We start from the raw sequence: 72,089 nt of genomic DNA, 5'->3' as shown, positions 1-72,089 counted from the left end.
CCATCATGTTTAATTCCTTGAATTTAACTATCCTTATATAAAATACTTTATTGTCATACAAAAGTCTTCAACTAAGAAGGGGAGTTAATTACATAGCTTGATTGGTTACATTATAATGAATGAGGTATTATTTTTAGGAGCACCATTTTGCAATTTTATATCTCCCCATTAAATGCTTCTTATATTAGTTATTTGACAAGTTCAAACCTTAGCCAATTGCACTCTAGGTAGCATCCTTTTCAGTATTATCTCTAAGGACTTGTTTGGAAATAGGAATACAAGTGGAATAAGCATATCTATATTCTTAAAATTTTGAATTCTTTGTTTGGATGCACCAAATTGGAATTGGAATAAGAATAAAATTAGAATATGTATTCCAATTTTGGCCCAAAATAAGCATTTTCTACATATTCTTATTCCAATTTATTTAAATTTTAGAAAACATAAATTTTTGAGTTTGTGAATTCCACATCAAATTCTGGTTGAACCAAATAGGAATAGGAATACATAACCCTATTTTCTATTCAAGAATAAATATTCATATTCACCTTTTTATATTCCCGCAGCCAAATGGGCCCTAAATTATTAGTGGGATATGTCCATTACATGATTTGACTTGGTGTGATGGGACATAGATATGTTTTTTGTGTCAAGGTGGTAATACAATATTATTTTTTATTTATCCTTTCGATGTGTTTTCCATGTAAACTTTGTATATGAGCAATGTTAGTATGCTAATAGAAACCAAATTTAAATAAAGCTTCTACAAACTAAACAAAATTCATAAACTTCAAGATAGACTAAGATGAGCTCTTAATTGAGAATATGAGTCATTAATGGGCTCTCTCAATAAGAAGCTCTCTTGTTGAGTAGCTTTATCTAAATGGATAGGATGTATGCTCAATATGCTTCCAAAGGCTTCAATGGATGATTGTGGATTTTTGGTGTGGATAGATGGCTTTGGTGTGGATAGATGGCTTTAGTATGGATTTGGCTCTCAAAATAGCATTATAACTTTACTTCATGGATTGTGTTATTTTGCAAAGGGGAAGGATCCAATTTATAGGCAAGAGGTTTGAGGAATTGAGGGCTAAGATGCAAGGATGGGAAAAAGCTTATGGAGGGCTCAGATTGCATGAGAGGAGAGCACATGGATTGTGCTTCCTTACAACCAATCAAGGAGTGACACATGTCACATGGTGAGAGGATGGAGGAAAGGAGAAGGATGAGTCAACAAAAGAGGCTCAAGGGATAAAATCTTCATAAAGACCCTCATAATGACTTGTAAGAGCAATAAAAGGGCTTGTAAGAGTCATTTATGGCCTAGTGGACTTCATAAAGTTTTATGGTTGAGATATTTTGAGGGTGATGAGAGAAATTTCGACTTGGACTTGATTAGGAAGGTTTTAAGCTCGTTTAGGCTTGTGCAAATGATTAGAGGATGGATTAGGATGGTTTAGGATTAGCTTAGGGATAGGCAAGTGGATGACATTTAATGAGGGTGGGTGAAGGAGGAGATATTTGTTAACTTTGGCTTGGGTTAGGAAGTTTTAACTCATGTTTAGGGAATGTGACAAGGTTAGGAGGGGATTAGGATTAGTTTTAAAGACATCTTCTAGAAGAGTCTAGACTTTGGATGAGGATAAAGACTTTCTAGAATAGTCTAGAATTTCTTAGGATGAGGATGAAGACTTTCTAGAAGAGTCTAGAACTTCTTAGGGTGAGGATAAATTAGATTTTTAGGAAATAAATAAAGTTTTATTTATTTCAAGGGTTTGGGTTGAGGAGATATTTATTAAAACTTTTTTAATAAACATGAGGATTAATATTTAATCTTAATTAAATATTTTGAGTTGGGATTAGGGGTAGGAAATGATGGGATTAGCCTTTAATCGAAATTAAAGAAGGATTAGAAGATTTTGGGAGAGTTTATTGGTCATAAGGAAATTGGCCAAGTTTTGGGCAAAAAATAAATTTTTTATTTATTTTAGGATTTTTGGTCAATTTATTAATTAAATAATTAATAAATAAGGAAATAATGTTTAAATAAGATTTAAACATTTTAGGGAGGGATTCCTTAATTAAATATTTTTAATTAAGATAAAGGGATTTAATGGCATAAAAATTAATTAATTAATTAATTAAATAATTAATTAATAAATGATGATGTCATCAAATTTTTTTCAAAAAATAAAAATACTTTATTTTCTAAAGGTTTTTAGGTGTCTAAAAAATTCATTCTATAAAATCTATTCATCTTGCTCATGTATAATAGGTAGTAATCTCTTTTGAGAGTCATCCACTCTTTGCATTTTATTGAGTTTGGTAGCATAATATATGCTAGTCAAGTTCCTCATGGACATTTATGATATCACTATTCAAGCATATATCACTTCATCAAAATACTAAAGTCATGTTTCTAGATCATTTCTTAATGTGTATCAAGTCTAGCTAGGACTAATTGCCAAAGTAACACATTACCTTGCGATTTATTTCAATACCATGCAGATAGTGCAAAGAGGCATTAAGAGGTGAGTCTTTTCCCATTGACCTTTGGGTAAAAGGATTAAAGGGGTGTTCATTGATTCTCTTGAATTATCACTCTTCAATATGAAGTAATAATATTAATTAAATAAATCTTTGATCATGTATCAAATGTGAGTGATAATTATGGGCCTCTAAATCCATACACACTTCAACATGATCATTACATGTTAGAAACATCTCGAAATGGACATGGGATTGTCCATTCGATATGCCTGCACAAGGTGATCTATTGCCTTCTAACCAGATAGGGTTTTGCTATTCACTCTTAGGATTGGGAGACCAGAAAATAGAACAAAATAGTACGAAGGATTTGGAAGAATACAAATGCAATCTAATCTATGTTTTTGATGTTTTTGGAATGCAAAGATATTATGTTAATCTAAATGAAATTGAAATTAATCTAAGAACAATGGAAAGTAATAACTTAATGAATGTATTTTAGTCTAAATGATGAGGATATAAAAGCAAGAGAAATTTGAATGTAAGGCACTTGAGTAATCAAATTATCATCAATTTGATATTTTTCATGTGCATCCTCCAAAATGAGAGATTGAAGGTTTCTTTTATCGAACCTTAGACCCGATCAACAATCAAGATCGAACCATGTGGATGGTCTTGATTGAAAGTGAGATTGAGTCCTCCATTTTTTATGGGGTTGAATGAGATGAAATAGGAGATAACATTGATCCATTCAAATATGTGGTCATAATTAGATTTTATAATTAATTAAATAATCAATTTCAACAATTATAAGCACATATTTGATTTAATCAATATTATTAATTCCCAATTTCTATGAGATGAATTAGGAAACAATATTGATCAATTCAAACATGTGGTCATAATTAGATGTTCTATTTAATTAAATAATTAGTTTCAATAATCATGACATATATTTAATTAAACCAAAGTATATTAATTCCTTCTTTATGTGTATTAGCTAAAGGGGTAGATTTAATTTAATTTAAGTACTTAGGACTTATAATTAAATTAATTAAATTAATAGATTAATTTAGATAATTTAATTAATATTTAGGAATTAATTAAAGTAAGTGATTAATATAGGTTAATGATTTTCTACATTTGACACTTTGGTCAAGTAGAGATAATAAGAATTAGAAATGCTTAGTACAATAGGACTTAAGTAGGATTGATAAACCAAAATTGGTTCATAATACCAATGTGCCAATTTAGGGGTATTACATTTGTCCCTCTTTGAATAAATGTGGAAGCAACATGTTGATTCAAAGAAATTAGAAATTAGAAATATAGACCAAGAATTGAGATTGGTTTTGAGATTGATGACAGGGAGACCAATTGATAAGTTTTCAAGGTTATCTCTTGAACAAGGCTTAGCCTTAGAGAATCCAAATAGAACACCTAGATACCGATATGAAAGCTCAAACATTTGCCAAAATTTATAGAACTATTTGTAGAACAAGATTCAATTCTCAAGAGTCAGAGTTAGAATGCCCCAATACCTATCCATTAGAAGATGACAAGATTAATCATGATTCATAGGATTATCCTAAGAGTGAGTCTTAATCCTCAAGAGTCAGGGTTAGATTGCCCTGATACATGTCCATTGAATAGTGATTTGAAAGAAAAGTTTAGAATTATCTCCAAAATGAAGCTTAATCCTCCAAAGTCCAGATAGAACACCTAAATAATGGTCCATAAAAAAGCTAACAAGATCTAATCATGAGTGGTAGAATTATCTCCAAAATGAGGCTTAATCCTTAGGAATCTAAGTAGAACACTCAGGTACTTGTCCATCAAACTATGACAAGGATTGTTATGAGATTGATCACTTAGATAGCATATGATGTCAAATAGGGGAAAAAAAGATGTAGGACATTATGTTCTGATAATGATGTAATCATCATCCTAACCAATTGGGAGAAAATTTGAAACACGACACATTAGAATGAAGGTGATTCGAGGAAATTTGAAGGTTTGGTTGACCATGGTTGACCAAAATTTACCAAAGTTGACTAAATTGAAGATATTCTTAGATTCACAAAGTATCAGTATGAGGAACTACACAAGCATTCATTCGTGTCGGTCCCAAAAATTTTAAGTGTGATTTTGAGTTGTTCTAGCATGTCAGATTTCGAGTTTGATCTCGAAAATGGGTTTAAAGCAACCAAATTAGCTAATGGGGTGATTTTCATGTCAACCAAAGCACATTGAAAAATTAGGTCAAAATGTATATAATGGCCTAAAAGGTCATTTTCAAATCATTTGTGCATTTTTCTTTTATGAAGAAAAGAGCTCTGAGGTGGAAACATGGTGGTTCACATGCATTCAAATCGTTTCATGCATTCCAAGTGACATAGTCAACCAACAAACTATATACCTCTAGTGAGTAGTCAATAATCCTTGTATGCATTTAAAATTTGATACAATTTGATAAAAATTTTGCATGTTTTTGTTATTTTGAACTAGTTGTCATTAAGGTGTCCTCACGTGAGGACCTGGTTTCTCACTTGAGACCCTAGGAAAACTTGTGCGAGGAAGTGCCACTACGACTCTTTCTCACATAGAGAGTTGGGTTTCCTCATGTGGGAGGTATCTATCACTCATGTAACAAACCCTAAATGTATTTTTTTGCATATATTTGAGTTTTTGGTCATGCAAGATAGGTTTTTGGCGTGGCCCAAAAGGTTTCTCACATTAAGAAAGAATTTCGTTGTATAAGATTGTGAGCTATTGCATGAGATTTTGAGTCAATTTTCTTGTCAAATTTGTCCAAAATTTTATGATTTTGTGATTGTTTTGCATTTTTATTAGTCATTGTAGCTCATATTTAGATGGTTTGACTTCAGTAGTAGCAACATGTTTATATGGAGATCGATTATTGATTGTCTTATATTGTTGGCATGTTTGCAGGTTGTGTTTCTAGATATGTCTTTTAGATTGCATTATGCTACTATAGGAGCAATGATTATGCATCTAGATGTTGCAAAGTGGGCTTATGTTGTCATTCTTATCTTATCTCATGTATGTGATATCCATGATTTGCGAGTGAATCATAGATTGTTGACAACAGTAGTAGAGTGTTTCCATTCAAATACAAACACATTTAATTTGCCACTAGGAGAGATGACCATCACACTAGTGGACATATATAGGATAAATTCCATTTCATGGACCTCGAATAGAGTATGACAATAGAGACCCTATACATTTGCACTAAGGACTATATTCTAGGAGGATCTTATTATGGGTAGAGCTATCCCATGGGAGGAGCTAGTGCAAGTATATGGTGATACACACAAGTTGGCAATAGTAGTTGGAGCCTTCATCAATTGTTATTTGATGCCTAACAAAGGTCAACATGGTCTTGAGTGTGGCTGGGGATGGATGTTACAAAGGATGTTGGAGTAGCGAACACATTTTAGATGGGGTTAGTGTATGTTGGCTCATATGTTTCATGAGATGCATGAGATCATCTACAAAGAGATGAAGAGCATGGCAAAAAGTGTCTGTGTTTTACAGGTATGGGCATAAGAGCATCTTCCCATTACGAGAACCATATGTGATGATATGAGGTAGCCTCATGAGTCTTATATTTACAGATATCTATGGCAGATGACCCAGACTACTCTGGGTAAGACCGAGGAGTAGCAAGCCTAGCTTGATGATCTAGTGGCAGTCGTGGAGTGAGATGGAGGCATGGGATGATGCTCAAGCAAAGCTTAGATATATGTTTTCCTCTTAACTAATGATTGGTCATTCAATCCATGTGATGTAATGCCTACCCCTAGTTTAGTTTATCTTTCTTGTAGGCTTTCAGAAGCAAGCCTAATTCTAGGGGGAGTCGATGTAATGCCTACCCCTACTTGACTTTCTTGATTGTATTGTTAGATTTTTTGGCCAGTTTTCTGACTATATTTTATGATTGTCAGTACTTAGTCACCATATTTGATTATATGTCATTTCATACTTACTTGATTATATATTAAGTTACCTAGTTATTTCATGTATGCATGATTGTTCAATGATGATATATATGTTCATTTAGTGATTTTCAATTATTTAATGATGTTAGTTAGATGAATGATTTTTATACGATTTCTATGGATACTTACCCCATACTTGCATGTGTATGGTATGCGTGTATGTTTTCTTTATGTTTGACATTTTTTATGTGGTTGAAGAAGGGAGTTGTAGTCACCTGCTAGTCAGGATCTACATGATAAACCACTTCTTGCCATTTCCTATTTAGTTTAGAATATTGTGTTTGTACATGCATGGATTTTATGCAAATTATAGGTGTTGGATATCGACTACCCTAAATTGCCAAGATGAGCGTACCCTATCATAGTATTTCAATGGTATAAGTGGGGAGATAACTCTTGAGTCCAAATCATAAACCCTAAACCAATTGTCCTAGAAAGTAGGACAAGTATTTGAGTTAGTTTACCTATCTGAATTCGTCATGTAACGTGAATTCATGATTTTAACCCTAGAATTTAATTTTTTTTCCTATCTTTTGTTGAGTTGTCGTATTTAATTTCGTGGGTATGTCGTGATTTTCTACTATAATTAAATCAAATTAAAAGATTTCATTTAATGGAAATTTTATAAAGAAAACTGATATTTAATTATAGTTAATTAATTAAGAAATTAATTAAATAAAAGAATTAAATTTAAATATTTTAATAAAGTTCTATTTTTGACGTATTTATATTTATTTAATTTAATGATAATTATTTAAGATTTTTTTTTAAATAATAAACTCTAGATAATGTTATTAATTAAGTTAATAAATATATTATTAAAAATGTCTTGTGAATTAATTAAATAAAAGAATAAAATTTAAAGATAAAGTTATAGTTCTAATTTTGGTGTATTTATAATTATTTATTTAGGATTTTAATTTTAATTAATAAACTCTAAATAATATTATTAGTTAAGTTAATAAATATTATATTAAAAACATATCATGATGAATTATAGTGAGAAAAAAAAAAATTTAATAAAGATATTTTAATTTAAATTACATAAAATTGTTGCATGAAAATTTTATATAGAAAATTCAATATTTAATTATATTTAATTAATTGAAAATTTTAATTAAATAAAAGAATTAAATTTAAAAGATTAAATTAAAGTTCTAATTTTAGCATATTTATATTTATTTAATTTAATAATTATTATTTAAGAGTTTTATTTTAATAATAAACTCTAATAATATTATTAGTTGACTAATAAATATTATTTGATTAAAAAAGAAAATATTAAAATATATATGAATATTTGATTTAAATTAAAAATTATTTAAATTGATGCTTTAAATAAAAAGTCTAAATTTAGAAGTCTAAATTTACAGGTCTAAATTTATAAAATTGGTTAAAGAATGATTAGAATATGATGTTATTGAATTAATTAGAAATTAATTAAATATGTACTTTAGTTTAAAATATTTATTTTAGAAGTCTAATTTAAGAAGTTGGATAAAATAGAATTAAAATATTAAAAGATTAAACATTTAATATTGTTTTATTATGATTATTTAGTTAATAATTATTAAATTAGAGTTGTATTTAAATAATGAGCTTTAATTATTCTTATTAATTCAAATAATAAACTATGCTTTAAATAGTGATAATTAATAAGTGGAGGAAAATAAAATATCAAAGAATATTTTAATTAAAAAGTTATTTAAATGTGCATGAAAGAATTACATTTAAAAGATTTGATTAAATTTCTATTTTAGGCGTATTTATATTTATTTAATTTAATAATAATTTATTTAGGAGTTTTATTTTTAATAAACTCTAAATAATATTATTAAGTAAATTAATAAATATTATATTGAAAATGTTGCATGATTTGATAAGGGAGAGAAAGCTTTAATTTAATAAAGTTTATTTTAATTAAATTGCATAAAGTGTGTGCATGAAAATTAAAATAAAGTAATTAAAGACAAAGGGTTTTGCATGATTGCATGATCAAAGCCTTGATTTGGGCGAAAAACTCTTTATTAAGGAAATTAGAGCTCATTTCTACATACATAGGTTTGGAGGAGCAAATTTCTGAAAAGAGGGTTTTCAAAGGAAAAGGAAGATTCTTGCATGTTTGTGCATTCATTGTTTTAGTATTAGATCCAGGTAGGATCTTATGGGTTTGTGCAAAAGTTGCTCATTCTTCAAATTTTTGTCTTCTTCATGTCTATTGTATTTTTGTTTTCATAATTTGTCTAGGTTGAAATTCTTGTTTGAGAAAATTGATTTCCATTATAGAATTTTCTATGATTTAATTTGAAAACTTTTAGTAAATATCAAACTTTAGGGTTTTCAAAACCTAATGAATTATGAAATTCACTTTTGTATGTGCTTTATGTGACATGTGATTTATTGGTGCTAGGGTTTTTAGGGTTTTTCTTAGGTTTGGCTAGTCAAGATGTTTACCAGAGGCTTGGGAGTTTGTTTTGTGATGTAATGATGATGTTTTAATTTTGATCTTTTATACTTATCTATGATAATGTGTCTGGTATGCTCTATGATGTGTGTTAATCTATTGATTGTTATTACTTTCTAGTGTTTGATTTGTTGTTTTTAGATTGCTTTCCAATCACTTGTATAGGACTAAGATATATGTATGATTTGTTCTTGGTGATGTCATTTTATGACGTGGATTAGTTTATGTATACTTGATTTTCGGATCAATCCTATTAGGATGATCATTTTGGTGAAATTAGTAACTTGTTTAAGAACTAATGTATGTTTTGATTTTACTAAGTTTAGGGTACATTATCTATATGTAATGTTAGGAGGTGGCTTGCAATGCAGGTCAGGGCCCAAAGTGGCTGCCAGGGTAACCCATTGTAAGTCATTTAATAAGTGAAAACACTACACTAAATGGGAATAAAATGAACCTAATAAGAGTCTTTGTATGTTCTCACCGATGCCTCGAGTGCTAGTACAGACTAGGATGGGAGTAGAGAGAATACTTGGTTGTGACCATGCATCGTTAGTATGCCTTGTCAGTACAAAAAGATACTAGTACCTTACAGTCACTAGGGGACCAGGTTCAAGTTAAATTGCTAGTGTAACTCTAGCATTGATTCGTGTGATGACACTTGCTCGCTTGTATAGTATATTCCCTACGTGTTTGTATTTGCCTCAGACTAGATGTCGAATTATCTTGGAATCTTTGAGTTAGATTACTTTTAGGGTTTCCTTGACTTAGATATTACTTTTGATTTTGTGATTGATATCATGTTTGGGACTTGAGACTATCTCCTCAACATGGTTGGAGTGGACCTTTTTAGGTTCTACAAGGTCAGGTGGTAGTGCTTTTTTCTTATACCATTGAGATCTGACTGTTGCATGCTGTTGCTAGATGTGTGTGTGTGTAGATGTTCCTTTCTATCTATTATTGTATTTCTATGATGGATGGTTGTACTATTGCATTGTATTTGATTTCATAAGATCTTAAGAGTTGATGTAATTTATTTCATGATGCATATTATTTCATCCTTTCATACCTTGTAACCTATATAGTGGATGATTGTGCATTCTAATTATTTCCAAGTGGCATTCAGGATAATTGTATATTGTTTAAATGGAATTTGTACTCGTAGTTATTCTTTAATATGGATGTGTTATATATGTGTGTTGTAGACACCTAAATTTGATTACACCGCTTTAGTATTCTAATTTAGCCATCTCTAAAGGCATCATTAATTAAATTCTTATTTAATTAATCCTTTGCCATCCCTAGCTAATTAATTTAATTAATCATCTATAGTCCTAATTGATAAATCAAATAAACCTATTATTTATCAATTAAATCCTATTCTTCTATCTAATTCCAAAAATCCCCATTTATTAAATAAATCTATTTGATAAATAAAATCCTCAAATCCAAAAACCCCTAACTTATCCCTAATTCTCCATTTAGCCTAATCCACCCCATCCACCCATACTAACCTAGCTTAGCCACTAACTCACCCAACCTCATTAATGCCATCCACTTGCACATCTCTAACATCCCTAATCTAATCCTAAACCCAAGCCTAATCCACCCCCTAATGTTGTCACATTCCCTAAACAAGTTTAAGACTTTCCTAAACCAAATCAAAGTCTCCCCTCAAAAATTCCAACCACCAAGTCACGAGTGCTCTTACAAAACATAAAAGACTCTTACAAGCCCACTCATGACTCTTACATCCATCTTCCACACTCTTCCCTCTTCCACACTCATTCCTCTTACATCTCTCTTACATACTCAACCCCACTCATCATGCCTTTAACCAACCCTTTACCCTACCCTCTCACACTCATCCTCCTTGTGACAAGTGTCACCTTCCCATTGGTGCTAAACAAGCACAATCCATGTGCTCCCCTTTGAGTGCATCTTAGCCCTCCTTAACCATCTCCCCATCCTTGCATCTTAGCCCTCCATCCCTCAAGCCCTTAGCCTATAAATTGAATCCCCTCCCAAGCCATGTCATCAACAATCTTTGAGCTAAAGTTACCATACCCTTTTGAGAGCCAAAAGCCATACCCATACCCTTATAATGCCAAATTGAGAGCTCACAAAGCTACCAATTTGCTATTATCCATCTCCACCATTGAAGCAACTTTGAGCATTTGAGCATACATCCACATCAAAGGACACATCTACAAAATCAAGAAAGCAATGAAAGTGCTTCATCCTTTGAGGTTTGCATCTCTTGTTTGTTTCCTTTGTCTAAGCATATATGTGAACTTAGTTTTGGTTTGTGAATGCTTTCTTTAATGATAATGTTCCTTGCACACTAAGATCTTGTTCTACAGGTGTTAGTATTAATAAAACTTAAATGTGATTCAACATCATGGGACCCTTAAGAATTGTAATCTATTTTATGGTATGTGTTTATGTGAATGTTAATTGCTTCCACTATGTTATAATGATTTTTGTTAAGTTATTATCTTTAACTTTTTTAAAAAAAATGTTTAACAAAACTAGTGAAAACTTTAGGTGAAAACTAGTGATCAATATATTTTCATTGACATGCATGTGGAAATAGTATGGTAGGCCCTAGGATATATCCCAAGAGTATTGCTCCTATGCCCACTTCATCAAGAAGGTGAAGAAGGGATGTTCAATTAGATTAGACACTAGGAGATCCATGATTGAAGTATGCTCCATTACCATGATGCACTTGAATTATATGGCTGCAGTTGCAGATGGGGAGATGACTTTGACATACAGGGAGCATTTTTTGAGTCATCCCTTTCCCTAGTTTATAGATCCAGTGGAGATGGAAATTCCAATATAGCTAGTAGAGGCACCATAATAGGGTTCTAGACAAAAAACTACATGAGTTCAAATGCCTCCTCATCAGATGAGAGTGGATCTAGGCATTGGTGATAGTACATCCAAGCATAAACATGCTCAGGTTGATATGAAAACCTTAGGTGCTATCAGAAAAGAGGCACAAAGGCCACATGTAGAGGAGAAAATCACTCAGTAGATAGAGCATGGAGTGGGTGATGAGGAGATGCAGGATCAGCCTGTTGCCAAGCTAAAGGGTGGAGACACCTTGGCATAGACCCAAAACACCCTCAAGAGACCCTGAGATTGAGTCCAAGCAATACAATGAAAGCTAGTAGATCTTCAAATCGAAGTGGTAATGAGAGAGGGATTGAGAGAACCACAAGCTACAAGAGTAGATGGATTGGAATCAGGATGATGCTTGGATTCAGTCGACAAGAGTGACATACTATTATGCAACTTATTTTGGAGTAGTTCTTGATCCAATAGAGCAAGTGCTATGATTTCTTGACTATGTGAGGGAGTTCAAAGGTGCATGCCCACCAATGAGAGTAGAGGATCCTCCTCCTCCTCCTCCTCCACCTAAGGACAAAGGAGAAGGATAGAGTTAGCCCCTTTTCTTCTATCATTGTTTTGGTTATGTATTGATTAATGTATCATCATCATTTTTTTATGATTTTGAGATCAATAGTGCTTGAGTAGCAATCATTTTTGTATCAATGTACACTTGACTCCATTGGAGAGATTTATATATATGAGCTCTAGTTTTTGTATCATTTTATGCGTCACACTTTCTCTTATAATTGTTCACACATGAGATGTTAGTGATATGACTGTGATGATTGCAAATTGATATGATGTATGAATGTAATGTGGAAAAGATTATGAATTTATGATTAATGAGATATGAAAAAATGTATATGAAATGTAAAAGAACTAACATCTCATATAGGTTTCAAGTTTATTGTTCATGACAAGTATTCTGTGAAATTAAAAAGAACTAACCAAGGATCATAATGCTTGTGCAGTCGAGAAGAAACTGATACTTTGAAGAAACCAACAACCTCTCATGTCAAAAGATACAAGTAAAGTAGTAATCCAAATGTACTTTTATGAAAATAGAGTATGAAATGAAACCCTATGCTAGATGTATCCCTAGGTCTGGTTACTGAATTCATAAAATTATCATCACTGAGTATTTAGGTAGACCCACAAATGTCATACAATTCACACGATGGTGTAATCAAGAGAATATGAATATGACATGTGTCTTAGTTTTGTCAAGATAAAATGTAAGCATTAAGGTCCAAGAAGCTATAATGAGTAGAACATTGTACCTTTTAATGTAACAAGTGAACATAAGCATCATAGTATAAATGCTAGGATGACAAGAATGTTTCTTGCATGAAAACACACCATACATACAAGATATCCTTTTTATGATAAGTATGTAGTAAAGATTCTATCTGCAATGACCCTTGCATTTGTAACCTAAGATAGAAATGCACTAAGTATACTTAAAGTTACCCATATGATCACTTAACAAGATGAGTATCAATATTATATTGTAGCATAGAGAATTCACTCAAATAGTAAAGGAGAAGAACCAACCTCACTAAAGTATCCATATAAAATGAGATGAGGTACACACAACCATCACATACAAGATAAAGATTCTTATAATGGCCACACCTTTTAAATGTATGCTTCAGATCATTGGAATCAAACCAACAAGTAGAAAGCAAAGAAAAGATCATGTCCTAGTCCTTGCTCTCTAGTCAAAAGAGACACCCTCAAGTTAATCAAAAGGAAATGATAAAGCAAAAGAAAAATAAAAAAATAAAAACTCAACGTAACTGAAATAGTGTCAATGTTTCCATTTCAGTGTTAGTGTTATAGGATTGATGTCAAGTGTCAATGTTCATAACATATGTGTAAGAAATCTCTTCAATAGGAGGATGACAATAAATAGACTTAGTTAAGACAACTAGTGACTAATGTTAGAGAGAAATCATCATTGAGAAGAATCTCAATAGGAAACTAAGCAATAGTATACAAACATAGCTAGAACAACTGGTGACTGATCCAAAAGAGATCTACTTTGAAAGGAATCTCAATAGTAATGTAAGAAACAATAGAAAAACATAGTTAGAATAAATGGTGACTGGCACAAAAGAGATCTTCTTTGAGAGGAATAGCAATAGTACTATAAGCAACAATAGACAAATGCAATAAGAAAAATTGGTGACTAATGTGAAAGAGATCTTCCTTGAGAGGAATCTCACTAATAAAGTAAGTGATAGTAGATAGATGTAGTTAGAACAATTGGTGACTGATGCAAAAGAGATCTACAACAAGACCATAGGCATTGCCCCTAAGACTATGACTAGATTCAATCCATGGATGCATGAGAAAAACCAACAAACTAAAGTAGGAAAACAATTGTACAAGAGCTAGAATATGTGCCACAAGTTGTAGCATTTGACACAAGAGGTGCTTGTTTACTAGGCTTTTACCTTCTTGGTAGAGATTCTATTTTTGCTACCACGATGCCTGTTTGCTAGGTTTTCATCAATGACACTTTTCTTGTTTTTCAAATTTTTTAAATTTTTGACCTTTTCAAAAAAAATTGAATTTTTGTTTTTCAATTTTTTTGAGTTTTCATTTTTTCAATTTTTTTGGTATTACCAAGGCACCTATTGCTAGGTTTTCACCAAGATCATAGATTTTTTTCAAGACATTTAAGTATGCACAACAAGCTTTTAAAGCATGTTAGTTGTACAATCACTTCAAATGAAGGGCGTTGATCAACTCTTTGAGTGATCCTTTCTTAGTTGTTGAAAGTTGATAAGCACCAGATCCAAACACTATAGTAACTATGTACGGACCAAGCCAGTTAGGTTCAAACTTCCCTTTCTATATCTATTGCTATTCATTCTTAGGGTTTTCCCTTAGGATAAGGTCACCCACTTGGAAGTCACATGGTTTGACTTTCTTGTTGTAGCTATTAGACATTCACTTTTGATAAGCTCAGAGATGATCAGACACCACTTGTTGATGCTCATCTCACAATTCTAGCTCTTGAAGTTGAGATATTCTATAATCATCATCATTAATGAGGACTTTGAGAGAGATCTTCAAAGTAGAAATCTTGACCTCAATAGGAAGCACAACATCCTCTCCATATACCAAACAAAGGATTTAATTTTCTCCCATTGGATTTCTAATGCTAGTTTTATTAGCCACATAAAGATGGATTGATCTGATGGTGCCAATCCCTTACAAATTTTTTGACTGTGCAATGTAAGATCTTAAGGATAGCCTTGTTGGATGCTTCTACTTGTCCATTACCCTAGGGGTAGTAAATAGAAGACCAATGTTGCTTGATTTTAAACTTTGACCACAACTCTTTGAGATCCTTGTTTTTAAACTGTCCCCCATTGTCACTAATGATGGAGGATGGTACACCATACTTGCATATGATGTAATTAAGAATCAAAAAAGCTGCAAATTTTCAATTAGCCTTAGAAAGAGGGATTACTTCCACCCATGTTGTGAAGTAGTGTGTAATTATGATAATGAACTTGTGTCCATTTGAAGAAGACAAATGAATCTAACCTACTAGATCAAAGGCTCATTGTTGAAATAGCCAAAGCATGATAAATGGAATTAACTCCCTAGCTAGAGCATGAATCATATTTCCATGGAGTTGGCACTATTTGTAGGACTTGGCATATTTAATTGCCTCTTGCTCCATATTTGGTCAATAGTAATAGGCTCTAATAAGTTTACGAGCTAGTATCAAGTGATTATTGTGAGATCCAAAAATGCCTTCATGTACATCGATTAATGCACATTTTGACTCATTAGGTTCTAGAAACCTAAGGAGTGTATTTTCAAGACCTCTCCCAAACAAGTCATTGGGAATGATGACATATCATGATGCATTATGGATTACGTGACATTTTTCATTCCTAGTTAGATTGTCTAGAATTATTTGGTCACGTAGGTAAGAGTAGATATGATGGTAGTGGGATGAATCATGTCCAATGATAGAATAGATCATCCATGATTGAGCTGAATAATAAGCAAGGTAAGGTAATGTCTCCACCAAGAATTTGCATCAAAAATAATTTTTAGACATCTGTATCATGGAAGTGAGAGTAGCCAGTGCATCAACCACCTTGTTATCTGCCCAAGGAATTTGTTGAAAAGTGACATGTAGAAATTATTTTTTAAAATCATTAACCATTCTTTTATAAGGCATCAACTTCTCATCCTTTTTCTGATAACCATCAACTATAATACTTATGCCATTGATTAAGGCTTCATATTCTACAATATTATTTGTACAAGGAAATATAATCTTATATGCCTTAGGTGATGAATATTTTTATAGTGTTATGAATAAGAGCCCAACACTAGATCATTGTTGTGTGAAGGAACCATCAAAGAACATCACCCATGTTTGATGTGTTAGCATTAAAATAGAATCATCAAGGAATGCATTATTCAGTGGGAGAAGACTTTGCATTGGTGCTTTTGCTAATTTATTAGCAATTGTTTGTCCTTTGATAGCCTTTCTTTTGACATATGTAATATCAAACTCACTCAGTATCATGACCCATTTAGCTAACCTACCTATCAAAGTTTCCTTCCTAAGTAAATATGTCAATGGATCAATTTTTGCAAGTAGTCATGTAGTGTGAGAAAGCATGTAGTGCCTCAAATTTTGGGAGGTGAAGACAATTTTCAAGCAAGCTTTTTCAATAATCCTATGGTTTATTTAATAAGAAATCAATATGTGACTGAAATACTTAATAGCTCCTTCCTTCTTGTCATTGTCCTCTTGAGATAGTGTTGGTAAATAGATTGTCCTTTTAAATAAACTCTCCAAATGCCCAAATATGAAAGAACAATTAGATGCCAACAGTTGGATAATCTATCATGAGATTGATAGATTTCCTCTGAATTGGAAGGTATATCTCCCTTATGGAATGATATGCAATGATTTTTTTTTATTGCCTAAACTAACTGGGTACGTTCTTAACTCGAGAATGAAAGAGGAAAATTGAACCAATCCTAGGCAAGATTTACTCAGGCAAAATTTAGATCCTAAACCAAACGAACTTTGAGAACTCACACATCTTATGACTCCTCGACTTTGGTGATGCAATAATGTTGTTAGTTATGAAAATGCAATGACATGAAGTTAAAAAGAAACCATCTAAAACTTTGCAACATGAACAGATCAAAGTACTCTAATCTATCACCCATTCACCATTTAGCTGAGAATGCAAGAAAGTGCTTAAGATCGATTATAACAATACTCCGATTGGAAGTAATCAAAAAAATGTGATGCCTAAATGCTCTGATTCATAACAAAACCTTTCTTGTTTTGAACACAACAAACATAATACTTGGATTACATTTGCTTACAATCTACAGCCAAATCTATTACAAAGAACCAAAATATCCATCTCTAATGCATGAATGAAAATGCAAAAAATTGAATGCTCTCCCCTCTACTCCAGCTCTCCGACTGTACGCAGAAAAAAAGCAAAACCTATATGCAATGCAATAAAATATCTAAACTAAAATGCCCTCTCTTCTATTCCAGCTCTCTAACTGTCTGCAGTCAAGAAGAAGACCCCTTTTCAATGTCATCAAATTACATATTTAACACTTTCCCTCTGCTTGGCAGTGACTTTTCAGTTGCCAAGATAACTCTTTCTTTTAAGGAGTTGATTAATCATTTTCATCTAATCTGCTTGCTGGCTGATGGCCTTCTATATAATGCCTTTGTAATTCTTTTTGAATTTGAAACTTTACATCAATTTACACTTTGGTTAGTGTAATCGAACCATGGATTAATAATTGATATTCTGCATTCATAAACAAGTGTCTATTTTGCATTCAGTAGGTTCCTCCTTTACATCTTTTCTGACCTTTCATATTCAACTAGATCTCCTTTTAAGTGACTATATGTGCTATTCATTATGTATCTGATCACTAAAAATTCCTCTTTCTTTTGCCACAAGTTGAAGGAAGCCTTAAGTATTAGAGAGTGGGTGAATCTTTCTTAACTCTCTGTGTGCCTTTGCAATAAGATTCTCACTCACTAAAACATGATAAACTCCAATGACCTCTTCTCTTTTCATGCGAAGTAAATTGCTTTGAATTCCAGTTATAGGATCTTTCATTACAATATATCCCACCACAACATCATGCGACAACTTTTTCAATTCTCTCACTAAACTGTCTGTCTTGGCCCAAATAATGCAACTTTTGCATTGAATCTTGTTGACCATTGAAAGTAAGTCTACTGCTAGACCTTCTTCAAAATGAGGGGGGCCAACTTTTGCATCTACAATGACTTGCTTGACTGCATCTGACACAAACTTTAAGGCATCATCAAGAGTAGGCACTTCTTGATGCTGGAATTCTTTTGAAAATTTGAAGCCTACATCCAATCATTTAATCTGACTCGAATTTAAATTTCCCACCTTTACAGTGATGTCGCCAGACATATTCTACAAGTCCCTGTCATGTAGTGCCATCAACACACCATCGCGAGAACGAGATGCATCAATTTCCATACAGTTAACTTGAGACTAAATAGCTAAACAATATGCAGCTATCGTATTTGCTAGTGCCCTGCTTGAATCGCCTCCATGGGAACACATGAGAGGAGGATTCTGTAACCAGCCACATTTTTTTCTTTGTATCTCAAAGATAAAATTGACCAAGCCATGATTGATTTGTTCCCCAGAGGTCTCGTGCTCGATCCCCACCTTTATTTCACCGCAACCCTCTAGTTCTGCCAAGAATTTCAGATGAGTTTTTCTTCCATTGTTGGTTCATTATCATCCTCCAAAACTCTTGCATCCCCATCTACTGGTCTATCTATTTTCATCAGATCATCACAAATATCATTTGGTATTGCCTCAATATCACTTGCCCTTCTCAATATCTCGACTCTTGGTATTGGAAAAATAGCATCTTCTACATTGGTAGGACCTAAAGCAATGACTCCATTTTGCTGACCTTATCATGTGGCATAGTCAATAACATTCCACTATCAGAGGCACTCAAAATGATGTCCATGCCTTTCTTTGAGACCTCCAACCTCTTAAAACTTGGCTTTACTAAGTTACCATATGCAACTAAAACTGCTAAAGAGCTATTACTTCCAGTACCTTGTAGTTTTGTTGCAAAAACACAAGGCCCACTCTTGCACTATTTTCTGATTTCCAATTTTTCATACTAGCGAACATTCGCGGTAGCAACTGATATTGCTCTTTTTTTTAACCTCGAGTGTTGGCTAAGTGAGCCCAGGCTTCACATAACATCACTTTTTCATCTTCATCCATATCAACTGGATCAGGCCTTGTAGGTTTGGATTCTGGATTAGGATCTATTTCACCAGGCATCAACTTCTAAGGATCATCAGCAGGTTCATAGTCTAAATGTAAAACCTCCACTCTAGATAATTACCAGAAGCAATGAATTGGAGTGCATCTAGGGTAAAAAAAATAGGGATATTGTTTCCCACAATGTCAAAGTTTCTTTCTCTTGTAAATGTTGCAAAATTTTCAATCAAATCATAGCCCTCTAGCAAAATAGGGCCTCTATTTCCAATGGTAAGGGAGGAGGTGTTATTCCACATTGGAAACCCTTGATTTGTCCTAATGAAGGGCATACTGAAAGCACTTGATGATCGATACTTGTAGGGATCCATAATAATGTTGTAAAATTTTTATTGATAATTCTTCTCCTATCAGTGGCACTTCTCAATCTACTGTGATGGTTTGAATGGAATGCATTATTTGTGTCATGATCATCTTTGAAACATTATCCATAGCACTATTATAATCAAGACATCCATCCAACCCATATGTGGCAATATTTGTGTTGTGAGCTTTAGAATTGATTTTTTGTTTGGGATCTTAGATTGTCAAATTATTACCTTAAACAGGATCTTGGTGAATCTTCATTTGAACTTCGAAAAAGTTTGTAATTCTAAACCTTCTAAACTTTGAGAATTAAGATTCAGTTTTAGTGCTTCTTTCAAATTCTATCTTCTTACAAGATGAATCCTACAACACCATCATTAACAAAATGTACTAACAAAAGATTTACTTGAGCGACTGATTTGGAAGCTTAAAAATGGGAGACTGGAAGTGCACCTACAGATAGCAAGATACAAGGAGATGACTCTATTGCAGAGATATACAAAATGAGATGCTTCCCATAAATAGGAGGCATCAAGATCGATGGATTGGAAAGATATTGTTATATCTATGTTAAACTCTGATCACAATATTTATTCCAATCATATTTTACACCTTTATACAAAATCTTAGTAAAAGGTTGTGACCTATCTGCCAACTATGAGATCAATCTACAAATGGATTGAAGTCATCCTTGTAATCCCCTCATTTGACAAATGTTATGAGTTGGAGGTATTTCCATTAATGCTTGAACATTTCTTGGGTCCACCTCAATTCCTTTTGTAGATACGATATACCCAAGTAACTTCCCTGATGTGGCCCCAAATGCACATTTCTTAGGATTTAACCTGAGACTAAATTTTTCCCTATGATCTAGCATTGGACCCAAATCTTGAAGATGAGTGTTGCTCTGTGTACTTTTGACCAAGGTGTCATCCACATAGTCCTCCATCATTTTATGCATCATGTTATGGAAGATTATTGTAACTGCCCTTTGATATGTGGCACCAAATTTTTTAGACCAAATGGCATCACATTCTAGAAGAAGGTACCCCATGCACAAGTGTAAGTAATTTTCTCCTAATCTTTGAGTGTAATTTTAATTTGATTGTAACTAGAAAAATTGTCCATTAGTGAGTGCATTTCATATCCCATTGTCATATCCACTATCATATCAATATTGGGTAGTGGAAAGTCATCCTTTGGATATGCTATGTTTAGAACTCAATAATCTATACAAACTCAGATAGACTTATCATGTTTGGAGGCTAGAACAATATTTGAGATCCATTCAGCATAATCAATAGCATAGATGAAACTAGCTTTTAAAAGTTTTTCTAGTTTAGCTTTAACAAGCAGTACCACATAAGGATGCATCTTCCTAAGCTTTTTTTTGACAAGTTTTACTCCTGGTGCAATATATAAATGATGCATTATGAGGTCAGGATCTAAGCATGGCATATCTTAGTAATTTCATGCAAAATTAATATTTTTTCTTAAAGGAAGGCAACAAAAAATTGTCTTTTTCTTCTATAGATAAAGACTGTGCAAGGTGTATTATATGAGGATGTTCTGCGATTCCCAAGCTAGGTGGTTGTGTTGGCTCTATCAACATTGACAATCTCTCCTAAGAATAACTTGGAAGTGCATCAAATATCTCATCTTTAGGTGGCTTAGAGAGGTTTTCACCTTTGGATACATCTTTTTTTTTTACAATTTTGGGTTCCGATATTGCCACAATGTGGTTTTCACCATCAAAATGTCTAGTTCTTTTTCTTTTAATTGTGTGATTAAGATATTTGATATCAACTTCAGTTATATTGATACTATGTTCACTAGTGGAGGATGTTACTAGTCCAACAATGTGTAAACAGAAGGAAAGAGCATAGTCATTATAGAATATAGGGACTTCACTAGGTGTAGTATTAGAATTCTAGTCTATTAACTTGAGGTAAGTGAGTGAGAGAGATGTGGCAAGATCGATGACATTCATAGTATAGTCATCAAATGCTTGGACAAGTAGTTCAAGACCTAAAGTGATTTCATCCAAAGGTGTATTTGAATGCCTTTGAGTTCTAACAATGTTAATTGAAGACTTGTTGACACTAGTAGGATGAGACTCATCTAACCAAACCCTAGATTTTTTTCCTATTTAAAGTTTATTATCATATGTATGAATCTAATCTACATCCTTGTCTAATTTTTCCTCTAAGAGAGAATCAAATTTATATGCTACATGGAGTTAGATTGGAGAATTCCCCAACAATTATGGGGACCCATTCACCACTTTCATTATCATTTTGATTTTTACAAAGTCATTCAACAACTCATGACTAGAATCACCTTGTTCCTATTGAATATGGGGAGTACTGGTGGTTTTTCCAAAAGAATCACTATCAACATCAACATCATTAACACATGGAATGAAGTCATCTAGTTCTGCAAAGAACTTAGCAAGATCTAAAGGAATTGGATAAGAAAAAGTATCCTCATCATCATAGTTGTTTGCTTGATTATTTATCTGAGTTTGTGACTCATGTTTAGATGAACTTTAAGTTTTTGGTATGAATTTATTGATCCCTAGATGAAAGGGAACATTCTTGAATCCTAATCCTATTGTATCCCAAGGCCATCTAGATATTGCTTTGATGGGATCAATCAAGCTCTTTTTGTGATATCTGATTAGACTATTGCCTTTATAACCAAAGTGTCTCATTAGTGTAAGACTTGGGCCATACTTTTTGGGAGTGATCTCACGAGACTAATCTGTGAGATCAACTAGAATTTCTTCTTTATATAAAAATGTAGTGACAACTCTATTTTCATCTTCCTCTTCTAGAGGTATAGTAGCTTTGACAAAGGCATCGTTGAATTTAGTCTGAGGTGATAGCCCAAAAGGTCTATTTGCTTTAGATGGTCTCCCATAATGATGGGGAGATTCAAGAAGAGATGTTAAAGATAGAATAGGTTCAATGTGATATTCAACCAATCTAGTTTTTGTTAACTTGAGTAACTTCTCCATTTTTTTATCTTATTGACATGATGATTAGAAGATTCTCTATTAGTAGGTACAAAGCTTTTAGTAGATTTTAGCTTGTTACAGGTATAACTAGTATTAGCAAGTATAGTAACTCCAAATCCTTGAAATGGAAACTTGACACATTGATGGTAAATTGAAGGAATTTCTTGCATTTCATGTATCCATGGTCTCCCTAACAAGATATTACATGCTAATGGAATGTCTAGAACTTGACAAGTAACATCTCTTCCAATTGGACCAACTCAAAGAGGCAACACAACAAGACCTAGGGATTTATGTTTGACTTCATCAAATGCCTTGATGGTTATTTTTTGATGAGGATCAATAGACTCTTCAGAATAACCCAATTGTTTGAGAAAAGTAAAAGAATAAATATTTAGACCAGGTCCATTGTCTATGAGCACACAAAAAACATATTTTTGATGTATTGTAACTTCAATGTGCTACAATTGATTATGATAATGACTCAATGAATTATCATCCTCTTCAGAAAAGGAAAAATAATTAGGTGAGGTCAAGTGACCCACCATAAATTGAAACCTATCAAGATCAATATCTTGAGGTGCATTTTCTTTATTGAGGGCTTTGTCAAGATTCTTCCTATGAGCAGGGGAGATTTTAAGTAATTCAAAGATTTTTATGTAAGAATTCATTCATTGTGATTGGTCGAGGATATTATAGTTGGTAATTGTGGAGGATATTGCAATTTTCATATTTTTCTTGGATGGACCAACAATAGTTTTTTCCTTATGCTGATCTACCTGAAGAGCAGAAGGCATAGGAGCTTTAAGTACTATCTTGGCATGAGAATGCACAACAACAATTGGCACAAGATTGTGATTGTTCTTGATCAAATTTAAGAAATGTAGCACCTCTTAAGAAAAATGGAGTCTTAGGTTTCATATCTTCATGTCTTCCTTTAATTATGATAACATCACAATGTTCAAAGTCCAAAGGTTCAACCATGTTGATCACATTATCATCATTGGTGTATGTATAGTTGACCTTGTTATTGGTTTTTTGTTTAGAGATTTCTCCATTTTCATAATGGGGGAATGGTTCCTTAAAAGCTTTGTGGTCTACATTCTTGTTATGTTCACCCACAACTATTTGACCATCATAATTTTGGTCCTAAACTTTATCACATAGATTGATGCAATTATTTGTTTTGTGACCCTTGTTCTAATGGTATTCAGAATATGCATTCTCATTCCACCATGTGGGTCATGGTTGTGGATCATAAGGATGAGAATTATCCAGTGGAGTAATAATCTGATTTGAAGCAATGTTCCATAGACCACATTGAGAGGTTCACCAAGAGGTGTGTATCCATGTATGGGTCATGTAACCCAAGATGAGTTCTTTGTTTTGTTCTCAAATGTCTTGTTATTTGGAGTAGATTTGTCAGTAGTTTTAGATGTGTTGATATTGTCTATGAGATTGAAAGTCATATTAGAGGGTTTGGGAGTGATATTGTCTACCACTCCATTGTGTACTACCTATCGATTCTTGTTTTTACATACTTGGATTTATCTTTACTAGAGCTAGACCCTAGATTGATGTCTTTTTGAAGGGTTATTTCACTATTTTTTACCATGAACTCCTCTATTTAAATAACTTTTTAATGATATCTTCAAAGGTGTATGGACCTTGAAGTTGTATTCTATACCCAAAATTAGGTAAAAGAGTATCCATGAAGATATTGAGTTTTTCTATTTTAGGAATTTTTCATGAGTTAAGAATTTTCCTTAGGGAAAAATGATGCTAAGATCAAGAAGCTGAAGAAGAAAACACAATATGGACCAAATGATGCATGATCATAATAACAATATGAGAATTAATTGATGTTTTCTAGAATGACTAGGAGTTAGCAAAATGATAAGCCTCACAACTAAGCACATGTCCATCAAGAGTAGATTATCCCCCATTAAGCACAGAAGTTAGTGCAATGATGAGAGGATAAACTTACATAGGTGTGTCATGTAAAATTATGTTGTAGACACCATGTGCTTAATTAGTGTGTGAACAACTATGTTGTCTACATGACAACTCAATTGATTATGCAAACTCCTATGTTGTAGACACCAAGTGCTTAATTAGAGTTGCTAACTCTTGTGTTGTTAGCATGACAACTCATATGAGTATGCATACTCCGATGTGTCTAACTAATAAATAATAAAATAATGCATTAACCTAAGTAAACTTAAGTAAAGTGTAAATAATAATTATTCACACTAGCACCCCCCCCCCCCCCCCCCAAAAAACTTCAACTCAGAGGAATGCACTTAAGCTCACAAAAGCTATGATGAAAATGAATAATAGGTCCTGGCTACTAGGCCATGTTAGGTAACCAAGTACAAATGCAATGTTGTACATACAATGCAATGAAATGCAATCTCTCTAAAAATGGAGAAAGAGGGAAACCTCATGGGAAAAAACCCTCCCCCAAAAAGAGAGATAAGTACAATAAATAAGAGAAGAGTCATGTGACTCCCTTGGTGAAAAATCTTGCACCCCTAAGAGATCTCATAAATTACAATACTTGACCTTAGTGAAGGGCTTGGTGAAGATGTTGGCTATTTGCTACTCTATAGGATAATACTACAATGCAATGACCTACTCATGAATCAACTTTTTAATGTAGTGCATATGAACCTCAATGTGTTTTTTCCACTGATGTTGGACTGGATCTTTTGAGATTTCAACTACACTTTGATTATCACAATGTATGACAGTGGGCCTAGGTAGATCAAAATCAACTCCTTCAGAATATTCTATAACCAAATAGCTCTTGTCACCGTTTTCATAGCTCTTCAATACTCAACCTTAGTTGATGAAAGAGCAATAGTGTTTTGCTTCTTACTCTGCCAACAAATGGGGTCGCAATCAAGATGAAACATATATCCTAAAGTGCACTTGTGAGAATCAAGATCCCTCACATAATCTAAGTCTGTATAACCCACTAATTGTAGTCTAGTACTAGCTACATAGCATATCCCATATGTATGTGTACCCTAGATATAGTATAGGATGCATTTGGCTGCCTTCCAACTACAAATGATATGTTAGGGCATGTATGTATCAAGTAAATGAGACTTCAACCAACTATCTATACAAAGTAGCATCAACAAGTGGTGTGGAACACTTTGCTTCTAGCTTAACAACTGAAAGGAATGGAATAGATGTATGTTTGTAGTCACTCATGCAAAAATGAGCAAGTAGATCAAGAGCATACTTGGGTTGTGATAATGTGATCCCTAATGAAGACTGATGTATCTCAATACCAAGGAAATAATGAAGTAGACCCAAGTTTGTCATTGAAAATCTATCCTACAAAGTAGCCTTGACACTATCAATGATGGATGTTGTACTCCCTATAATGATCCAGTCATCAACATAAAGCACAAGTAGCAAATGAGAATCATCCCTCTGAAGAATGTAGATATTTAGATTGGAATGACATCCGGTGAACCATGCTGAGAGAAGGAAAGAATCCATCTTGGCATACCAAGCTCTTGGAGCTTGTTTAAGTCCATAGATAGAACTTTTCAATTTGAAAACCAAGGTAGAATCCTAAATGAATCCCTATGGTTGCTCCATATAAATCTCATCATGAAGATCATCATTCAAGAATGCAATTTTCACATCCATCTGATGAACAACCCATCTTTGAGCTACTACTATAGCTAGTGTGAAATAAAAGGAGTTCATTTTTCCACTAGTGCAATGGTTTTAATGTAATCAATGCCTAGCACCTAAGAGAAACCTTTTCCAAAAAGTCTAGCCTTATGTTTATCAATGCTTCCATCCATTGCAAACTTGGTCTGGTAGATCCACTTACACTAAACCAATTTTAATCCCTTAGGAAGAGAGACTAAGTCCCATGTATCATTTCTCATAAGAGAATTATATTCTTGCTCCATTGCTTTATCCCATTCTAGAATACTTGAAGCTTCTTTGAATGATTTTGGATTGGAAGAAACTATAATATAAGCATGAGGGAGTGAGTTGTGTTGTGATCTTTTCCTCCTAGCATCTAAAGGATTCTCTGCCAATGGTCATGTTGTATCCAATGTCTATTGTGCCCATTTAGGTATAGTGGAAGAAGATGTAGAAGGGATATCCTCAACCTCTGTTGGTTGATGCCTCTATTTGGGTCATGGACATATATATTCCAAGTCACTATCATTACTGTCACTCTCTTAAATGAAGGATTAAGGAGGAGTTGAAGAAGTAAAGCTTGGACAACTTTCTTCAAAGTGAACACTCCTCTCATAAAAAATTTCACGTGTCTCTAGATCCATCAACTTGTAGAGTTTATGAGAGTCTTCATATCCAACAAAGATGCATGGTTTGCTTTGAGGTTCCAATACCTTGCATTTCTATGGAGGTATTCATGCCCCATGCTAGAAAGCCAAATACTTTGAAGCGCTTTACAAAAGGTTTCCTTCCAATCCAAGCTTCTAAAGGAGTTACCCCATCCAAATCTTTGTGAGCACTCCTATTTTAGATGTAGTTAGCACAATTCATTGCTTCACCCAAAAGACTTGATCAAGAGACTTATGTAGTAGCATGCAAGTGGTCATCTCCTTGAGGATTCTATTCTTCCTTTGGCATTTATGGTACTGAATGTTGAAGATCAATTCCCTCTTGAGTACAAAAGTCTATAAGTCTTGAGTTCACATATTCTCCTCCATTATCCATTCAAATAACTTTGATGGATTTTCATGAATTATTTTCTACTTGAGCCTTGAAGCTAAGAAATCTTTAAAAAACTTCACTCTTATGAGCCATGAAGAATACCCAAGTAAAGTGAGAGTAGTCATCAATGAAGGTGAGTGCATAGCCAGACTTTCCAAATGATGGCACTAGAAATGGGCCTATCACATCACTATGAACCAATTCAAGAACACATTGTGCTCTCCAAGACTTCCTCTTGTCAACCATTTTTTTTGGATGCTTCCCAAGTGTGCAACCTAAACAAACACCATCTAAAAACTATACTTGAGGTAGACCATGAACCATGTTCTTGCTACTAAGCTATTGAAGATATCTATAGTTTAGATGTACAAATCTCTCATGCCACACTTTTCTTTTTGTATTTGAATGCATTAACAAGGCTTGTGCATTTGATTTAGGCACAAAGGAAGAGAAAGTGTAAATTTAGCCTTGAATCATGATTGGCTTTACCTATTGCAACCATAGAGTCATCTTTGATGCTTTTCACTACAACTAAATTTGGAAGAAATTCAACCTTATTTCCACCTCCATAGTGAGTGATTTGGTATACTGAAAGAAGGTTGGAGGTAAGATTAGGAACATATAGAACATCCATGAATGCTCCATTTTCCATCTCAACTTCACCTTTTCCTTCAACTTCCACTTTAGTATCATCTCCTACAAAGATGTGAGGTACCTATGAATGTGTCATGGAAGAAAAATCTCTCTTTGACACATCCATATGATGTGTGGCACGTAAGTCAATTATCCATTCTCCCTAACTAATAGTGTTTGTGAGTAAAGCTTGGCCTTTGCTCTTAGAACTTGTTGATGAAGACCCATTCTCCTTATAAGCATTAGGAAATGGAACATTGTGTTTCTTCATGATGTTCTTTAATTCACCAATCTGCTTGTGATAACACTAATGTTCATCATGACCAATTTTCTTGCAATAGGCACACTTCTTCTTTTCCTGATTAGTATCCCCCTTTTTGTTGATATTAGGAGAAGAATTGCCTTGTTGTTTATTTGAATTAGGTGTTGAATTTTCTATATCCCTTTGTTTATTTTCTTTCCACTTGTTCTTTTTGCCCTTTCCTTTGTTTTAACTTTCACCAATTGAATTTTTAGAACCCTCATTATTAGCCACCAATGCCTTAGGCTTTGAAGACTTGAGAATCCCCATTATTATCAACTTAGCTTGTTCATCCTGTAATAGTCAAGCATAATCATCAAAAGTGAGTCTCTGATAAGAAGACCCTAGAGTAGCCTTTATGGTGTTGAAAGAAGAGACAAATGTGGAGTATTCAAATGGTAGCTTATTGTGAATGAGATAAATCAACCTGTCATCTTTAATAGGACTACCACAATTAGTAAAATTTTTTCTCAACTCATTCACCTTAATGATAAAATCTTGAATAGAATCAAAGCTCTTAGGATTTAGGGAGATAAGCTCATCTTCAATCTTGTAGACATCCTCCTTAGTCACTTTTTCATATAGGTTTTTAAGAGCATCCCAAGTTTCCTCAGATGTATTATACTTCATGATTTGATAGAGGATCTTGTCTTCAATCCTTAACCTAAGAATCCTTAGGGCTTTCATATCTACCATTTTCCAAGCATTAATATCACTTTGAGATAATTTATCACCTATTGGTTTAGGAAAAGAACCATGAACATATTGAGAAACTTCTTCACTCATCAATTCACACCATTTTTTAACTAACCATGTGGCATAGTTATGTGGTGTTAATTTTGAAATCTTAAGATTTCCCATAATGAAAGGAAAGAAAGATAACAACAAGAAAAGTTGAATACAACACCAAGAGACACCCCCCCCCCCCCCAAATGAATGATTTTGGCACTTTATACTTGGTGCATTTACAATAGCCACTTGTCAATTTATGTCTAAGTGATCTTCTAATTTTCTATTTACAACCTCCTTTTAGAGTTAAAATCTAGTACGAAGCACTGTAGCTCATATGTACAACAATTTTGAAATTTGATCAAAGCATTACAATGCAAGAAATGACCTATTTCTAAAAGTGCTATTTTTTTCCACACAAGCCTATAATATAATTATAGATCTAGAAAGTAGACAAAAATTATACATTTTCAAAACAAATAGGACTTAAAAATATATCTAGAGGAGCCCATGTAGAGCATTTGAAGTTACAAAATGAAAGATTGGATAGGTACAATCGCCAAAAATTGAAATTTCTGACAAATCCATGCACCAAAACTAGAAAATAATAGCACCACTAAGAAATTTAGGAAATTATAGCCAAAAAAAAAAAAAATGCACCTAATTTGGAGACGAAATGATTGAGATATGGCCTCCCGAAGTTGGACTATCAAATCAAAGCTACATATGGTGAGGGGTCTACTCAGAAAAATACTATGTTAAAATTGGCATCCAAATGGCTATCACAATAGTGTAATAAGGCCTACTAGTGATGGTTAGATGATCATCAAATTTAGGCTCGCGAAAAAGATGACATCAGTAAAAAAAGGCCTTCCTGATGACATGGCAGTCTGTATAGCTAATGTTTTAGATCTGTATGGTATGGAATGCTTATGCAGATCTTGATTGGGCTAACATGGTAGAATGCATGCCATGTTGACATGTAGGATGACACTAATGTGGAGGGTGATGTATTTGGTCGACAATGTGGTCCTCGGTTGCTTATCTAGCATAGACGTGGCTGGGCTTGGCAGAAGTTCGATGGATGTGGAGCTCTATCAGCATTGATAGAAAAGTAATCAATGCCATAGATGGATAATGGTTTCCAAGAGGTTTTCTAGGGGCCTAAGCACCAGAAAGTAGTTGGTGTTCGTCATCGTAAGTTGGAAGCTAGCGAGGGCCAGAAGTGGTAGTCGATGGAGGAAATTTGGTAGGTGGTGTGTGGGCCTTTAGTCCCACATGCACTAGACAAAAGGATAGATGATATTTGTGTTGCATAAAAATATAACTAAGGAAATAACACTAAGCAACTAATGTACATTCCTACATTATCATGCAAAACCTCAAAATATGAAAAAAGACATGTAAATAAGCAACATGAAACAAAAAAGAGCATAAAAGCATTCAAAATATCACTATGCAAACCTCATGAAACCATCAAGTGGATATGATTTCATCACTCATGGGATGTGGTTGCTCACAAATCCAGAAACATAATAATGAGGTAGATAGTGCTTGTGAAAATGAGGAGAGGGCTCTCCATCTATAGGAAAATGGATGCAATAGATGGTTGAGATTGAATGCATGATGGAGGGCTAGGATCTCTTAGGATCGATGAGGTGTCAATGAGGTGGAGGAAAAGTAGACTCCACATGGATTAGGGTTTTGACCGTTCAAAGGGGGCCATATGCTCACACATGTGTGAGCAACCTTTGATGGTGACATGATCAATGAGGTGTGAGAAGCATGGCTTCTCACACATGTGTGAGAAAACTTGATTCTCATGCAAGAGGACAAGTGTACAAGAGGTGTGAGAAGGCATGGCTTCTCACACATGTGTGAGACACCTTGACTCTCATGGAAGAGGAAAAGTGTACAAGAGACATGCAAGATATGAGGGGTGAGGAAAGTATGAACATCTCTCACACATGTGTGAGGATTCCTCACACATGTGTGAGCACACACTTAGGATTAAGAGGTGATTAGCTAGGATGATTATGCAAAGCAAACATGATTAGGAAGTGAGTTGGTTTAGCATGATGGGTTAGGTAGGATATTGAGGTTAGGTGAGGGTTAAATGTAGGAGCCATGTGCTCAAATAGGATTAAATGCAATATTTAATTCCAAGGGGGTTTAGGCAAGGAATTAATTAAGTAAATGAAGTACTTAATTAAAAGGAATGGGTTAGGATGCAAGTGGGAAATCTAGGATTTAAATAAAACCTTAGTTTATTTAAATCAAGGAAAGGAAAACATAATTAAATAAATGTAAAATTTATTTAATTAAGGTAGGGGAATTAAATAAATAATGAATATTTATTTAATTGGCTAGGAATGGATTTTGGACAAATTTAGGTGTCTACAGTGTTTAAAACAAAGAAGCCACAGAGTTTGAAATAACTCAAGGCTGTTGGTGAGTTATGATATATGTTAGATTATATGTCGTGATGAATGAATGCAATATACTAAAATTTCAAAGGAATATTCCACAAGCGTCGGGATTTGACCACAAGGCTGCCTGCAAAAAATATGCTCTCTATAGGCCTAATAGGCTAAAAAAATTGAACAAAATTCAAAAATCCAAAAAATAAAATAATTGCAAAGCTGCAAATATGTAGATCTCAAAATAAATTACACAGATCTAAAAATGATCATACCAATTCTGCAAATCAAGCCTTCAAGTGTCGGTTTGCTAAAAAAAATTGCCTCAATTTTGACTATGGCCTAGGGTAGGAAAAATTATAGTCAAAATTCACCGAATCAACACTTTGGATTCAATTGGTAAGGTCTACTTTGGCTCTAGATGCTCATAATAGCTATGGATACTCTAGATTTAAATCTAGGTCCTTCGAGAGGTGAAGCAAGAATGGTCTCCAATGGCTATGAAATGATGCTCCTATGGCTCTGATACCAGGTAAGAATTTTCTTGAGGGAAAAATGATGCCAAGATCAAATCACAATATGGACCAAATGATGTGATGGCACTCAAAATTGCATTCCCATTTTGAATGTCCATTGCAAATTTTGAGTCACTTTGAGCCCTATAGGTGCATTTTCACGATTATGTACTTGAATTTTGTATTAAGGTCTAAGAGGTTTTTTATGTTTTTAGCACCTTGAATTCTACCTATCCATGCATTCTATAATGATAAACTAACATTCTGAACCATACTGCAAAGTCTCGTTTTGAGCTAGTATCATATTCTACAATTTTGCCCAAGTGTCAAACAATGTATAGTAGCCTAGTTTTCCTTTGAATATATTTTATTTAGAAATATTTCATGACCCATGACTTGGGGATGTTTAATATGCATATCAAAGAATATATATTCTGAATTTTAGCTAATTTGAAATCCATTTGACTTGGTTTCAAACACCTCAAAGTTGGTAATTTATTGTTTTCATACATTTGCAAATTGTGCACAATTCTAGAAGGCCCTGTTTGACAAGTTATAACTTTTGACTGGTTGACCCAAATAATAAAATTCCTTTTGTATCATATTATAGGTGTTAGAAACTTTCTACATTCCTAATTTTAGCTCATTTTGAATCCTTTTGTCTAGGTTTCAAACCCCTCAAAGTTGGTAATTTACTATTTTCATACATTTGTAAATTGTGCACAATTCTGGAAGGCCCTATTTGACAAGTTATAACTTTTGACCGGTTGATCCAAATAATAAAATTTGTTTGCATCATATTCTAGGGGTCAGAAACTTTCTATGTTCCTAATTTAAGCTTATGATGAGTCTATTTGATTAGTTTCTAAATGTGATTTCGTTTGTAATTTATAAAGTTTCACTAGTAATCAGAGATGTAGATTGGTCGGTACCCTTGTTCACGATGTTATAACTATGAATCTATGATTTCCTAAATCAAATGGTTTGTGCCCCCACATTCTACTCCAAAAATACTACAACTGTACTAGTTTGTAAACCTTGACGAATCCATCTGCACACTTTCCCAGGGCCATTCCATTTGCAAAAAACACTTTTCTATTGATGCTTCTAGTTCTGCAATTTCAAGTAGCCCACTTCACATGCTTGCCAAAATATCCTTTTTATATTCCCTGAGCTCAAATCATAGAATTACATTTTCCTCATGGCAATGAACTATTCCTCCAATTTTTGTACCCTCAGGCATTTGTTTACCCAATTTTTGAAGCTCAAACCAAATGTATTTTCTAGTTTTCCAACATGCTTATCTATAGGTAGTTTTGACTGGGCAACTTTGAATGTCAATATCTTTTGACTGAGTAGTCATCATGTGATGAGATCTAACAAGGTGCAAGAATGTAGAACAAAGTAGCAGTATATCAAATCACAAGGCCCAATTATTTGTTTGGGTCAATTTTTAAAGCCAGCTAATAGGCCCTGTTAGTAGAGAATCATAATTTGCAGATAAGATGTGAAATGAGTTTTAATCATCAATCAATGATAAAATTTGATTTTAGTTAGTTTGAGCAGATCAATGGATCAGTTTGGAATCAGTTGTTTGGAAACAAAAAAAAAATAGCTAGACCCACTTTGGGGCCGACTAATTCCATTAAACTAATGAAAATATGTGTAAATTGAAACTTTTGAATGGGGGATTGATAATGATTTTGATAATTATAAGTTTTTGTTGTGTATATATTGTCTTTCAAGATCAAAGACACGTGGTGAACAACTAGACAAGGGGCTTGAACAAATATAAGAAGGCTTAATGAAGGCATTAAAAACTTTATTTTAACAATGGTATCCTCTCTTAATATGTGTTTTATGCTTCTTATGATGAGTCTTTCATTCAACGGTTGCTTTCTCCACTTGAGCTTTGTGTGTGGAAATAGGGACATTATTTTTTTGATTACAAGCATCACAATCTTCTTCATTGTTTTGGATGGAGGTAAACCAAATATGAAAGCTTTCTTTTGAGCTTTTCCCCAACTCTTTCCTAGATGGTCATAGTCAAAGAATATATTCTCCAATGAGTTAAAGGGGACTCACAACAAGGGGAAAACCCACAAGCTAAGGATATTTCTACATGCAGTGGAAGGAGACCACCATAACATAGAAGTGGAGACACCTAAGAAAGACATCTACATCCATATGACTATGAGCATGTACATGAGCAGTAGGGGATCTCCATGCAAGGATAAAATCTTGAGCTTCCATGCCATAAGACAAAGGTGTCAACCACAACATACAAGGAAGATCCATGTCATCAGTGTACTCCATAGCATACAATAGTCCACATCCAACAAGGAACCCACGATCGATAGGAATATCCATGCAAAAGAAGGATGCAACCATAGCATGGATAGATCTCCATGTACAAGGCAAGTTAAATCCCCATGTAGAAGGAACAACCAACAATAATAGAGGAATCTGCAGCCTAAAGGAGGACTTCAGACCCGCAAGATAAAGAACAGAGGAATGTTGAGTTCCACGATAGTTGCAAGGAAGCTCCATGTAGGCAGTAGAAGTTTCTAAACACCCCACACCAAGTGAAGGAAAAAATTAAAGACCATGCTGCTACATACGTGAGGAAGCCATAGTCTATGCAAAAAAGAAGTGGACAGAGCACCCAACATAGTAGAGCAAGAATCTCAAGAGGTAGGGAGTCGTCCATGCCCAAGTCATATTATAATGGTAGCTCCACATTTTTGTAGATTATGCAAATCCACAAGAACAACTGGAGAAATCCACAACATGGAGAATGTGTAGGATCTTTTTGCAGTAGAGAGCATGTGGTAGGGCAGGCGGTTTTTATTGGGGTTTTCAATCCCACATTGAGTATGTGGTTGGCATATTCATTTTGTTTAAACATGAGTACACAATCAATAAGTAACTTGAGTATTTCGGTTGTGGATGTGAGGGCACATGTAGAGAGGCTTTCCCATAGCCTGTCATGGGGTCAACAAAGTTTTGATGACCCTCGTGTGATTGGGGGATGAATTTTGAGGTTATGTGATGGTTTGACAATTTTGTAAAATTGTAGATTGAAAAGTAAAGGACTTCGATGCTATGATTATCATGGGATTGGGGCACAATTTTTTAAGTTTCCCAATGTTTTGATTGTCATGAGATCGGGAGACCCTGCAAGAAGACACAAGATATTACAAAAATGGTAAGTTTGAAGACCTTGTCATATGGTTGGGGAAGATGAATTTTTGGCTACAACATTATAATTTGTTCATAATATCGTAGGCTAAAAAATTAAATTATTTTAGATGGAATTGATGAATCAAAATTTGACACTTGGCATCAGTGGATTGGAGAAATAAGGGTATAATTGAAAATGAATAAAAGTCAAAATCGAAAAATATCAACACATGAATTTCAAAGTTTAAAGATTTAAATGGTTTTGTATAGTTCAACTATATAAATCATTTAGATTTTTCATTTTATAATTCTATTCATAGCCCAAGAGCTAAAATTTCAATCTAACCTTAGGGGCATGTTTTTTTTTTGAAATATATAGTGTAATATATTGACAAAACTGGAAAAAGATGAACTTTCCATTTTTGTTATCATTTTTCTGCACAAGTACTCACTGGAAGTAGCTACAAGATGTTTTGTAATTTTTGGGCTTCTTAGTGAAAATGTTGAATCGATGTTTTTAGATGAAATAAAGATCAGATATAGCCAGAATTTCATCATATTTGACTCTGTGAGTAGTTGTAAAGGTAAAATTGAATGATTTGAAGGTAGTTGGAAGCAATGAAGTTTTATCATAGAAAAAATAGAAGTGACAAGCCAAGATTAGATTTCACTCTTCAACACAGATTTGATGTGTATCTAATATTTTGTTCATAGGATATTTTTCTAATTACTTTACAGGGGGATATATCAAATATTTCTACATCATTTATGGTTTTCATTAGAGGCAGATGAAGAAGTTCAATTCCAACTACATCAAATTGAAGACATTTTTAGTGGGATAGATGTCAATTGTAGATTATAGACCTAGAAATATCTTCTCTTCTACATATCTTTTTCTCTAGGGGTTTCAATTTTGGAGATTTTTCTCATGATTGTGAGATGAGATAGGTTCTAGAGTTAGAGAATTTCTTGACTGTTGTGATACCATTCTCAATCTTCCTCTATTATGAACAACATTAGTGTAGTTTTCTTTTGAAGCATTCATATCATACATTCATTCATTTTGTATTCTCTAGGTTTTCACATATAGATGATGTATTAGTTTCAATGAGATTAATGCAAGAGCTTCATTTCTTTTAGTTTCATTATGATTCTCATCTCCTTCCTCTATTATCTACAATCTTTTGTGTTTGAGAACAAAGAGCTTAAACTCATTTGAAATCCTTTAAGGTTGTATGTCTGGATAAACTTGTTGTTGGAACAAAGAAGCCAAGTAAATGCTTGTTTGCATTGACAAGGTTTTAGGTTACACCATGAGGATATTACCATAAGTACAAGAGTTTTTATGAATATTGATGTCAATTTGCAAGTTAGGTAGATAGATCAAATGTCTAGATATATGAGTATATTTTAGGTATCCATTTGTATGTTAAGTTTTAGTTGATGCCCAATGGATAAGGGACTAGTCAACTTAGAGATTGTATGTTCTCTATTGTTGCATACTTGGGTTATGCTGAGATCCAAATCTTTAATTGAATATCTTTTCCCTTTATGTTTAAGGAATTGAAAGAGTTTCTCTCACTTGGTTTATTAGGTTCAAGTGCTCTGTTATTAGCTATTTCACCCATGAATGCTTGCATAAATATAGAAGATTAAGAGATTGTATCTATTATCTAGATTTAGTTTTATGCCTTATATGAGTACCATATAAAGAATTTTTCTATTCACCTACCTAGGTCTTGTAGAGCCCAAAGAAGAAGAAGGAATTAACCTTATAGTTGGCCCAAGATCAGCAGTCAAGTGCATCCACTATAGGAATTTTCTAGCCTTAGATGTATTGGTTTGGTTTCTTAGTTATTTTCAAATTTGATAAACTAGGAGCCAACAAAATGGTGGCTTTTTTGGGGAGTATTGCAATCTAAAAGGTGATTCAATACAGTTATGAAAAATACATGTGCAAAGTTTTTTATTAGCAGCAAGATCATGCTAAAGTTTCATGCCTCCCAGTGATGTTTTATCTACGACAATAGTAGCTTTGAAGGTTGAAAAAAGATTATATTGTCACTAGTGATTTCCTCATCAATGAGTTCAGTTGAAGAGTATTTTCAAGGTGTTGTTGTGTCAGATTCAAGAATGAACGACATGGTTTGTTCTTTATTTTCAAGATTGTAAATCTATAAGAGTGGTTTGATGATTTGTATTTCTCCTTCCATTGAAAATCTAGTTCAAATTTTGTCAAGTAACAAATCTTTTTTTATATTCTCATATTTATGAGTGGTAACTCTATCTCTGTACCAATATATCCTAGTTGATTTTATGTTTTAAAAGTTGAAGGACTTTCAATTGTATGGAAAAATCTCAAGCTCTTGATAGTTTCTTGGAAAAGAAGTGTTTCTTGATTAAGGTTAAATGGTATATCCTCTACTATTGAAAGAAATTTGAATGTTTAAAGTAAATCACTGATGTGATTTAATTTTCCTTTTTAAGGAGGTGGCAACTCTACAAGGTTTTCATTAATGTGTGAAAGAGTATCAGTTCACACTTGTGCCAAAATCAACAGAGGAAAGTTTTTACATCAGCACTTGAGGTATTTTATTTTTCATGTTTTTGTTCTTGTCATGAAAGAAAGTGGTATACATATGTGTTCTCCATCAAGTGATTTTCAGCAATAGGAAGGGGAGAATAATAAGTTTTATACACTTCATTGTAATAATTTTTAGCTTGTAGTATAAAGTCTTGTGAAGTGTTTGAAGAGATTCATTTGGTAGAAGGTTATAGCTTGCTGAAAATTACAAATCAGAATTATTGTTGATGGGAGTGTCAAGGCTTTGAAGAATGATAAGTTTCCTCTCATCAAGTATGTAGTTGGTTAGTGATGTTTGTAGATATTTTTCTACCAAGACATACATGCCATTATGTTTTGATGGTATCTATGGTTTCCCAAATGTCATTCCTAAAGATATTAGAATTTTTTTTTCTAAATTTAATGGGAACCATATTGTTTTAGCTAGTCATCATATTCATATGTTCAATGATTTGATGGGTGACTATGAAATTTCTCATGAGGATGTGCACATGAAATTATTTTTTCAAACTTTAGAAGGTGATGCTAGAGACTAGTTTTCCTTTTACTAGCATTTTCTATTTCATCTTGGAGGTGAGTTGCTTTTAGCTTTCATGGAGCAATTTGGAGAAAGGATAAGCATATCTAATTCATATAGTAAATTCTTAAGGATTCATATTGAGAATGGTGAACTTGTTCCTCAATTTAATATTAGATTTGCAAGAACCTGGAATGAGATCCCTAAGAAATGTAGACAAGATGATCAAGTGTGTCTAATAGTTTATCTTAATGCATTTGAAGAAAATGAGTTATCTACTAAGGGATAAAGAACCTCAGATATTATATTAGGCTTTTATGACTATTTTGGATATTGAAAACAATTTGAAGTATGGACTTACTAGGAGTCATTTCTCTAAGGGTCCTTGCCTACATGATGAAGTCAAAAATTAAGAGCAATATGATGTTTAGTATTCAAATACAGATTAGTGTATACATTCCCTTGCTATTGCAGATAATCTTATTGAAAATTTAGAATTAAAAACATGTGAATTTGAAGTTGAAGTCTCTTTGTTTCAAATGAGAAATGATCTTGTTCTTGCTCAATAGAGTGCATATGTTTGTAGTACTTCAATAGTAGATATTAAGGTTGATTCACTCGATAAGTTATACGCAGAAGATTTAATTTTACTTGTTTCTTATCCAATTGATGATTTTCTTTGTGTTAATAATGTAACTAATCATGAAGTTGCAAGGCATTCATCTCAGTTTTATGTGGGTCAAGAAGCTAAAAGTTGTGTTCCAAGTGATGTGGACAATGTTGCTGATCTAATCTATAATCAAGAGGCATCATATGAAGAAGATGATGAGAGTGGTTACTTGAATCAAAGTGAGGAAAATGATATTACATGTTCATCTTCATATGAGTATGATGTTGATTGGGAAGAAGAGAGCAATAAGGAAAGTAAGTGTCTTTATCCAAGTAAAAGTATAATTTCTTCTTCTAGATCTGAAAATGAAAGTGAAATTCCATTTTTGAGTTGTATAAATCAGCAAGTCACGGAAATTTTTGAAGAAGAATTGTGTACACAATGTGAGGACAAAGAGATTATTTAGAAAGATCAATTACCTAGTTGTGTAGATGAATACCATGGGGTTGTGTGTAACTATAATCACTAGCATATAAGTAATTTTATAGATACTACAACAACACCTAGTGATAAAATAAGAGACGATTGGTGGGTAAGTCATTTGAATCATCTTAGTGAAGACAATGTAAGTAATATTGATTTATATTCTACATGCTTAGTTGATGAAGTGGATGTTATGTCTTCAAGTAATGATGATGATGATTATCATTTTTGCTCTTTACATGCTGAAATTTTTCATGACAATAATGTTGGAAATGGTTTCAAGGTTTATACTAATGCTTTGTATAATGAAGATTTTGATGATGATCAACCCATATTTTGTTAGAATGTTCAAAGAGGATTATTGCATAGAGTTATAAATCAATTTTTTGAAGAAGACATGGAAGTTTCAGATTTAGCTATTTTAGATGCATATGGTGACACACTGTCATACTGCTGTAACAAATCAAAATGTTATTCTTCTATTTGTGATAATGAATTTTCTAATGATGTTGCATTTTTTGAGTTAGAAGATGAGGTGCATGATGGAGTTGTCTTTGAAAATAAGCTAGCACTTCATAGTAAGTTTTATAATGTTTCATATGAGGTAAAAACTAATCAACATTTCAATTATGATGACGATTGCAAGGTGTTAGTGTAATGGTTATTGAAAATCTGCTTGCACCTTGCAAGGAATTTTATGATGAATATTTTAATATGAATGATCCATTTTTTGATTGTGAAGAATCAATGGAGAGCCCTAGATTAGTTTTAGTCATTGATAAAGATAATATTGGTGAGTATAAATCTAAATATTCATTTGAGTGTCAACTGGCTATACATAGAGATACATGTTTTCAAGGTGTGTTTGATCTTTTTCCAAAATTTGATAGTGTGCATGATTCATCTATTGGAGATAGTTATCAATTTTATCCAAGTATATTTGAGCATGCTGACCCCTATTTTCATAGTGAGCATTATGTTAAAGAAGTCCCTAGTATGCATGATGAAAGTCAGGAAAGTTATTTATTTTTTCTAGTTGAGTTAACTGAGAATTCTGATATGTTTTGTGAAATTGATGGAAAAAAATTTTCTAGCTTACCTTAGGGAAATGTAAATGAGAATCAAGTATTTGATATAGGTAAAAAATTTGAAGAAGTCTTGGTGGCATGGGGTCACCAGCTTGTACGTTTAAAATAGATTCCATGGTTTAAGTAAGTTGTTCAAGAAAGTTTTTTTTGGTGTCATCTTCTTCCACCAGAGATCTAATTTCTTGCCATGCTTTCAAGGGGCATGCATCTCCAGATAGAGCCACTGATGGCACTCAAAATTGCATTCCCGTTTTGAGTGTCCATTCCAAATTTTGAGTCACTTTGAGCCCTATAGGTGCATTTTCATGCTTATGTACCTGACTGTCATATTAAGGTCTAAGAGAAATTTTATGTTTCTAACACCTTTCATTCTTCTTGTCCATGTGTTCTATAATGATAAACTAACATTCTGAACCATACTACAAAGTCTCGTTTTGAGCTAGTGTCATATTCTACAATTCTACACAAGTGTCAAAAAGTGTACAGTAGCCTAGTTTGCCTTTGAATATATTTTATCCAAAAAAAATTCATGACCCACCACTTTGGGAATTTTAATATGAATATCAAAGAATCTATATTCCAAATTTTAGCTCATTTTGGATCCATTTGACTAGGTTTCGAACCCCTCAAAGTTGGTAATTTACTATTTTCATACATTTGCAAATTGTGCACAATTTTGGAAGGCCTTATTTGACAAGTTATAACTTTTGACCAATTGAACCAAATAATAAAATTCCTTTGCATCATATTCTAGGGGTTAGAAACTTTCTATATCCCTAATTTAAGCTTATGACGAATCTGTTTGATTAGTTTCTAAATGTGATTTTGTTTGCAATTTATAAAGTTTCTCTAGTAATCAGAGATGTAGATTGGTCGGTACCCTTGTTTGGGATGTTATAACTATGAATCTCTGATTTCCTAAATCAAATGGTTTGTAGCCTTACATTCTACTCCAAAAATACTACAAGTGTGACAATTTGTAAACCTTGACGAATCTGTCTGGACACTTTCCTAGGGCCATTCCATCTGCAAAAACTACTTTTCTACTGATGCTTCTAGTGTTGCAATTTTGAATAGCCCACTTCGTGCACTTTCCAAACTGGCCCTAAACTCAAATCAAAAAATTAAATTCTCCTCATGGAAATGAACTATTCCTCTAGTTTTTTTACCCTCAAGCATCCCTTTACCCAATTTTTGAAGCTCTAACCAAATGCATTTTCTACTTTTCCAACATGCTTATCTATAGGTAGATTCGACTGGGCAACTTTGAACATCAATATCTTTTGATTGAGTGGTCATCATGTGATGAAATCTGACAATGTGCAAGAATGTAGAACAAAGTAGTAATATATCAGATCCCAATGCCCAATTATCTATTTGGGTCAATTTTTAAAGCCAGCTGATAGGCCCTATTAGTAGAGAATCATAGTTTGCAGATAATATGTGAAATGAGTTTTAATGATCAATTAATGATGAAATTTGATTTTAGTTAGTTTGAGCAGATCAATGGATCGGTTTGGAATTAGTTGTTCGAAAATGAAATTTTTTTTAGCCGGACCCACTTTTGGGCCTGACTGATTCAATTAGACTAATGAAAATATGTGTAAATTGAAAATTTTGAATGGAGGAAGGATAATGATTTTGATAATTATAAGTTTTTTTTGTCTATATATTGTCTTTCGAGATCAAATGCACATGGTGAAAAACCAAGCAAGGGTCTTGAACAAACATAAGAAGGTACAATGAAGGCATTAAAAACTCTCCATTTTAACAATGGTGTCCTCTCTTAATATGTGTTTTATGCTTCTTATGATGAATATTTCATTGGAAAATTGCTTTCCCCACTTTGACCTTTGTGTGTGGCGATAGGGATGTTTTGTTTTTCATTACAAGCATCACGTTCTTCTTCATAATTTTGGATGTAGGTAAACCAAAATATAAAAGCATGTTTTTAAGCTTCTCCCCAACTCTTCCCTAGATGGCCAAAATCGAAGAATATAGTCTCCAATGACTTTAAAGGGGACTCGTGGAAAAGGGAAAGCCTACAAGCAAAGGATAAGTCCACATGTAGAGGAAGGAGACCACCAAAACATAGAAGTGGGGATGCCCAAGCAAGACACCTACATCCATATGGCTCTGAGCATGTACATGAGTAGTAGGGGATCTCCATGCAAGGATAAAAGCTTGAGCTCCCATGCCATAAGAAAGAGGTGTCAACCACAACATAAAAGGAAGATCCATGTCATCAATGCACTCCACAACATATAGTATTCCATGACCAACAAGGAGCCCATGGCCGACAGGAAGATCCACACATAAGAAGGATGCAACTATAGCATGGATAGATCTCCATGGACAAGGCAAGTTAAATCCCCATGTAGCAAGAACAATCGATAGTAATAGAGGAAGCCACAACTTAAAGGAGGACTTCAGACCCATGAGATGAAGAATAGAGGACTGGGGAGTTCCATAGTAGTTGCAAGGAAGCTCCATGCAGGCAATAGAGGTCTTTAAACACCCCACACCAAGTTAAGGAAAAAATTAAAGACCATGCTATTGCATACATGAGGAAACCATAGTCCATGCAAAAAAGAAGAGGACAGAGTACCCAACGTGGCAAAGCAAGAATTTTAGGAAGTAGCGAGCCCTCCACATCCAAGACAAATTATAATGGGAGCTCCATGTTTTTACAAATTATGTAAATCCACAAGCACAACTAGAGAAATCCATGACATGGAGTATGTGGTTGGCATATTCATTCTGTTTAAACACGAGTACACAATAAATAAGTAACTTGAGCAGTCCACTTGTGGATGTGAAGGCACATGTAAAGAGGCCCACCCATAGCATGTTATGGGGTCAATGAAGTTTTGACCACCTTCATGTGATAGGGGGACAAATTTTGAGGTTGTGTGATGGTTCAACGATTTCTTAAAATCATAGATTGAAAAGTAAAAGGTTCTGATGCTATAATTATCATGGGATCATGGTAAAATTTTTGACGTTTCCCAATGTTCCAATTGTCTTAAGATTAGGAGGCCTTGAAATAAGACATAAGATATTACAAAAATGGTAACTTTGAAGAGCTTTTCATATGGTTGGGGAAGATTAATTCAAGAGCTATGACATTATGATTTGGTAATATCACAGGCTAAAAAATTAAAGTATTTCAAATGGAATTGATGAATTAGGATCTGACACTTTGCATCAGTGGATTGGAGAGATAAGGGAAGAATTGAAAATGAATAAAAGTCAAAATCCAAAAATATCAACACATGAATTTCAAAGTTTAAAGAATTAAATGATTTTAAGATTTTGTATAGTTCAACTATATAAATCATTTAAATTTTTTATTTTATAATTTTGTTCATAGCCTGGGAGCTGAATTTTCAATCTGACCTCAGGGGCACATTTTTTGTTTGAAATATATAATGTAATATACTGACAAAATTAGCAAAAGATGAGCTTTCCATTTTTACTGTCATTTGTTGTACAGGTACTCACTGGAAGTAGCTACAAGATGTTTTGTAATTTTGGGGACTTCTTAGTGAAAAATGTTGAATTGATGTTTTCAGATGAAATAAAGATTAGATATAGCCAAAATTTCATCATATTTGACTCCCTGAGTAGTTGTAAAGGTAAAATTGAATGATTTGAAGGTAGTTGGAAGCAATGAAGTTTTTCCATGGCAAAAACAGAAGTGACAAGCTAGGATTAGATTTCAATCTTCAGCGCAGATTTGATGTGTATCTGATATTTTCTTCACATGATATTTTGCTGATTGCTTTAAAGAGGAATATATTATATATTTCTACATCATTTATGGTTTTAATTATAGGTAGATGAAGAAGTTCAATTCCAACTACATCAAATTGAAGACATTTTCAATGGGACAGATGTCAATTTCAGATTACAGACCCACAAATATCTTCTCTTCTATATATCTTTCTTCTCTGCTCATTGTAGGGGTTCTATTTTTTTGAGATTTTTCTCATGATTGTGAGACCAAATAGGTTCTAGAGTTAGAGAATTTCATGACTATTGTGATACCATTCTCAATGTTCCTCTATTATGAATAGCATTAGTGTAGTTTTCTTTTGAAGCATGCATATCATACAATCATTCATTTTGTATTTTTTGGGTTTTGACATATAGATGATGTATTGGTTTCAATGAGATTAATGCAAATTTCATTTAGTTTCATTTTGATTTTCATCTCCTTCCTCTATTATCTACAATCTTTTGTGTTTGAGAACAAAGAGCTTAACCTCATTTCCAATCCTTTAAGGTTGTGTGTCTGGATAAACTTTCTGTTGGAACATAGAAGCTAGGTAAATGCTTGTTTACATTGACAGGGTTGTAGGTTACACGAAGAGGATATTCCCATAAGTATGAGAGTTTTATTGAAGATTGATGTCTATTTTCAAGTTAGGTAGATAGATCAAATGTCTAGATATACGAGTATACTTCAGGTATCCATGTGTATATTAAGGTTTAGTTGATGCCCAATGGATAAGGGATTGGTCAACTTAGAGATTTCATGTTCTCTATTGTTGCATACCTTGGTTATGATGAGATCCAAATATTTAATTGAATATCTTTTCCCTTTATGTTTAAGGAATTGAAAGAGTTACCCTCACTTGGTTTATCAGGTTCATGTGCTCAATTATCAGCTATTTTACCCATGAATGCTTGCATAAATATAGAAGATTAAGGGATTTTATTTGTTATCTAGATTCAGTTGTATGCCTTACACTAGTACCATATAAAGAATATGAGGTTCACCCACCTAGGTCTTGCAGAGCCTGAAGAAGAAGAAGGAATTAACTTTATACTTGGCCCAAGATTAGTAGTCAAGTGCATCCATTATAGAAATTTTCTATCCTTAGATGTATTGATCTGGTTTCTTGGTTATTTTCAATTTTATTAAATCAGGAGCCAACATTATGTATGATCATAATAAAAGTATCAGAATGAATTGATCTACAAGTATACTAGAAGTGCCTATATATAAAGGCTTCCATAACGACTAGGAGTTGGCAAAATGATAAGCCTCACAACTAAGAACATGTCCACCAAGAGTGGATTATCCTCGATTGAGCACATAAGTTAGTGGGATGATGAGAGGATAAGCTTACGTAGGTGTGTCATAAAATTATGTTGTAGACACCATGTGCTTAATTAGAGTGCGAACAACTATGTTGTCTACATGATAACTCAATTGAGTATGCAAACTCATGTGTTGTAGACACCATGTGCTTAATTAGAGTTACTAACTCTTGTGTTGTCAACATGACAACTCATATGAGTATGCATACTCCTAGGTGTCTAACTAATAAATAATAAATTAATGCATTAACCTAAGTAAACTTAAATAAAGTGCAAAAAAAATCATTTACACTAACAAGTATCTGGTATATAATTATCACCATCTTTGAAGAAACATTAGGAAAGGTTCTCAAATCTTTTGTTTAAGGTTACAAAAATCTCTTATGTTGACTGGATGCTATATATTGTGTGAGTATTTCTAAATAAAAATATTTACAATCTCATCAAATTTCTTAATACCAATATGTAATCTTGAAAACCATTCCATGGCTTCACCACCTAGACTCTATGGGAACAAACACATGATATACATTTGATTGTCCATGAATTCCATTTACAAAGCACTGAACTCCCTCAAGTGATCTTAGGGATCAAATATTCCTAAGTATTTTTCATGTTTGGGTAACTCAACTCCTCTAGGAAAGGGAGGCATATACAAATCCTTGTCAAAAGGAAATGGAGAAACAGTGTCTAACGTGTATTGTTTAACTAGTTTATCTTTGTCTCTCATCATTTGGGTTAATTGCCCTTACATGGCACAAAGTTGTTTTTGTAACTTGGAGGTTTCAGTTTGCTCTTCTTATGTGACAATTATTTCAACATTGAAATGTTGAGGTAGTTTTGCCCCTTCTTGGGTGAGATTGAGAAAATATTTTTATTTCTCATCATGGAGTAAGACTTCCATTTTTGAAAAAAAATTATCCTTATAAAATTTCTCTATGTCTTCTAGGGGTATCTCTTTTGTATCCCCATACTTATTCATGTAGATGTAAGGTAAAGTTCTTTCATCCTTTCATTTGTTTGGTAGTCTTGTTGGTATTGTCTCCTACTATTGTCTCTTATTTCTTGATCTTGATCAACCATTCTAGAAGTGTAGAATGTGTCAATATGTTTTAGTTATTTAGGTTTTTGGAACAAAAGTTTAGCTATTCCATTAAAAAATGTAGGTGTCTTGTCAATATTTGGATGTTCTTGATATATTGGATTCCTATTTTGTTCCAAGTTTATGGAAAATATTCTTCAAGCACTATGTGTACCAATATGTGAAAGAGATTGTGAGGACCCTTCATAAAATTCAGATTGTATGTAAAGTAGGGAACAACCTCTACCACAATTTCTACCTCTATCTCTACCACATCTTGTTCTACGAGGAGGAAATGTGTTTCCACTCCTTGTTGCAATAGTCGTAGACAATAACTTAAGAAAAAGTTTGAACAAGTATCACACTAGAACGTTGTCTCAAAGTGAGTAAGCATGTTGCATATCTAGGTACAAATAGTTTGAGAAATGGCTAGAATAGCCAAGAGTTTTGACTATCATGACACAAGGTATAACAAACACAAGTGACAAAAATAGGACAACCAAGTAAAGAGACTAGTTCTTATATGAATCACAAGTGATCAACTATGTAAGATAGCTAAGTTTTACATTGTTGTAGACAAGAGAATGACTAAATGTTTTTAGACATAGATCAGATTTTGATTGAGTTTTGATGAGGGAGCTCAGAATAGCTCACTATTTTTGGATGATTCCAGATAGACTTGCATGAGGAAACAACTTTCAGGTAAGGAGATACTAACAACCAAGCAAGGAAACACCTCTAGCAGACAAATTTCAATAGTTTTATGACCAAATCTTGCATGAGGATTTAGACAGAACCATGTAAGGAAGTACATCGAACCATGTGAACATTTAGGACAACAATTTTGTTGCTATTTTCTTGTGTGTTGCTATTTTCTTGTGTGAAGATTAAGAGATAATCACATGAGGAAATGATAATATGATAGTAAATACAAGTTTTTGACCAAAATTTTAGTGTTTAGGTAATTTCTTGCATGAGGATTTGTAGCTTCTTATGTTAGGAAGTATAGAGGACCACGCAAGGAAACACTAACTAATAGTTCTAAAGGTTTTTTCTCGCATGATATTTTGCAGAACTACATGCAAGGAAAGGACAAAACTAATAGGTTTGGAATATACTTGAAAATATTATAATCATTTGGTAGTTTTTGAACAAAGCACTAACAATATTTGTAAGTTTTAGTTAGACATGGAAATTGTTTTCATTAGACATGGACATTGTTTTCAAACTTTGGACATCATGTTGGTTTGTAAATAGATAGTTATATTTCAGAAAAGGGATACAAATAGTAGTCATAAACAATCTGAAGAAGGACAAAGAAACTCAGAGGGATGGGGGAGTCTTGACCTTTTGTTGTCTAGACAATTTGGACATTTTTTAGACTTGAAAAAGACACTTTTTTTAATCCCTAAAACCAGAAATGGTAGAGGCAGGAAAATATTTTTCTCACAACTTATGCGCATGCATTCACCTCACACAGTCATGTCACCTCACTAGAGGGCACCCATATTTTTTGTATATTCCAAGGAATCAATAAAATATATGCTAAATGAACACCCTCATGGCAAGGGTAAATAGTGTAGACCACATTCTAGTATCCAAGTACATGCCTATGGTGAGGATCTACAAGAGATATTCTTCCCCCTCCTTGCACAAATATTATGCCCCCTTTCAGAGTTGAACCGGGTAGCAACTATCTACAAAGTTTTTAATAGGCTTCCATTCATATTAATCTCTAGTGGCTTCATGAATGAAGTTGAGGCCATCAACCCACACTGACATCTGTAAGTGCACACACTTGACTAGCAAGACTGGGGGTAGCATTGTTGAGTGCAACAGATAGAGCCTCTTCTTGATATGTAAAATTAGAAACAATAAGAATAAATTAATATGGATTTGGATTCTTTCTCTCTACAAAGCTTTTTTATTAGAGTGAGTTGGAATCATCGGCATTAGGTGTGTGCTCACTTAGGTCATTCTCGAAGGTTGGATCACTCTGGTAGGCTCTCTAAAGGTTGACTTAGACTGTAGCTAAGATTCAAGGGTCCAAGTTTCTAATTTTCCTAAAGGAAAAAGAGCATACTCCTCTAAATTGTTACCTTACCCAAACATACAAAACATGTTCATAACCTAGTTATCTTCTCAATCTCAACATGTATTTTTCCAAGATTTTGATTTTCCTTAAAGGAAATCCTCATCTCTTTATAAAAATCTTTTCTTGGGAGAACCACTAAATTTCTTGCCTCCCTTGGGTACCATCTTCCAAAGGTGTCTAGGTTTCTAATTTACTCTTGCACATCACTTCCAAGTAGTAAAGAGAATACTCCCATATTCCTTTGTCTAGAACCCTACGAAGTTCACAAGCCCTGATAAACTATGTGCTTAAGAAAGAATTAAAATAGATGCATTATTTGAGTGGGTTTGAATTTGTTCTTTGACAAGTGTATCATTGATGAAACATCCTATAATCAAATTGTTAGCACTATTTGTATGTTCATGACCAGGTATCTTTGATAATCAATCTGCAAACCACTATTAAGATACTTCAAAAATCAAAAATCAAAAAATATATAAACAAAAGTCTAATCAATTGATATTATGCAAAATACAGTTCAAAACTACAATTTTGCATTTATTGGTGTCAAGTTTCATGAGAGATTTTTTAGAGTAGCGCAGGAGGATTCACCTCATGTCACATGAGAAATTTCTTTCTTTGCATGAGCATATGAGATTTTATGTGATGAAATTTAGAGAATGACACGAGATTCTAGTTTTCTCAAATGAGAAAAATTCTTACCATACAATATTTTGCTATTTCATACGGGTAGAAAACAAAAATGTTGAAAATGAAGAAAATGAGAATAGAAATATTGATTTTTCTACCCCTTGGTGGGTGCCAAAAATGTGAGTGCTAATTATGGGCCTCTAAATCCATGCACACTTCAATATGATCATTACATATCAGAAACATCACAAAATCTACATGGGATTGTCCATTTAGTATGACTGGATAAGGCAATTTGTTATCTTCTAACTAGATGAGGTTTTGCTATTCACTCTCAGGATTGAGAGACTAGCAACCAGACCAAACTAGTATGAAGGATTTGGAAGAATCCAAATGCAATATAATCTAGGTTTTTAATTTTTTTCAAATGTAAAGATATTAAATTAATCTAAATGAAATTATTAATCTAAGAACAATGGAAAGTAATAAGTAGATGAATGCATTTTGGTCTAAATGATGAGCATATGAAAGCAAGAGAAATTCAAATACAAAGCACTTGAGTAATCAAATTAGCATCAATTCAATACTTTTCATGTGCATCCTCCAAAATGAGAGATTGAAGGTTTTTTTTATAGAACCTTAGACCCGATTGATGGTCAAGATCAAATTGCATGGACAGTCTTGATTGAATGTGAGATTGAGTCCTCCATTTTTTATGGGGTTGAATGAGATGAAATAGGAGATAACATCGATCCATTCAAATATGTGATCATAATTAGATTTTCTAATTAATTAAATAATCAATTTCAACAATTATAAGCACATATCTGATTTATCAATATTATTAATTCCCCTTTTCTATGAGATGAATTAGGAAACAATATGGATCAATTCAAACATGTCGTCATGATTAGATATTCTAATTAATTAACTAATTAGTTTCAATAATCATGACATATATTTAATTAAACCAAGGTATATTAATTCCTTCTTTATGTGTATTAGCTAAAGGGGTAGATTTAATTTAATTTAAGTACTTAGGACTTATAATTAAATTAATTAAATTAATAGATTAATTTAATTAATTTTTAGGAATTAAGTAAAGTAAGTGATTAATATAGGTTAATGATTTTTTACATTTGACACTTAGGTCAAGTAGAGATAATCAAAATTAGAAATGCTTAGTACAATAGGACTTAAGTAGGACTAATAAACCAAAATTGGTTCATAATACCAATGTGCCAATCAAACTCTAACTCTTCTCTATAAACTCTAACTAATAGCCTTTATCAACCAACTATCCAACACTCAAAAAGTTATGATTTAACCCACAAAAAAAGTTAACATCATCAAAATTGGTATTTCCATCAAGAATAATAGATCCTATACGTATAATGTGATGAGGTGCATTGTTACCAACTCTATCAATTCCTCCATCATGATTTTTGAACTTAACAAATGTGTTTATGTCTCCTATCATATGATGTGAACATCCACTAACTATAATCCAATCAAATTTCTTTACAACCTGAGAAACTAGGGATTTTTCTTCTCTAATTTCAATTTCATAATTCTCTTCTTTTATAGCCACAAATCCTAATTCATCATCACTTTCACTCTGAACCCTTTCCTTAGATTCATCATCTTCATTTGCATACAAACAATCTCTAGGTCTCTTAGATTTTAAATTTCTCTTATACTTTTTTCTCTCTTTTAGGATAGTTAGAATCATAATGACCAAATACATCACAAGTCTTACATTAAAAAATTTCTTACCATCTAGTTCTCTTCTCACAACTAGGGATATTCCTTCTTCAATCTTCTTGTCTTCTTTAGTTCTGGATCTATTGTTGTTAGCATAGTCTCCATTAGTGCTTGCACTTCTTGTAAGACAAGCATAAATACTCAATGCACTAAAAGATGTTTCTACTCTAGTTAATTCTCTAGATTGCCTCAAACTTGATTATGTTCCTTCTAATCTTGCAAGTAAAGTCTCCTTGGTGAAATTCTTAGTGTAGGGTATCAAAATTTCAATCATTTGTGCTACTTAATTGAATGGTGGTGTTAAATTTTTCATAATATTCCATACAATATCATCTTCCTCTTTATATCCTTCACAAGACTTAGTCCCTACAACAATCTCATATATTCTACCAATATAGCTTCTCATAGTTTCATCTTCCATCATTTTAGCATCTTCAAACAAACATATCCAATTATGTATTTTACTCTTTTAGCATGCTTACCTCGTTCAAAAGTATTTTCCAAAGCCTTCCAAATTTAATGAGATGTTACTAAAGATCTTACTGAACTGTATTCATTTTGAGGAAGAGTTGACAGTGATGCTTCTTTGGCTCACATATTGCACATAAATTAATCACTTTCAGCTTCATTGTATTCCTCAAGCTTTCTTTCTTCCACAAAAACTTTTTCATTCTTTGTCAAAAGACAATATCCTGGACCCATATATAGAAAATTAGTCTTAATTTTCTCCTTCTAACTATCATAGTTTACTACATCAAATTTAGGACTTTCTTTTCTGAAATGACCAATCATTAATCTCCAAAAGTTGTTAATCTTTTTCTTCAAGGACATGATGCTCTGATACCAATTATTAAAAATTAAAGTCCACCAATATAACTAGGTTTGGGGAGGGGGGATGTGTGTGGGGGTGAATCACTTATCCAACTATTAGAATAATTATCAACCTTCTTCACCATTGTCACAAAATTTTGCACCCTTGTCCAAAGTTTTTACCTAAGGACAAAGGGAGGGTGAATTAGTTATCCAACTATTAAAATAATTATCAATCTTATTCATTGTTGTCACAAAAGTTTGCACTCTTGTCCATAGTTTTTACCTAAGGACAACTATGTGAAACATGGAAACAACCTCCAAGTTGTGGGACTTGAACTATGAGGTTGAGTCTTCAAAGGTCAACTTCCTTTGCTATCAAGATGTACCTAACTACTCTTCAAGAGGAAATGGGAGAAGGAGTGCATAGAAAGAAAATCTACCTATTCTAACCTAAGGGGGTTGTTGGAAATATTCAAGATATAATAGGTTACTGAGACGGGAGGGGTGAATCAGTAACAATAAAAAATTTTAAGTTAACCATACACAACATTTACTTATCTATCCTGCTGCATAAAAATTGTTAAACATTAAAACCATATATGCACAGAGATTTGGTGACCCAGAAACCTTCCAAAATAGAAAGTAAAATTTGGGTGGGGATGATACCCAAAAAGCTTCGTTACAACAGTATGAAGTTGGCCAGTTAAGGTTTACAATGATCACTTCTGGTGATCTGCCTTGTTAGGAGCATAGAGGATTGCTAGATCCACCTTGTTAGAGGATTTACAAACATACTTTATAAGTATGCACTCTGTTAGGAGATTTGTATAAAGACGGTTAAGTCTACCCTATTAAAGGATTTACAAAAATGATTCACCTATTAGGATGAACCAACATATCAACTTACAACTTGACTGAGTTCTTTATTGTAGATCACCTTTTGTGATTGATGAAATCATTTCTGCTGATGAATTCGCACTATCATCCAGATATCTTGTATGTCTTTTTGAAATATCTATGTCACTTTTTTGCGCAATATTCTCTATATGTCTTTTTTGAATGTGTCAATTGTATATATACCATTCCAATAATTATTCATGCAAGGTCGTCCAAACACAAGTAAACAAAATATAACTGAGTCAGTCAAATGGTAAAATAAACTCGGGTTCTTCAGACAGACTTGATGACCTTCTGATACTCGGCATCCACTACATTACTCGGCATCGTCATGCACTCGATAGAGGTAGAGGATCAGTTCATACTAGTTAGACAACGTTGCCTGGAACTCGGTAACCATTGGTGACTCGGTAGATATAGTGTCACTTGGTAGAAAAACTTCTTTGATAACCTCCTGAGCTCAGTTATCACTGAGTGCTTCTTTACTCGGTCAACACTGAGTGCTTCCTCACTCGGTTAACACTAAGTGCAACCTCACTCGGTTAACACTAAGTGCAACTTCACTCGGTTGACACTGTGTCTTTGATGCTGAGTTTGAACTGTGTTGTCAGTGCTCGGTTTGAACTGTGTTGCCAGTGCTCAGTTTGAACTGTGTTTCTAGTGCTCGATTTGAATTGTGTTGCCAGTGCTCAATTTGAATCTATATTACTCGGTTTGAACTGAGAGATGAGTGTTGTCACTAATGGCAAATAACTTTATGCCAATAATCTCCCCCTTTGGCATTAGTGACAAAAACAATTATGTGCAAAAATAGACATACAGTTCTGAATTTTCCAAATTGATCTTTGCAAGTCTTATTACACATATCTTTCTTACATTTATCTCCCCCATACAATATGCATAGTATTTACAAGTCATTACACATATTTGCACAATTTTATCTCCAAGAGTGTACTATCTCCCCCTTTTTGACAATAATGCCAAATTAAACTATATATATTTACACAGAGAGTCCAAAATGGGAGATAAACTCAGAATGTACCTTGAGAATAAGAGCCAATGTCTTATCCCAATTTTCTTGCAAAAGTTTGCTGGTGGAGAGTGCTATTTGAACTTCTGTAGAAAGTTCAATCATATGATCTGCAATTGAGAAATTTTTGTCATGAATCAATGTTTTGGAATGGGCAATGTGCTTTTGCATTGTGTCCATGATAGGAAGGATCATATTTTGGATGTCAATCAGAGTACACCTGATCCTTGCTTCCTCTCTCAATAATTTTGCTTCTTTCTCTGACAAAAATCTTATTCTGAGATGATGGGATGAACTTGAACTGTGGTCAAGCTGCAACATTTGTGCACTGACCTTTATATCCTCATCAATTTTATTCAACTTTTCTTTGATTTCCTTAGTATACTTGGTAACATCACAAAGTTTTCCAAAAAGTGAAGTTACATTATTAAAAGAATGTTCAAAATTACTCAAAATTGTAGACAGTTCTACCTGTTTTAATGCAATATGCTGAGCAATGTGCTCAAGCACCTTATTGTCAAATTTCTTCTCTGCTTTTTTAATCAATTTTTCTTGGTTGGAGGTATCCTCATTGAATTTATATACAACCTCTTCTAACTGATTCAAAATGTGTTGAGTAGAATCTACTTCAACACCTATAGCCTCTGTTAGAATATTCTTAGCACTTTCAATAATACTATATTCTTGGTCTCTCTCATGCCTCAGTTGTTTTTGCCTTACCTTCTGGTCTAATAGCTGACTAACCATTCTCATTTCATCAACTGATGCATTATCTAGATCTATCTTAGGAATGATAATGTCCTTATCCAAGTCTATTTCCTCATCCACTGCCTTGCTAGAAATTATGTATCTTTTTGCTTTTCCTGCAGTGACTTCACCTTTTCCCTTTGAGTCTGAAACAATAGTTGATGAGGTTGGACTAACTGACAAAATTGGAATAGGACTAGCTAGAGGAAAATTGAGATAAGTGCTACTAGTATCAAAAATTGATGTTCTTCCCAAGATTGATGTGCAGGTTGGTATGGGAGAACTAACAGATGCAAAAATTGGAGCAAATGAGGTTGTCAAAATTGAAGTACTAATGGGTATACTTACTGAACACTCTACAGTAGAAGTTGATAAGCCTGATGAACTTACTGTTGTAGCTGATGATGCCTCGATCAATGAAGATGGTTGCAGCTCGGTTAATGAAGTGGTAGACACTTGCATAGATGGTGCCCGGAGCTGAGAGGAGACAGGTGAAGATTGAGAAATTGATGAAGCTGTTGTGCACACAATCTCACTAGTAGAGGCTATCTCCATAGTTGATGTAGCTACTTTAGGTGGAGAGTGAGGAAGAGATGCAATAACTTTGGCTGCAATTTTTACAGGATCATCTTCCTCCTTAGCTTGATTAGCTTCTTCTTCCTCTATTTCATCTTCCTTGTCTTCTTCCTCCATTTCATCTTCCTTGAAGTCTTCCTCAACATTCATCATCATTGAGTGAAGATCCCCTGGAACATCTTCAATATCATCATCACTGCTGTCATTGTCCTTGATTTCAATAATATCCTCACTGGGTTTATGTAGATGATAGATATGTTTCCACATATTTGTTGCATCATTGAAAACATGCTCAATGTCTTTGATAAGTATCAAACAAGTGTGAAATCTAATCATCATATTACCTTCATGATCTTTCAGTGATTTCTTTACTTCTGCATCAGTGAGACTCGGCAGGAGATTTTTTAGGGTTTGTTCAAAGATATCTTTGACAGTTTTGGTTGCAATTTCCCATCTTGGTTGCAACCTCTCCAGTAGTTCTTTAGGGATCTGAGAGGCAATCTCTTCAGGAGAGTATTTCCATCTCCCCATTTTATTCAAAACTAATTCTTCAATCTGCATTTTCTCCTGTTCTGTTCTTGTCTCAAACTTCAGTGCTTTGAAGTTTGTGAAGCTAGTACCTTCTTCTAATTTCTTCAACCTTGCCTCAAATGTGAGTGGAGGCTTGACAAATAGAGGTTCCTTCTTCCCCTGTCTTGTTCTTCTGGAGAAGACTACAGTGGCTTGTGTTTTAGGTTTGGTGATAATCACCTTACCTTTCTTCCATTGAGGCTCCTCTTCTTTTTCTGACTCGGTTTCCTCTTCTTCTTTATCATCTTCTCCTCTCCCTTCAGTAATCATCGGAGGACCAAGTTCTATTTTTAACTTTGCAATCTTCCTCTTTCCTTTGCTAATGACCTGAGGGATTTTGATTGAAAGCTCAATTTTGGCTTTAGCTTCATCAAGAGTTCCAAAGACTGGTTGCTTTGGATCTACTAGTTCATTCACCAGTGCTTCTATGATATCTTTAGTTTCATCAATATTAACCTCATAAGGAAGAGGTTTTACCCATGCAACTTGGAGCCTGACTACCTGTATGTATACCTTGTCACAATCTACCATAAAGCATACATCTTCTTTATATTCCTCAACCAGTTTTGCTGGAATCCAGAACCTATTGTTCATTCTTTCCTTAAAATCTTCAAAGTAATTATCCAAAACACTGTCAAAATTTTCACTTAACTCTACTATAAACTCATTTATTTGATAGAGAACAGGAATATTCTTTTTCCATACTACTCATCCTTTTGATGGAAAAGACTTTTGAATATAGAAAAATAGACAAATCAAAAGTGAACCGAATTTGCAGGAATTGTTCTTTGAAGTCCTTATGCTTTCCATATTTTTATTAAATTAAGACAAAAGCAATTCAGACAGATCAAACTCAACATTCTTCTTTACTATCTTGTATGCTAAATCTATTGCTTTGCAAGGTACACTGTTTGGTTAGCTGGAACTGTAAATTTTGTGAGCAATGACGTGAATACCAAATCTTAATTCAGCGCCAGTTACTGTACTGAGCTTAAGTCCTCTACCATACCATTCTACCTGGGTTAGCCTTTGCAATTCTTCCCGACCTAGGGTTTTGGTAGTCTTAGCTTTGCTCAATATGGAAAGGCCAGTAATTTTGTTAATCATTTTCTTTGTGATAAGCATTGGTTGCTCTAACCACAATTGCCCGTTGTGAACCTGGCTGAGTACATACCTAACCTATTTAATTTGAAAATTTCTTGGCAAATGTGAAATGTGGGTTAACCCTTTTGTTTCAAGATGCTTATGCTTGGGTTTTAAATTCCCATCTACGCTCATTTCACCTAGGACATTATCAATTTCTAGGTTTCCAAGCTCTTGAATGGAACATTTGAAATGAGAGCGAATTTCATTTACAAGGAGTACCTTTGAAGGAATTCAAGACTGAGCACCGTTAGGATCGAGTGATTCTGTAATTGCTGGTACCAATTTGAAGTTTTGTGCCTTCCATTCCACACCTTTAACCAGCATTTTTGAGTCTCTTTTTATCTTGGAGCTGCTACTTCCGGATGCCATTGTTGCTTGGTAGGTGAAGAGAAGTTCTGAATAGATTCGTCGCTCTTTTTGAAAAAGTCGCTTGAAATTGCTTAAAGCTTGCTCTAGAATCGTAGAAGATAACTTAGCTCAAAGTTCATAGTGAAGAATGAGATCAAATTTTCCCTTTTTGACTAAACATTTGTCATAAATGCTTGGTACGACAGTAGATGAAATGACAAGTTGAGTCTTGAACCGATTTGGGATCAAAGTGTGTCTGCATACTAATCTGATCGTTCTTCTTCTTTTGGAACTGCTTAGGATGATTCTTGAAGGATGCAGTTCCATACTTTCTTTTATGAATATTAATTGGAAATGATGGAGTCACTCATTTCTTGAGTGACATTGCCATTTCTTGACTTATCTTGTTCAGTAGATTTAGGAATCCATTGTTACTTCATTTGCTTCCGGATGTTGTCTGCTTTGATTTCTTTTTCATCTTCAATTCTTTCTATACAATTTCTGGCTATATGACCAAGTTCTGTACATATATAGCACCTTACAGTAGTGTCCTTCTTCCTTAAGTGATGTCTTGCACAATTCATGCCAGTATGTCCATATTCTCCACAATAGTGACATCTACACCAGGTGTTGTAGTCCCATCCAAATATGGCTTTCACAAGTTGTTCAACTGGATTGAATGATTTGGATCTGCATTGGAATGCCTTGTGACCATGTTTATTGCATTTGTGACAGTTGCCTTCAAATTTTGGTTTTTCTTTGCACTCAATTGCTTTGTGACCATGCTGATTGCAATTGAAACATTTACCATTGAATTTTGCTTTTCCATTGCTCCAGCATTTGTTTTATGTATGACCTGACTTTCCACAGTGATTACAAGTGGGTTTCTGATTCTTTTGGGTACATTGTTTTAAAGATTCACCTTCTTCATTGTATCCAAGACCAGCTTTACCTTTTTGTTTATGAAGATTCTATTTATTTTGCAAATTTAATTGATTCATATCTGCTTGGGATTTCATCATTCTTTCATTGACTTTCCTTTCAAGGATTAGGTCATTTTCCAAGCTTTCATTGATTTGTCTTTTAGTTCCCAGATCACTATGCAAACTTACATTGATTTTTCTCTCAGTGATTAAATCATTTCTCAAACTTTCATTCTCAGCTCTTAGAATCATGATTTCTTCATTTGCATTAGATAGTTGTCCTATAAGATCTTCATGTTGAAGGGATAGATTATTCCTTACCTCTAAGTCTTCATTTTATTTGTTTCTCTGTTCCAAAACTTCACATAACCTGATGGATTGGACTTCTTGTTTTCTTTTGAGCTTTCTTACCTCTTCTTGCAGAGATCCATTCTTTTCTATAAGTTCTTTGATTGCCTTGTCAGCTTCTTCTGAACTACTTGATGGTAACAAATCTTCAATCTTTTCTTCAACATAGTGATGGTCATTCATTTTTCTTGCAAGTTCCTTTCTTCTTTTTAGGGATTGAGAAAGATGCTCCTTTGCTTCTTTGAGTTGAACCATGGCCACTTCTAGATCTAGCTTTTCATTTTCAATAACTTTCTCCAATCTGAATATCTCCATAACTTTAGATCTTTGCTCAAGCTATCAAACTTTGTCCTGAGAACCAAAAAGCTCTGATACCAATTGTTGGAAATATTCAAGATATAATAGGTTATTGAGAGGGGAGGGGTTAATTAGTAACAATAAATTTTTTTAAGTTAACCATACACAATATTTACTTATCTATCCTGCTGCATAAAAATTGTTAAACATTAAAACCATATATGCACAGAGATTTGGTGACCCAGAAACCTTCCAAAATAGAAAGTAAAACTGGGGTGGGGATGATACCCACAAAGCTTCGTTACTACAGTATGAAGTTGGCCAGTTAAGGCTTACAATGATCACTTCTAGTGATCTGCCCTGTTAGGAGCATAGAGGATTGCTAGATCCACCTTGTTAGAGGATTTACAAACATACTTTATAAGTATGCACTCTGTTAGGAGATTTGTATAAAGATGGTTAAGTCTACCCTATTAAAGGATTTACAAAAATGATTCACCTGTTAGGATGAACCAACAGATCAACTTACAACTTGACTAAGCTCTTTATTGTAGATCACCTTTTGTGATTGATGAAATCATTTCTGCTCCTGATGGACCTTGCTGAGTATTCTTTTCTGCTGATGAATTCGCACTATCATCCAGATATCTTGTATGTCTTTTTTAAATATCTATGTCACCTTTTTGCACAATATTCTCTATATGTCCTTTTTGAATGTGTCAATTGTATATATACCATTCCAATAATTATTCATGTAAGGTCGACCAAACACAAGTAAACAAAATATAACTGAATCAGCCAAATGGTAAAATAAACTCAGGTTCTTCAGATAGACTTGATGACCTTCTGATACTCGGCATCCACTATGTTACTTGACATCGTCATGCACTCGGTAGAGGTAGGGGCTCAGTTCATACTAGTCATAAAATGTTTCCTAGAACTCAGTAACCATTGGTGACTCGGTAGATATAGTGTCACTTGGTAGAAAAACTTCTTTGATAACCTCCTGAGCTCGGTTATCATTGAGTGCTTCCTTACTCGGTCAACACTAAGTGCTTCCTCACTCGGTTAACACTAAGTGCAACCTCACTCGGTTAACACTAAGTGCAACTTCACTCGGTTGAAACTGTGTCTTTGATGCTCAATTTGAACTGTGTTGCCAGTTCTCGGTTTGAACTGTGTTGCCAGTGCTCGGTTTGAACTGTGTTGCCAGTGCTCAGTTTGAACTGTGTTGCCAGTGCTTGGTTTGAATCTGTATTACTTGGTTTGAACTGAGAGATGAGTGTTGTCACTAATGGCAAATAACTTTATGCCAACAGGGGTGATGTAGCAGAATAGAGTGTTTGACCTTATCTTTGTCCATAAATGCACAATTAACTAGTTATAACCTCAAAGAATACAAATTTAGAATTTACTTAATTCAACAATGACATGTAAATTAGACAAAAAAAGAATGCTATAGGAAGAGTCACTTAATATCATTCAAATGTCAAAAGTAGATATAATCATGCGAATTGTAGAATATAGACAAGAACATTAACCAGAGGCAAAAGAATCTTACATAGTGTGTTAATGACTAAAAGAGACTCAACAGAGGATTACAATGGCTCAAGGTCATGAGAAATTATAGTAGTATGCATAGAGGCAATACTGGAGAATCATAAAAAGATTAACCTTTACAAAAATCACAAAATATGCCTTTATAGCTCAGGCATAACTGAGATATTTCTAACAAAAGTTACTCCACAACCACTGCCATTAAGTACTTAAAAGACAATCAAGATGACCAAACAATAGATTTTATTCGGTACACTTGTAGAGGCTTGAGAACCATGAAAACCCTAGCTAGAGAAGACCCTGAAGTGATGGAAATGACACCAATTAATGCATAGTTGGGTAGATGGATAAGAAGGTGATGAGTACATGTTCCTTTTGTATTTACTAGGCATGGGGATGCTAAAAGGAATATACAGATGATAAAAAAATTGATTTGTCATTAAAGAGTTGTTTTGTCTTTGCTACTAGCACGCCAAGTTGGATGTATAAGCAAGTCAGTTATATGCAACACTTGCCCTATACCTTTATTGTAATTTTATTGGTCAAAGACCCTTTTCTTTTATATCTTGAACAAGTGAAACATATTTATCAGGTCAACCCAGGTCTTATGATCCTATGGTTGTCAAAGTATCTTATGGTTAGGGACACTCTTAATAATCTCTAAGATCTTATGATCATTAGTTATCATAACATCAAGGTCCTTTTAAAGTTTCTTTACGATCTTATGATTGCCACGATGATATGGCAAACCTTTGTCTTTCTACCTTCAAAAGAACTTTGTAGTTGCACCTACAACCTTACAATAACCATATACCATAGGATCAAAAACCTTCCTTATTACCTACCATGACCATCCACTTCTATGATGTTATAATAACTGTATATTGTAACATCAATGGCCTTGGTAATTGACTTTACAATTCTATGTTGGATTGTAAGATTGTACATGGAAACCTAGTTGTATTATCATAGCCTTAATTTTCACCCTTTGTGATTTGGAGAATGGGGAGCTCATCAGGGACACATGTCTAGACCTCCCTATGTCACATAGATCAAAATACTTGTAGCTTTCCATAACAACATGGCAAGAACTATTGATCTCCCTCCATCTGACAGAAAAATGAAAATTGGCCCACCTCTTTGTAGAGTCAACACCTTGTCACTTTGTGGCCTACACAACACAACCCATCCCATGGGTCCACATGTCATAACATTGCTTCCCTACATTATCAAAAAATCTAACAAATATAGAATGTGGGAAAGCAAGAACCAATATAATTCTAGTTTTATTCCAACTCACATCGACATGTCATCATAGTCAAAATATGACCCACAAAGAAGAAGCAAGGCCCCACCCTAGACATGTGCTAAAATGTCACTTCCTTGCATTCATTAAACACTCGACAATTCTAAAATGTAGGAAAGTGACTACCGTAGATCTGTGGAAGATTTGACGGTTGGAGAAAGTTGCAGGGGCCAAAAAAATAAAATTAGGAAAGCATAGAAATATTATAAGGTTTTAGTTAATTTATTTTGTATTTCCATGGTATTGTTTGATATTAAGGGTGGGACATGACCATGTAGCATTTGAATTCAAATATGGCAATATTGGTGGGAAGGCAAATTTTGCCAACAGTTCTAGCAACTCAGGGGGGATGCAAGCTTGTTATGCATAGTCTAGTAGCTTGTGCATCCTTTGGGATCCAAAGTAATAGAAATCATGAAGATGCACCTAGTAAAAACCTAAAATTGTAGAAAACATGCCCATGAACCTCAAAACTACCTCCCTACAACTAAAACCTAAGAACCAAAATCCTCTCCAACCTTTGCAAATGACATGTGCTTGTGCACTTCTTGGAAAACATGAAACCACAGGAAAGAAACTACTCTAACAATTTACATGAAACATAATTGTATCTCATAAGTAGGCTTTGAGATATATCCCATTAACTAGAATGGGCAGAATTTCACCATTAGGAATGTTTAACTAGAAGGAATTGGCCTATTTGCAACTAAAAACCACATAGGGACCACTCCATAATGTATCAAATTCTAAGTGCCTCCCTGGTTTTGCCCTGTCTACGTCCCATTTTAATACCAAATCATCCTCTCTAAAGATTTTGACCCTAACCTTCCTATCAAAGCTCCTTTTCATTTGTTGCTAATGTGTTTCTAGGGTTTGCATGGCTTGTTTCCTTTTCTCTTCCAAATCCATCAGTTCTACCATTCTTAGAGATGAAGCATCATTTTTAATTAGCTCCAACTGATGGGCCAACTCAAGAGTAGGAAATTCCAATAAAATAGGAAGTCTAGCTTCCTTCCCACATACTAACATAAAGGGTGAATTTCTAATTGCTCTCTGAGGTGTTATTCTATCGGCCTATAGTATTGTTTTCAACTTTGATGCCAACACCTCTGGTTATCTTCTAAAGTCCTTTTCATAATCCTGATTAGGTTTTTGTTAGATGATTTAGCCAATCCATTGCCTTGAGGATAGTAGTTTGAGGATGTGCTTAAGTAGATATTATGATCAACTACCCATGCACAAACCTAAGCTCCTACAAAAGATTTTACATTATCTGAAATAATAGTTGAAGGGGAACTAAAATTGATTATAATTTCATCAAGGAATTCAACAACTAAAGACTCTATGGCATCCTTCAATGCAATTGCCTCTATCCATCTGGTAAAGTAATATGTAGCAACTAGGATCCATTTGTGACCAGAACTGGAAGGTGGATTGACAGGGCCTATGAAATCTAATCCCCATTGAGAAAAAGGCTGGTCAACCTAAATTGGATGAAGAGGAAGAGCTACAAGTCTTTGTTTACTAGAGAAGAAGGCACATTTTTCACACTTCCTCACATGTCTATGATAATTATGGAATAGGGATGGCCAATAATAAGTAGCTCTCATAATCTTCATTGTGATTGTCGTTGCTAAAAAGTGGCCACCATCAAGACCATCATGAAGCTCTTTGATCATTCTTTCATCTTGGTCTAAATCAATGCATCTCAATAGGGATCCATTGAAGTCCCTCCTAAAAATTATACTATCAAACATGGCATAAGGAATTGACTATAACCTATATAGTCTCCTTTTAGTTCTATCCAATTGTTGAGGATATCCATTGCCTAGCAAGAAGGTCATCATGTCATCCATCCAATTTCTTGATTAGCATTTCTTGCCTCTTTTTGTTCTTTCAATACCATAGAAATTTCCTCATCTAATTCCTAAGATGAGATCATCTATTTTCATAATCCTATTCCCCTCACTAGCTTGGCAATCTAAATGTCCACGTCATACTCCATTACCTTAGTGATCTATCTAGCTCTTCTTATTAATATCTTTTCTTAAAAGAAAGTCCTTGCATTGTCATGTGGTACTAACATATGGATCTTGTTATGAGATAAAAGGTATTTGAATTTCCTCAAAGCTCTTATGATTGCAAGGGCTTGCTTCTGTACATAGCTTTATTTGTCTTCATATTCCTTAATCCCTTCACTAAACAAGTCAATAGGTTGCTCTTCATTCTTATCATTTGTTTGAGTCAAGACATCATAAATGCTTGACTCACCACCTAAGGTATAAAGAATGAAATTCTTCTGAAAATTTGGATTGATGAGAGTAGGGGCTAATGTTATGGTTGCTTTGATCTCTTAAAAACTTACCTTCTCTTCCTTTGGTCCATGTAAACACTGTATTCTTTTTAAGCATGACTATAAGAGGTCTCACCATGGTGGCTAAATTAGGGATAAATCTCCTTACAAAATTTATTCTAGCAATAAAACTTTGTAGACCTTTCTTAGAAAGTATTGCCTTTGTTCTTTTTGGACCAATGGTTCAACCATCCTTTGATACAATGTGTCCTAATAATTTTCCTTGATTAGTAGCAAAGATGCACTTGATTGGATTAAGGGGTACCCCAAACTCTCTACATCTTGTGAAAACTTGTTTGAGATGACCAAAATGATCTACTATATCTTTTGAATACACTATGATATCATCAAGGTAAACCAACACAAACCTTTCATTCATGTTTTTGAAGGGCATCTCCATTTCCTTTTGAAATGAGGCACCTACATTTTTTATCCCAAAAAGCATTTTACTATAAGCATAGGTGTCCCATTTGGTGGTGAATGCAATCTTGTATCTATCAGACTCTTTGACCAGCACTTGATTGTAATTAGAGAATCCATCAAGAAATGAGGACATCTCTGAACCACTGACCTTGGACAATATCTACTTCATGAAAGGAAGGGTATGATGATCCTTAAGGGAAGCTTGGTTAAGATCCCTAAAATGCACACATAATCTAATTTCTCCATTCTTCTTCCTAATAGGGACAAGGTTTTCTACCCATGATGAGTGCTTGATAGGGAAAATTATATTAGCCTCAATTAGCTTAGATTGTTCTTTTCTCATTAAGGATTCAATTTTAGGCTTCACTAGCCTCTATTTCTACCTTAGTGGTTTGGCATTTCCTACTAAGTCAATGGTATGCTAAAATAAACTTGGGTCAAAACACTTTAAATCACCATATGTCCAAGGAAATATATCATTAAATTCTTGACATAGATCAATGAACTTCTCTTGCTTAGTTTTAGAGCATACATTCCCTATGTTTAAGGACTTTCCATAAGCAACCACAACTGGTGTATAATCATCATTATCAGTAGCTATTTTCATGCCTTTGTCTCTTGTTTGGTCATCAGGGTTGAAGAAACTCTCTAAAGTAATGAGACCCTTAGGCAACTTGTTAGAATTGAGATTGATGATTTGATCCTCATATTGGTCACACAACCTAGATTGGTTTCTCTATGAGAATTCTCTTCATTCTACAAGAAACTTACAATTTGTACATTAGATTCAAAGACTTTCCAATTGGTGTTATTGTGAGGAATTACAGGTCTAACTACCACTCTAATTTTTTATTTCTCCTCCTCAAGATTCCTTGGTACATCATAAAATGCATCTACTACTGAAAGTTTGTCAGCATGTCTTTTCCTTGTTCTAAGTATGCTCTAAATATTAAATGCATTGAAACTTTCAAGTAAATCCCATACTCTATATTTATAAGACTTGGGAAAATTATTCTTAGTGATATTCTAACTTCTCACCTGATTGACCACCAACTTCCTATCTCCATATACACTTAATGCTCAAATTCCTCTTTTTTAAGCAAGTAGAAGACCTTGGATCAAGGATTCATACTTGGTCACATTATTGGTACAACTAAATTAGAGCCTAAAGAAGAAATATTAGTTTAATTGTGTAGGAGAAATCAACATTACACTAGCACCTAATCCATTCTTATTTCTTGATACATCAAAATACACACTCCATATCCCTTTCATATCTTCTTTGGTCTTGATGAGGTTAGGGACAACAGCTTTCATTTTTGACACACAGTCTGTACTGAGGCTTGTCTCAAGGGTTTTAGATATGGGATCAAATTTATATGCATTAGCCTATTCATCTAAGAGTAAATTAGGTACCTCTATTGGAGAAGTGGCAAACTCAATTCCTATGTCATTTTTATCTATCTCTAAGATGGTACAATTCATATTGATGAGATTAGGAGTGTAGGGCTCAATATGATGGAGGGCTAGAGGCTCTTCTCTAATTGAAACCTTGGTTCCATATCTTGTTATAAAAAACATATATGACTTATCAAAAGATATGAAACCACCTATTTGGGTAGTGAATTCTCTTGAAAGACTAATGGAAAAGTGTGGTTTGATAACTGATATATCTTGAGTTGTAGTACAACCTAAGCATGCATGTAGGGTCATTTCAACATTCCTAAGCATCCCTATAGTCTTGATAGTACTACCATCCAATTATAATACATCCCTAACAATGGGCTTATATTTCATTTCTAAAGCATCAATAACACAGCTAGGCATCACTGAACTACTAGCCCCTGAATCAATCATGCAATTTTGGACTAGCTTATCCCCTATAATCAAAGAAACATAAAATGGAGGAGGCCTAACCTTTTTACTTTTTTCTACCTCCCTTGATGGTTGTACTAGGCTTGTGGCACTTTCCATTCTAGGTGGCTAATCCTTTGGTCCAATGCTTTCTAATTCTTGCTGTAGCAACCTCTTTTGCATGGGTATAGTAGCAACAACATTCCACATGAAAATATTCATATTTTTCTTCTTCATTTTCTCTACCACACTGAATGAGACATTAGGTCCTTTGGTAGAAGCTTTGAGAACTACATGTGTAGGGGGTTGAGTTAAAATAACCCAAGGGCCATTCATATCTTCTTTGCTATTATTTTGTCTTTTTTGTTGAAGGGAACTGGCTTAATCATTTGTTGCTTGTATGCAAGGCATTGTATTTGATGTTGAATCTTGATTAGGAGGAGGAGAGGTAGCATTTTCAATAGCTCTTATTTTTCTCCTATTATTGTGAGCAATGGAGTCCTAGTTTACATTAGAATGTTCCTCCACCTAATGATTCATGAAGGATCAGTTGCCTTGCCTTTTCATATGTGAAGCATATTTGTGTTGGTTCTCATTATATGATTGTCCTACTATAGGTTCTTGCATGGTCAAAGATAAATAGGATTCATCCTTTTGACACATGTAATAGGCATAGGAGTAGTTGCAGGAGGGACCAAAATCTTAATCTTGAGCCATATTATTTTGAGGGACTATGGCCCTACTTTTATTTGCATTTGAGGTAGAAGCATGACTATTCTACCTACACTGACCAAAAGAAGTATTCCCATAATTAAGATTTGGATGCCTACCATTGTTCAAATTTTTGTATTACAATTGAGGAGCCTTATTACCTTGAGCTTTTTTTCTATCCAAAGTCACCACTATGTTTCTCACCTTCTACATCATAGAGAAGCTATCTTCCAACTTCTTCTCTCGGCCTTGCAATCTCTTATCTATGTTCAACATCATAGACTACATCATCTCCTTGATTTCATCCATTGCATTTGAAGATGTGGAAGCTTGAGGGACTAGAGCAAGGGGTTGTGATGTGGAAATTGTGGGGATAGGGGCTATTATTGGTTGGTGATTTGGGATATCAAGGAAGAAAGGAATATGAGGCCTTGGAGCTAACTTTCCTCCTTGTATCAATATGTTTTCTACCCTTATTGCTATTTCATAAGCATCAGGTAAGGTATCTCCTCCCATGGTTTGCATTGTAGTGGCAATATCACTATTAAAATCTCTAAGGTAATGCAAGAAGGCATTATCAAGGGTAGGCTTCACTGAAATAGGTATTTTGTTCCATGTCTTTTGGAATCTATAGTTGAAATCAGTCACACATTCATGGGGGGCTCTTTTTATGGTAGTTAGTTGTTCTAAAAGTGAAAAATAGTCACTTTTGTCCTCAAAATGTTTACATAGTCTTTCTCCTAATCCATGCCAATTCATTATAGAACCATGTGATAGACCCTTGTACCATTATAAGGCTTTCCCTTTGAAAGGTGAAGTTATGAGTCTAAGGGAGACATCATCTTATGTAATGCGATGGATATTGTAGATATTTTCAACCTCTTGAATGTGTTCTAAGGGAGAGATGGAAGTTTCACTAGTAAATTTAGGTATACTTCTAAGTGCAGCTACTAGTATGTCATGTCTTTGGGCCAATAAAGGATGACTTCCACCATTAAAGGTGGAAAAATCATGAGCTCTGGCCATATAAGAAAGTGGTCTATTAATATAAGCTGATGGTACTCTAGTTTGAGATCTAAAATAGGAGTGGAGATTGATCTTGCAGGGGTGTGGATTTCTTCTATACTCCTAATTGGTGATAGAGACAATCTAGTCTTCCTTCTTCTAGGATTGGAAAATGATAGCTCTTGATGTTTGAAATTGCCTCTAGAAGATGCCCTTGTTTCAAATTTGGGTATGAATCATAGCAACTTTGGTTTGGAACTAGATATGAAGGGTGTAGAGTCACCAAGTGTTTGTAGAAATGAGCCTCTTGAAGGCCTGAAATATTGAGAGCAACACTATCTTCTCAACATCAAATTTAAATTCTTCACTTTTAACACTAGTAGGCTTTGAAATCTTCTAAATATGTCCCACCAGGCATGCCAAAAACTATTGTCACAAAATTTTTCACCCTTATAAAAAAAATTTACCTAAGGACAACCTTGCCAAACATGGAAACAACCTCCAACCTATGGAACTTGAACTGTGAGGTTGAGTCTCTTGAGAACACTAGCTTCCTTTTCTATTAGGATGCACCTAACTACTCTTAGGTTAGAATAGGTAGATTTTCTTTCTGTGCATTCCTTCTCACTTTTCCTCTCCAAGAGTAGTTAGTTGCATCCTGATAGCAAAGGAAGTTGACCTTCTCTGGAGACTCAACCTCATAGTTCAAGTCTCATAGTTTGGAGGTTGTTTCCATGTTTCACAAGCTTGTTCTTAGTTTGGAAACTTTTGTGACAACATTCACCCTTAACCATGTGAGCAATATAATCAACAACCATAACAAGATACTCATACACAATAACACCAACTATGTTAGCTAGGGAAACCCTTGATCAAAGGGAAAACCTTAGTGGGGATAGTACCCATAGAAGGATGTACTAATATAAATATTCATTGTTAGAGGATGACTCTAATAGGAGCCAATGAAATATATTTAGTACATATCAATCCCTATTAGGAGACTTTAAATCCTTATTAGGAGACTTCAACCCTATTAGGAGTTGTAGAAGACATATGGACCCACTATCCAAATAGATTTAGGGGCAAGACCATTGAACACTATCCAACTAATCATTGTATTATTTCTTTTATAATAAAAGAAATGAACTATACTTGTACTTCCTCTTCCTCTGTCCTATCAACTAGACCAATCCTTTATCCTGATCTTGATACCAAATCACCAACTTCTCATCCAAAAATCCCTTCGATCACTTACTCCCATTTACCAAATACTCTTTTCCTATTCGTACACTTCACAAATAATACCTTTCTCAAAAAATAAAAATATCCTTCCTTTATACCATGTCCTCAAAATGATTCTTTGAGTCGGTCTTGAGGCTTTCCCAATTAATTATAATAGGAACACATTAAGATAATTGAGTATATTAAAATTACATGACACTTTCAGCTCACAATGTTTAAAATTTCTCATACGTAAAACTTTAGACCTTGCACACTCATTGATGTCATCATTAGACTATCTATTGTCATTGTCTAACTTTTCATATCATGAATCTATCTGTATTAGGAGATACAATCCAAACATCAGAATATGCTTCTCAAGAACTCTATCTTTATACTATCTTCTATAAATCTTGAATATCTTTTCCTTTCATGATGCACCTCTTACTCACATAATCAGGACATAGTGTAGAACATATCCTTAATTGTGCTTAACCTGATCATCAATACTATGTCTATACGATTTCACTCTTAGTTTGCTACTCAACCAATATATATATAGAAATATTGCTATGTAGACAACAATGAAAAACATAGTCATGAATGCAACATGTAAATCATAATCAATCTCTCCAATTCTTAGGATACTCCTCAAAATTAATATCACTAGCCCACATGCTAACAACCTCTTCTACCTCTACATTTCTGGCAATACTTGTTTGGTAGATAGTGTTACCCCATTTTTCATGCAATGTGTAATGTTGTTGGCCAAGAGTCCTTTTTGGAAACTTGAAGTTGAAGTTGAACTCTTAAAATAATTCAACTTCAAGTTCAATTCAACCTGCTCCCATCACCCAATAAATTCTTTACCCATCAGCCTAAGTCAAGTCCCATGAAGTTAAAGTTTAAGTTAGGCTTGACTCAAAGTAACTTTAAATCCAACCTCAACTTCATGATTTTCAAACAATTTCTTGTAGGAAATATACGAGAAATGATGAATGCCATTCTTGAGGTAGAAGAATGGGTCCCATCTGATGGAAATTTTGAAGACATGAAAGATAATAAATATGACAGCTAAGAAAACTTGTGCCAAAGTACAATTGGTTTTATGGGAAAAGGTGGAATCAAGATTTTCTGATATCATAAGAGGTTGATCCATGTGCAGATTTGATGGGTATTAACTATAAACAACCATGCAAGTCTTGTCAAGTATATGCAACATGCTTGTTATAAATGCTTTCAAGAACTCATATTTGTCCTAATATTTCCAAAAGATTATTTCTTAAAATTTCCTTTCTAGCTAGTATAATTGCTTATTTGGTCATTTGAGCTCTCGACATCAACTAGTAGGCAAAAGAGGTAGATGGATAAGCTCTGTTAAGAATTATAAGTTCATTATACCATTTTCCTCCATCATTTTTATTGTGCCTAGTTTTGGTTTAAAGTAAGAGTTTTATTTTACCTCTGTCAATCCTCCTTTTTTCAAAACCAAACCATCACTTCTTTTCATCCTAAGATGCCTAAACTAGAAAAGCCATGCCTGTTAAGCTCCCTTCTAGAAATCTAAGATACTTTTCTAGTGAATAAAAACCTACCCAATAAATTAGAGTGTGTGAAAAGTGCTTAGTTTGGACCCATATATCAGAAGTTGGCTAGTAGTGGATTGCTAGAGGCCACCACCTTTACATCAACTATTGGGTGTTCAAAGTTGGTTGTTGAAAGTGCAAATCATTATGAATTTAACACCAAATGCATCAAGAAAATTTTGGAAGAAGTATTGGTGATGATAAACATGGTTAGTATCAATTCAGCTCTAATAATTCCTCACAAAGAACCTTATGAGCCCTGGATGTTTAAGGAAGTAGAACATTTGTATGGGAATAATAAAAAAGACTATGATTCTATTATAGCTCAAACCTGTCTTTTAAAACCAGTTGAAGGAGGCTCTAGATTGCCTAAACCCTTGACTATTGAGCATTTCATTAGAGAATTTTTTGACATTGTGCTACTCTTAAATAGAATTAAGGGTAATGACCACACCTTTCATTGGGAGAGCTAGATGTACTTCTTTATCCAGAAGATTGTCAAGGGTGAAAAGTTCATTGATTGGGCTGATTTGATTGCTAGAAATTTACATAAAGGTTTGATAGTAGTGAGTAGTTTTAGCTCATTCTTTCTATCCTCTTTCTTAATATACATTCTAGTAGCATCTAAAGAGTGGGAAGGTCTCCCACACCTGCCTTGAACTAAAGAAATGACTATCTATCAATACTACAAAGATCTTCAGGCAAGTGAATTTTGCAAATAGTTCAAAAGGGTAAATGATGTATTCCTTGGAAGGTTGGTTTTTGAACTCTAAGGACATGAAAATCAAAGGTTGTCTAAAGAATCAATGCAAGCCATCAAGATTTATGGTTGTTTCTACATTGATTTTCCCAAGTTTATGTATCTTAGAGTTGGAGGTTTCTTCGATGAACCTCTCAGGTTACCACATTATTGTTTGGACAACATTATCTTGTGATGTGAATATCAGGATTTAACTGTGTGATTTTGAGTCAAACTCGATGACCCATGTTTCATGAGTAGTGATTCAACATGAATCCATCTCTCATGAGAATAAATGGAACACTTAGCACTCATTGGATCTAGGTGATGCTCACAAGGGTGAAGCATCGGGACTTCCTGGGAGGTCACCCATCCTAGTACTACTCCAGCCTGAGCGTGCTTAACTATAGAGTTTCCTCCATAGTTTGACTAGCTGTGGAAATCATCTCCTACTTATCAACATTATCTTATTTGAGATATGTAGACAGTTTGTATCTGTGATAGCATCTCCTGAAAACACCAAAATGTCATCTTCTTTCATATTTCCCATAGAGATTGGTCATTAGAGATGCTCAAATTTCAAACAAGTTGTATTAGTAAAAA

The 72,089-nt window shown here is 34.0% G+C and overlaps 1 pseudogene; it reads right to left on the bottom strand.

Moving 5' to 3' along the window:
- Positions 1-17,873: 17,873 nt before the first annotated feature.
- Positions 17,874-57,184, bottom strand: LOC149561901 (glycerophosphodiester phosphodiesterase GDPD4 pseudogene; annotated as a pseudogene).
- Positions 57,185-72,089: the final 14,905 nt, after the last annotated feature.

This window comes from Cupressus sempervirens, chromosome 4 (genome assembly GCF_028749045.1).
Source record: "Cupressus sempervirens isolate cs-2001-9-10 chromosome 4, ASM2874904v1, whole genome shotgun sequence".
Lineage (NCBI taxonomy): Eukaryota > Viridiplantae > Streptophyta > Pinopsida > Cupressales > Cupressaceae > Cupressus > Cupressus sempervirens.
Note: the sequence above shows the minus strand (reverse complement) of the source record. Positions and strands in the feature narration are given on the sequence as shown.